The sequence below is a fragment of the Arachis hypogaea genome, chromosome 8 (assembly GCF_003086295.3).
Source record: "Arachis hypogaea cultivar Tifrunner chromosome 8, arahy.Tifrunner.gnm2.J5K5, whole genome shotgun sequence".
Taxonomy (NCBI): Eukaryota; Viridiplantae; Streptophyta; class Magnoliopsida; order Fabales; family Fabaceae; genus Arachis; species Arachis hypogaea.
The window spans coordinates 41490041-41562129 of NC_092043.1; the positions used below are offsets into that span (position 1 = coordinate 41490041).

At 31.2% G+C, this 72089-nt stretch overlaps 4 protein-coding genes across 5 annotated transcripts; 3 read left to right on the top strand and 1 right to left on the bottom strand.

Moving 5' to 3' along the window:
- Positions 1-2312: 2312 nt before the first annotated feature.
- Positions 2313-17261, top strand: LOC112707520 (polyamine oxidase 1). Its single transcript, XM_025759281.3, has 10 exons — positions 2313-2471; positions 2624-2873; positions 3111-3239; positions 3387-3448; positions 3785-3939; positions 9547-9690; positions 12243-12392; positions 14450-14704; positions 15924-16005; positions 16395-17261. Exons 1-10 carry the CDS (start codon positions 2420-2422, stop codon positions 16631-16633), a joined length of 1518 nt encoding a protein of 505 aa, XP_025615066.1. The 5' UTR covers positions 2313-2419; the 3' UTR covers positions 16634-17261.
- A 7827-nt stretch (positions 17262-25088) lies between these two features.
- On the top strand, positions 25089-29767 carry LOC112707521 (uncharacterized). The gene is made up of 5 exons (XM_025759283.3): positions 25089-25557; positions 26680-26757; positions 27292-27391; positions 27958-28100; positions 29436-29767. The coding sequence occupies exons 1-5, from the start codon at positions 25237-25239 to the stop codon at positions 29643-29645; spliced, it is 852 nt and encodes a 283-aa protein (XP_025615068.1). The 5' UTR covers positions 25089-25236; the 3' UTR covers positions 29646-29767.
- Positions 29768-31666: 1899 nt separating this feature from the next.
- Positions 31667-56213, top strand: LOC112707522 (structural maintenance of chromosomes protein 5). Of its 2 annotated transcripts, XM_025759284.3 has the most exons (31): positions 31667-32335; positions 32663-32731; positions 33280-33457; positions 33544-33697; positions 34616-34689; positions 35843-35992; positions 36078-36182; positions 36425-36570; positions 37611-37722; positions 37923-38081; positions 41838-41962; positions 42051-42195; positions 42281-42346; positions 43822-43950; positions 44023-44121; positions 44236-44401; positions 44501-44646; positions 44791-44854; positions 47831-47955; positions 48155-48232; positions 49555-49627; positions 49786-49889; positions 51360-51476; positions 51549-51626; positions 53959-54058; positions 54142-54196; positions 54951-54999; positions 55083-55170; positions 55262-55334; positions 55755-55858; positions 55949-56213. In XM_025759284.3, exons 2-31 carry the CDS (start codon positions 32691-32693, stop codon positions 56008-56010), a joined length of 3165 nt encoding a protein of 1054 aa, XP_025615069.1. In that variant the 5' UTR covers positions 31667-32335; positions 32663-32690; the 3' UTR covers positions 56011-56213. The 2 variants fall into 2 exon arrangements, with proteins under 2 accessions (XP_025615069.1, XP_072057420.1); XM_072201319.1 differs by lacking the exon at positions 31667-32335 and having other exon boundaries at positions 32519-32731.
- Positions 56214-65452: 9239 nt separating this feature from the next.
- Positions 65453-67166, bottom strand: LOC112707523 (3-ketoacyl-CoA synthase 5). Its single transcript, XM_025759285.3, has one exon. It carries the CDS (start codon positions 66983-66985, stop codon positions 65543-65545), a length of 1443 nt encoding a protein of 480 aa, XP_025615070.1. The 5' UTR covers positions 66986-67166; the 3' UTR covers positions 65453-65542.
- Positions 67167-72089: the final 4923 nt, after the last annotated feature.

Below are 72089 nucleotides of genomic sequence, written 5' to 3' on the forward strand. Positions count from 1 at the left end.
CTTTCTGGCTCTCGAAGAAGAAGAAGACGATGACGCAAGGCCAAAGAAGACAACGTGAGGCCAAAGATGAAGATGCTTCAAGCTCCTCGCAACGCTGGCGATGACGGTTCTCCTTGGGGTTCGTCGGTGTTAGGCGCGCGATCTCAACTCTACCTTCTGAAGTGTCGTTGAGAGTGAGATGTGAAAGCCGTGAGAGAAAACGAGGGTGGCGGTCTGGCAGATGGTGGTGAGATTAGAGGAGTGTGGCGGAGAGAAGAGGGAGAAGGAAAGGCAGAGAGTCTGAGAGGGGTGACGCAGAGAAACTGAATAAGGGTTAGGAGAGTTAGGGTTTGTCAACAACATATATATATATATATATATATTAAGGATATTTTTGACATTTACATATGCGGGTATTATACGGATCCCCACGGGGCGGGGACCTTGCTCCCTGCCCCCGCCCCATTTATTTCATGGGTCCCCGTCCCCGCTCCCCGCGAGTTAAAAAAGCTCCCCAAATCTGTCCTCCGACGAGTAAATCTCCGCGGATACCTCCCCTGCCGGGGGAAATTGCCATGCCTATCGGGAAGGAGAGAACAAAGGGGTAGGTACATGCAAAAGATACTTCAATACTCAATTCAGTAAGTGTTTAAGAGGTATAAGAATAATTCTATGAATATAGAATGTAAGGCATGAAATATTAGTTATCATATATTGTGTATTATAATAATTCTATAAATATAGAATGTAAGACATGAAATAGAATTTATCACGTGTGTGTCCTTATAATAATTCTATGAATATAGAACGTAAGACATGAAATAGAATTTATCACGTGTGTGTCCTTATAATAATTCTATGAATATAGAACGTAAGACACGAAATAGAATTTATCATGTATTTTGTTTATAGTAATTCTATGACTATAGAATGTAAGACATGAAAATAGAACTTATCATGTATCGTGTCTTGCGATATAGAAATTGGTGCCTTTTATAGGCATAAAATTGATGAATGATATTCATGTTATGGCCATTTGGTCATTAAGATGGAAATTATGGTCATTAAGTTGATAATGAAGGTATCAGTTACAAATAAAGAATGAATGATAGTTAATGCCGAATTATAACTCATAATGCAGAATAAAAACCGAATTATAAGGTCTCAGTAGTACTAAACAAATAAATTTTCTACAATAATAGATTATAATATTTTCAAATTTCAAGTATACTATTACTAAGAATATAAGTGTTTGCAATATATCTTATTTTTAACCTTAAAACAAACATCCACTTAGAAAATATTTAACTCATGCATAAGATTTAACATTACTTATTCAAATAAAAAAGTACTTAAAAGTTTAACCATGTAAGAAAAAGAAAAAAAATTATATACGCATTACTTTATATATGTCAGTATATATTTTTCACTTTTAGTATAAATGTCATTGTCAAAAATTAAAAGAGAAAATATCTTTTATCCAAAAAATAATTTGTAAAAAAAAAATATTATATGTATAATTTTTGTGTAAACTTTTTTTATACATTTTTTACAAGTAATTGATAAAAAGAAAAATATTTTATCTTTTATACCATAAAAAAAATAAAAAATGACATGGAGATAAAAATAATGGTATAAAAAAATGAATTCATTCTTATTCATTTAAAAAAAAAAGCTATTTCATACACTCAGAGTGTCTTGTATAAATGTCGAACCTTTAAGTTCGTCTACATTCGAAGTATAGCTCTTTCTATTCAAAGATATGGAAGACGTCGTCACAAGGACGAACTATATCAAAGAAGGCCAAGTTAATCTATGTAAGAACATATCTTTTATCTAAAAAAAGTTTATATATTCCACGTTTGTATATAAGTCTTTTACTTTTGTTATTAAAAGATTGATAATATAAAAGGGCTAATCTTTTTTATATAAAAAAAATATTGGTGTTTTTGTTAAAAATTAGAGTATTTGGTGTAATTACATGTGAGTGAATTTTTTAGGTGGGAAATCAACACGTGGGGACGTGTTGCAATACGTGAGGGCGTGTTGGACACATGGTAGCATCTTAGCCAACACGTGGGAGATGTGTTACACAATATCCACAGTACTGTAAAACACTTCAAATATTAATATTCAACTAAAACATCATCTCTCTTTCCATATTAAAAATAATTTTTGAAATAAAAGTAAGAATAGATAAACAAAAATTCCTTTTATATAAAAAACAAAGGTATATAAAAGAAGTATACAGAAAAAAAAAAATATAAACAACGGGTCCATAAAAGGAAAAAGAAAAAGGAAAAACAAAACTATATAACCCAACTCCCGCGAATTTTCTTTGAGCTCGTGCGAAACGAAAACGCAAATCACATACTCCCTGCTCTCCTTCTCTCTTCTCTCTCTCATAGTGTATATTTCTCTCCCTCTGTGACACGCATTCATGGATTCCCCTTCTCGCTCCTCCGTCATCATTGTTGGAGCCGGTATCTCTGGTGAGTCCAAACGCCACCGTTTCATTCCCTCACACAACCTCACTATTCTTCAATAATCAGAACATCACCGTTCTTTTCGCTCTCAAGGAGTCTCATTGTTCCTTTTCTCTCCTCTTCTTCTTGGATTAACCTTTTTATCCATTTTCCAAAAGGTATCTCCGCATCGAAGGTTCTGGCCGAGAAAGGCGTCGACGACATCATCATACTCGAGGCCTCTGACAGAATCGGTGGTAGGATCCGCAAAGAGCAATTCGGCGGCGTGTCGGTGGAGCTCGGCGCAGGCTGGATTGCCGGCGTCGGCGGCCGCGAGTCCAATCCTGTTTGGGAACTCGCCACCGAAGCCGGTCTACGAACCTGCCTCTCCGATTACAGCAATGCTCGTTACAACATCTACGATCGCAGGTTCAAAAACAATTACAAAATAATTATCACTACCTTCTCACAGAATTTAAATATTTTCTACTGTTTTTAATTCAATAGAGTTTCAATACTTCATGCCTTAGCAAATTGCAAACGCTCTGCTGTGTTCGGCGTCGTTTTGTTCGTCGGTTTGGTCGGTGATTAATTGATTATTGCTGTTCCTCTGTTTTCTTGGGGCTTCGTTTTATAACTGATATAGTTTGCGTTGGCGAGTTGCAGCGGCAAGATCTTCCCGAGTGGAATCGCTGCTGATTCGTACAAAAGAGCGGTTGACTCAGCGATTCAGAAGCTTCGGAACCAGGAGGACGGACATGATGATGTTACTAGCAAGATAATGGAACCGCCTTCGTAAGTGCCACTTGAAACGACGTCATTTTCAACCGCACCTAACGATTTCGTAACGTGTTGTGTGCTATGACCAAATGTTATAATCAGTCCTTCAGTTATTATTATTATATTATTTTAATTTTAATTTTTTTTCGGGTGTATGTTTAGGACGCCGAAGACGCCAATAGAATTGGCTATTGATTTCATCCTCCATGATTTTGAAATGGCTGGTGCGTTAATTTTTATTATCCTATCACTTATTAATTTCACGGTAGAGTTAGTTTTTTCACTGTTAATTTGTGCTTCCTTCCACGAAATAAAGGAAATGAAGTTTATTGTTCACACGTCTGATTTTTCTTTTTGAAGTTTCCTAATCCAATGCTAATCATTAGTTCCAGCTCAGCTCATATGAAAAAGAAATAAGGACCTTTTCAATTACCCCCGTGATATGTTACTCATGCTTCAATTTCCTGGAATTGTTATACTATCACTTTTCTTTTTCTTATATTTTTTTCCCCTCCAACTGTGTTATTAGATGGTCTAAAATTAGATTTATTGGGATGCAGAAGTGGAACCAATTTCCACCTACGTAGACTTCGGTGAAAGAGAATTTCTAGTTGCAGATCAAAGAGGGTACGATTGCTTGCTCTATAAAATGGCTGAAAGTTTTCTCTTCACTTCTGAGGGCAGAATCTTAGACAGTCGTCTTCAATTAAATAAGGTACTTACATTTATACAGTCTGTTTCTTTCTTTAGATTTTATTGTAGCTTTTTTGCCATTTGGTGATGGGAGTGGCTGTACCCTTCTGAAATCTGAAAAAATCTCTATTTGTATGCTTCTGCAGTCAGTTTTCTGCTTTTTATATATAACTTTTTTATAAAAAGAAAAAGACAAAAACTTTGTTTAATTTAAATTATTTTATAAAAAATATTAAAGAATTATCATAAATTATTATTTTTATTTATTATTTTTAATTATTATTTAATTTTTTAGTTTAATAATTTAATAATATATTTTAATTTATATTTTAAATATTAATAATTAATAAATAAAAATAATAAATTCTGACCATTGCGATTTGGTTGTCTGTTACATGTGCTCAATTGTCCTACTTTGGGAGTATGCAGAAAACGACTTTTCGGAACTGTTTCAGTTTTTGTTTTCCTGTGTGCCTGCCTATGTATATATAAGAAAAATGTTAATTCATTAATATTTTTAACGAAAAAAATTAGAAGTTAGTATTAATTTAAATATAAGATAAATATAAAAATATTAGTCAATTATTATTTTTAGAGAATATCATATGCATTTAGTTTTTTAGAATTCAGTTAAAAATATTTAAAGATATTTGTTTAGACGACGACGACAATAATAATAATAATAATAATAATAATAATAATAATAATATTCAATGTGTTCAGACTTCAGAGTATCAAAAACGTTTTATTTATCAGATTGTACTGAGTTTGATAAATTGGAAGAGAATATGTATGTTTAACCTTTTTTTTACATACACAAAATATATACATATATATATATATAATTTCTCTTTTTTAATTTATCATCTCTTGCTATGTTAAGTAGTTATGGTGTCAAATCTACCACAAACTTTTTTCGTGGAGCTTTCATCACTTTAGTACTTTCTGCCACAAATAATTTTAATGTGGTTTTTCAGTTTCATTGCAAATAAATTTAATGGATATCTGATTTTTTGGTCTGTGAACATTTAAGTTCTGACTTAAGTCTCTTACCTCTTTAAAATTTAACCACATCGATTTTTGGGTCTAATTTATCTCATTTTAAAAATTTTCATGTGTGCATTTATATGAATCAGGTCAGTACAACAAGAGTCATGTTTGATTTTTTTATTAGGTCTGACAGACCCAAATAAACATGAAAAATTGATATATCCAAATTTTGAAAAAATGAGATACTTAAATGTATTTTTAAATTATCGAAAATTTAAATATTCGCAAAACAAAATATCAAAAACCTATTTATCTTTTTTTTTAAATCGTTACTCATAAAGTTTTTGAATGTCAAAGCAGCTGAATTTATATTGATGAGTTATTTTCTAGAGGATGAAAATAGAATTAAAGGTTTCACTAAAAAGTATTTTAAGCAACATCCTTAATTTTTTAATAAGTATTTTTAAATATTTTTATTAGTAAAATCTATACCTTTTTCTCTTCTAAAAAATACTTCTCAAGAAACACAAATTCATTGAACATTTATTAAGGGTATTATTACAAATTGAAAATTTTATAGAAAATAAATTATTAAAATTTTAAATTTTCTATGTTTTAATACATTGGAAAGATATTTCAGTATTTTTTGTTTTTAAAATTTTGTGAAGAAACAAAAAAAAATTAGCAAAACAATACAATCATATTTTATGTTTTTACTTTTTGATTTTTCTTTCACAGTTTTAAAAACAAAAACATTAAAAATAAAAATAGAAAATAAAAACACAATTCACTTTCATTCTATTATTCAATGTACATAAGGCACTAGGTAACTAAATAAAAAAAGTAAACCTTGTTGAAGAAAAAAAAATTAATTTTATCCATTTAAAATTATTAAATATTTTATAAATTTATTTTATAATAAAAATTGTATTTTTAGCAAAATAATCTCCAGATGATTTGCTATCAGTCACTGAGCAATAATTTGTGTTTTTAATCATTGTTTGTTTTATTAGTCATGATAAAAAACATTTTTACTTCTATTTGCTCATTGTTTACTTTTCTAAATTCATTGTAGTCTAGTTAGTCCGTAAAATAGTGCTCCATAAAATATTAATCAGTTCCTCTATTTTGCACGTTGGAAACTAAATATCCCGCTTAATTTGAGAGTGATTTTTTTAAAGGTTTATCTATTTTGTGTTTCAAGGACACAGGTTAAGTTTATAAATCGAATTTTTTTAAAAAAATATAAAAAATTTAAATTCTTAATATATTTATTTTATATTTTTTAAATAAAAATATTTAAAATTTTTTACTAATAATAAATTTATCATGTGTTTTAAGAAATATGTTAGCTATTTTTTTTAATTATAAATGTCTCAAATCATTAATAATATGAAAAAAAGTATAATCAATTAATGAAAGTACAAAATAGAAAAAAAACATTAGGAAGTAGGCATAGACAAAAGAAAAACGTAAAATTAAACACCAAAAATTAAAATAAAAAATTGATATTTATGTGAATTAAGAAAATAAAATAAATATAAAAAATATAAAATTGTAATAAAATTTAAATGATAAAATTGTCTTATTTAATAAAAAATTTATAAAAACAATTAATTTATTTAAAATTGTGATATCTAAACAAGTGCTGCCAACAAATTATAACTCAAATAACATACTTTTTTTATACTCATTTAAAAAATTCTAAATTCAAGTCTTTCTATTTTGGGTTAAAAAAAAAAACAACCAACCGCCAGATATCCAAACCAACCCACATAAGAGAATAGAAAAACATCTGGTCATCAGATAATAATTATATCCGTACCAGCATTGACTGGTCAATTGTCAATCTAGAAAGTTTGGGAACCATATTTATGTTTGGGCTCCATTCTACTTCTTTAAAATCTATTTCACTCTATCTTATCTATCATTAATAATCCAAAGGTAGCCTAACAGTTCAGCATTCAATTGGAGGCCACATTAAAATTCAAAAGTAGTAATGAAAGAAAAATTGACACAGCACATAATTAAATGTACAAAATCAGTTGTCTAAAAATAAAAAATATTTTTGAGGTGGTTTGATTTTAAGGTAATAATAATCATTAATTAAATTTAATTTTGATTGACTGAAAATCATTATGATAAAAATATGTATAGACTATAATATAAATTTTTTTAATAAAATTAAATTAAAAATATACATAGAATTCTTTTATCTTCTATGTCGATGTCTTAGGTTGTCTTCTATTTCAATTTTATAATCTTTTAGGTAGTATTTATTTTTAGATATTAAAATTAAAATTAAAAAATTAAAATTTAGTATTATATTTATTAATTAAAGATAATTAAAATTTAAATTTTGTAATGTAAAATTTCAGTCTCATTGATATCTTTAAAAAATATGAACAAAAAAATAAAATTCTTTGTATTTTAATATTTTTATTTTATTTCTATATTTATCTTGAATTAAATAAGATACTAAAACATAATTTAATTGTATACATTTTACACCAAAACTTAATTTAGTTTTAGTGTCCGGCTCTATATCTCTGTCTCTATCTCTCCATTTTCATTTTTTCTTCCAAATGCGCCTTACATCTCATAAATAAGTAGGTCCCTGAGTTCCAATTTCTGTTACCACCGCTACTATTTGAATTGACCCAATAGCAATAACCTAAGGTGATATGTCATTTCATCAGTAATAATGATATGGAAGGAGGGGGTGTTGTCAATATCTCCATTTATTAGGCAATACCTCAATTGCTCAAAGATCAGAGACTAATTAACCTCGTTCTAACTGTTGTTGCGATTCTGGGTAAATTACTTAGAGATCCAACAAATCTTTCTGCAACAGGATCTGTGCTCAATATGCTCAGATTCCTTCAATTCGTAATAAATCATCCTTTAATTGATTACAATAATTGATTTCAATGTTTAAGTGGTTATTGTAAAGTTATTACTTTGGATGAATTCTCCATTTAAATTTTTGGGTATTTAATGTCTAAAATATTTTTTAAAAAATACATATTTAACGTAAAATATTTTTATTGTGTTTTTAAATTATTTGAATGTATTTTTATAAATAGCAAAATTCAGGTATATTTTTATTAGTGACAAAATTATTTGAGTACATTTTAGTAGTTTATCCTCATTTTTATAACCTCTGTTAACAAAATCCTACTAATAATACATTAGCAGGCATGTAAGCTGAGGTAGCGATAGTGTGTTTGGTTTGTCTTTGAACATCTCTCAACTTATATTAAGGTTGTTTCGAATAAATACAATTGTATTTAAATAATATTTAGTCAGTTTGATGTGCATTGAATTTCGTTTTAAACATATTTTTTATAAGAGCAACAATTTCTTGTTTGTCATTGTTAAAAATTACACTGAAATAATAATAATTATATATTTTGACATTTTATATTAAAGAATGGTATATCAATTTTTAGCTTTTACTTTCTTTTTGGTGACTTTGTATTCCAACGTAATTTTGGTTAATATCATCCAAATAATATTCATGTTTTTCAGAATTACTTTTGGCAAAAAATATACAAACACAAATCACATTAGGGATAACCACCAAAAACACCCTCGAATTATTCAAAAGCTGACAGAAATGTACTCGAATTTTATTACCGACAAAAATACCTTTAAATAATTTAAAAATATAACAACAATACCCAACAGTAAATATATATTTTCGAAAAATGTCTTAGAGATTGAATTTTGATGTGATTTTTTACAAGAATAATTAAAAAAATGAGATATTATTATTCTTAAAATTTTATAATTTTTTTATAAGTATAAATTTTTTTGTGATTTTTAAAAGTATTATTAGTTGTTAACAAAAAAATTACAAAAAAAATATATACTCAACGAAAAATTACCAAATTTTAAGGATACTAATATCTCTTTTTTTTAAATCATATTTATAAAAAATTGTATCAACATTTAATCTCTAATATATTTTTTGAGAAATACATATTTAATGTTAGATAATCTTGCAAAAAAAACTAATATTAAATATGTATTTCTCAAAAAATACATTAGAGATTAAATTTTGATGCAATTTTTTGCAAACATAATTAGAAAAATAAGATATTATTATTCTTAAAATTTGGTAATTTTTTTAAGTATATATTATTTTGTAATTTTTTAAAAGTATTATTGGTTATTAACAAAAACAATTTTAAAAAAATTATATACTTAACAAAAAATTACCAATTTTTATGTATAATAATATATTAATTTTATAATCATGCTTGCAAAAAATTGTATCAAAATTCAATCTCTAAGGTATTTTTTGAAAATATATTTACTGTTGGATATTGTTGTTTTGTTTTTAAATTATTTAAAGGCATTTTTGTCGATAGTAAAATTCGGGTGTATTTTTGTCAGTGTTTGAATAATTCAGAGGTATTTTGGTGGTTAACTCATCACATTATTATTGATTCAGTTTTAAACAAAATTAATTTTGCAAAAAACATACTCATATCAAGCTTCCTTTACAAACGTTAATTCAAACACATTCGAATTTGTAAATTCAGTTGTCTTACAAAAATTGGGGTTTTTAATCATAACTTCAATATCATTTACTTTTGAGATGAAATGTGATCGTTTTCATGGATCTGCGCAGGTTGTCAGGGAACTGCAGCATTCGAGAACTGGCATTAGGGTGATAACAGAAGATGGTTGCGTTTACGAAGCTAATTACGTTATTCTGTCCGTTAGCATTGGCGTTCTCCAAAGTGATCTAATTTCCTTTAATCCACCTTTACCTGTAAGTCTTCTCTACATATTAGTCTCCTTTTCTTTGTTTTATATATTTGTCCTTCTCTCAGTTCAGCTTGATGTGGAACTCAAGCATTGGTCTTTGATAATATGTATGTACATTGCTTTGCTTATCATACTGATGTCCTTTTATATATGGCATTAACAATCGGAAAGTCAAGCTAGTTCTTGTTCTTTATGATAACGCATTAACACATTTACAACATGGTCATATTGGTTTCTTCTTGGAAGTTCCTAAACTATCCTTCAAATAATATATATGTCTTTTTTAATCCCAAATTTGACGAGTTCAAAGATATTTTAATACAGTTATTATTTTTAACAAATTGATTAGTATCCAGGTAATAATTTTCTTTTCCTTTAAATTTTTTCCCTCTACAATAATAATTCAAACTTTTAATCTTTGTCCATATACTCTTTTATTGGTTGATTGATTGTTAAAACAAAGTTGATTTCCTAAAAAAATGTTTTACTTCTATCTCTATTTATTAACTACAGTATATTAATATATTTCATACATTTTTAGAGAAGTATTATTTGCACAAAACTCTGGTTAATTATAATTTGAAATTTTAAAACCAAGGAAAAAAGAAAAAGAAAGTGCTTCTAGTAATGTCAACCATGGTGGAAATGGAATCTCTAGGGTGTAGTTTGTTCATACAGGGGAGAGGTGGGAGTTTCCATTCTGATTAACAGTGCGTGGCCCCACAGTCTTAAATATATCATTAAATTGGAAAACAAAAAATAATATAGGGATAGCTAGGTCTTGTGTTGTATTAAATTGAGCTCCCTTGTTGATAGCACCAGAGGATAGACTTTCGAGGTGTGTCTTCATATGTAAAAACCATGGATTGCATGATCCACGGTATTAGTGATCCATCACCGTCTTGTTGGTTGTTAGTAATAGATTTGGATCTTCTAAAGTTTGAATTTCACTTTAGAGAGTAAAATGTGATCTCTCACCATTAATTTCATAGGTGGGACCAAGAATAAATATGAAGGAGAAATTATTTAAGGGTAGAAGATCACACTTTACTCTCTAAAGTGAAATTCAAACTTTAGAGAATTCAAATCCGTTATTAATATATTGTTAGCCCTCCTGGTTAGGTCAACACGTGGACAGAGGAAGGCGCCAGCTCAAATTTATGTAACTGTGAAAAGAAGGGTCAGCACAATTTATAATTGGAAAAATATAAATAGACAATGAAAATAATAAATAATGTTAATAATAGATATATAGGATATTCAATTTACTAGGTGTGCGAATGATTATCCTAATATTAAGATTTAAGTGGATAATTTAGAGTGTAGTATATTTTTGCTTTATTGTTCTAATTTTAGAACTTACTGTTTACATTCTTCACAAAAGTTATTGTCTACTTACCAAAGTCTTTTACAATTTACTCATTTCCACAAGTTAGTTATTAATATTTCGTATTAAAAATATAATATTGAGCTGTTGAGTTGAAGACGTTGGACTGTTAATTAAAAATGTTAACCAATTAAATTAAAATTGTTGTCTCCTAATATTTTTTTCATTATGAAATTCATTCAGACTAGATGTTCAAATTTGTTAGTCAAATTTTACGAGCAATTATAATAAATTTTCAAACTTCCAATGAATTGGTTTTCTTTATTAACTAACATGTATCATCTTGTTTTCTCTTCTGATTTGAAAATTGTTACTTCACCTTATATTATTTAATTCGAATACCATTAGTACACTCTTTAACTGCATATTTATATAAATGCTACATACCGTAGTCTAGGTAATGAATATGATTGTGTTCAGATTTGATACGAAGTTTGGTTTTGAACTTTTTATTTATATCTTAAATTCTTAACACTACTCGTTAACAAATTCCTATTTTATGCAAACCCTGACTAATTAGTAACTAAGTAGTAAGTTCACCTTTGTGCAGTAATGCATGTTCTGTTTGTAGCTAAATTATAATGTTTATAATACTATGGTCTATACATTTGAAATGTTGGAAAGATTAAAAAGTAAGGAGTTGATGACCCCATTAAAAAAGCCTTCTTGATGATTTTAACTTAGATCCATAACTAGTGCACTGTGTCAACTGGCATGGATTGAAACATTAGAAAATTTTCATCTGACATAAGCCTCACCAATTGTGGGTCCTATGAAAAAGAGGAAAAAGTATATGATTCTTTAGATAGAATAAAATCATTCCGGTACCATCATCCTTATCGATTCAACATACGACACAGTTGACCTTTCGTATGATTTAATAATACTATTGTGATTACTGACTTGCTGTCATACTATTGTGATTACTCTTTGCCAAATGCCTTTTGACTCATGTTTCTAACAAGATACATTGGAACACTATTGAGGTCATAAAATCTAAAATTTTAAAAGAATATGCTCATTCCTCGAGCTGGCTTATTGGTCCAAATTCATCTTCAATGTTATTATTATTATTATTATCTAATGCATTTTGGTTCTTCCTTGCTGTTGCTGATTCATATACTTACCTGCTTCAATGTGTCCATGATAAAATAAATAAATAATGGAAGAGGTGGAAAATGGAAGCCATAGAGAAATGTGATGTGATGGTGTACACTAAAATCTTTCTCAAGTTTTCGTATAAGTTCTGGCCAAGTGGACCCGAAAAGGAATTCTTCATATATGCTCACGAGCGACGAGGCTACTACACATTTTGGCAGGTTTTTTTTGTAACTTCCCTCATTGGATGCCAGTTTATGTTTTCATAATGTAATTTAATACTGTGTTTTGTTTTGCTCTCTATGTTTTGTTTCTCATGTCAATGAAAATTGAAGCTATTGTCATCTAATCTACTGATTAGGATTAAGGTGAATAGATAACAAACTTTACAATATGTGTTCTATATGAAATAGTTTGCATATGAAATGCTTGCATTTAGAATATGTAATGACGAATGCTATGCTGTCAATTATACTTTCCATGAAAGTACTAGACTACTAGCCGCTTACCTAATCTTAGGGCCCTACTTGAACTCATGTATCTTGCTTTTGGATCATTCAAATTAAAGATTATAAACTAACTAAAACAATTGGCATATTGCTAAGGATTTATTTAACTAATACTCTGTTATAGTTTTATGTGCTTTACATGTGATCACATGGTTCATCTTCATTTTTAGTCAGCAATACTTTCAATTGTATTGATTTACAACGAAGTAGATTAAATAATGTCATTAAACTATACTTTCTATTTTAAAATAAGTGTTTCTTTCACTTTTTAAGTTCATTAAAAAAAATTAAAATGTTGTCTGAATATATTAATTTTTTTAATAAATCCAAAAAATAAAAGAGACACTTGTTTTAAAATAGAGTATATCCTAAGCATACAAAACTGTAGTTTTGTTTTTCTGTTTGTAGTCAAATACTGGTTAGACATTAGTAATATTTATAATTTATAAAACAATTATTATCTATAAAATGAAGCACTTTTAAATCCGAAGTAATTATCAATTGAACTTCAAAACATGTTTGTGATAACTTTCATTACCTTTTTGTCTAATCCTCTTGTCTGCCAATTCAGTATATTAATACTGATGGCCACAAGTGATAGAAACATCTCTTTTGTTTTTGTTTAGAACAATAAACAACTCTTTTGTTCGATAGCGAAATAGCTTTAGTTCTATTGCGGGTCCCTGATTTGCGTAAGATGATCTAAGAATTTTATTTTATTCTTATTTTGCAGCTGTATTTTTACCCTTTTTCCTGCACATGATAACACACTTTTACTGCAACTATTTTCACTTGTCTTGTAATGGTTATATTATATTAAATTTATATCTTTCCTAACAAAGATATAATACATTTTTGCTTATTAGTATTGATATTAAATTAAATGGTTGTTTATCCTTCTACAACTTTTGTAGTGTTGGTATCTGTTTGTTTCTGCTGTCCATTTTAATTTGTTTTGTATGGGAACTATTCTATTTATGATTGGTTTCTTACTTAACGTGTCAAAATATTTCTAATGTATTCCTTGTTAATAATGCATTTCTCATCTGAAACCTTTTTCATAGAATGCTTAGTCAAAGTAAAGTGGTGATTTCGAACTACAATTCGGCTGAAGAATTTTTTTTTTTTTTAGATCAGAGCTTGTAAAACGTAAAAACACACAACTTTTCTTTTGTTAAGAGGTAAAAGATGATTTATATAACCATCAAATTGATGAGCTATAGTAATTGGTATTGATGTCATGACTTGGTCACTAAGTCGGTATAGATGATCATTAAATTCGTCAGTCAAAACTCAAAATGAATGAGATAATATTAAGACAAACAAAGTTTAGTTATAACTCTTGTAGCATCATATGTCAGAATAAATATCTTGGAACATGCCATTTACTAGTAGTCTTATAATACAATCTTATGTTGAACTAGTGGATTATTTATGACGGTAAAAAGGGACTCTTGATCATATTTGGATTTTGGTACTCATTGTCAATATTCATCTTGTCTTTACCTGTGCAATGAGCATTGACTTTGGATCTTATTATATTAACTTAGGGGACGAATGAAAATAATTGGACTCAGAATCAGATTTATTTTACTTGTTTGACACGAGAACTAGAATAATTTTGAAATAACTTAGACAAATGAGTTGTCTGGCTCTTTGCTTACTCATCGAATCTTATACAGAATCAGACTAATTGTCTGGTTTAATTTCCTTGCGTACTAATCCTTAACATTTTTAACTTATTTGCTGATTTGTTGCTGTGTCACCAGCACATGGAGAACGCATATCCCGGTTCCAACATCTTAGTAGTGACGTTGACAAACGAGGAATCGAAACGTGTAGAAGCTCAATCTGATGAAGAGACTTTGATAGAAGCCATGGCTGTTATCCGGGATATGTTTGGTCCCAACATACCTGATGCCATTGATATACTTGTTCCCCGCTGGTGGAATAACAGGTTTCAGCGTGGCAGCTACAGCAACTATCCCATTATCTCAAATCTTAACGTCTTTCACAATATAAAGGTTGGTTTGTAGTATTTAGTTTTTCAAAAAAATTATGTGTATATTAAAATTATTTTTTAAATATATTTTTATATAAATATATGTATAGTTTAATTCATGTTTAATATGTATTTTGTATTTCAATGGACGTTCTATATTTATAGCTGATTTTAATATACATCTAACATGATTATTGATTTTTATATAGACAGTTAATCGTTCTAATATTCTTCATAAATTACTATTTTTTATAAATTATGGTATAAGTTTAATTGTATGTATATTTAAGATAGAATAAAGCTTTTTACATATTTTATTTAAATATAAATTATTATATTTGAATTAAATTATAGATAATAAAATTATCGCATTATTTTCATTTTCATAAAATTATAAAACTTGTCTAATATTTACGTGTTTAAAAACAATTATTTTATTTAAATTTTAACTATATGTTAAATTGGTTAAATGTATTATTATTTCTTGTGTTAAAATTGTGTAAAACATACATATTAAGCCATAATATATCAGAAGTGTAATTTATCCTTTAGATGGATACTAAATGATTGCCTTTTCTACATTGAATGATTATGTGGCATTTTCCTAATTTATGGTAAGACAAAACAAAAGATGACTTAAAACTAACAGCTGGCAATTATAATTAAATTATCGCTCTTCATTACATTTTTGTGCCAGCTAGCTTATTGTCGTCGTAGTTTATAGTTCCTTGTGACACAAGTGACTTAATTTAGAGAGCATGAATTTAATATAATTTGTTCTTTGTTTGGTTTCATTGCTGATCAATCTTCCAAAAAATAATGAGAAAAGGAGGGCCAGATTAAAGTGACGTACGAAAATTTCCTTTGATGTTGCTTTATTTTAGGACTCCCTATTAATTTAATGAAAGTGGGAGGAGAATCCAAAACACATGTACATCAAAGTTTATTTAATCTTAATGAAATTATCCGTTGGAGGACAATCAAGAAAAATCATAATGAAATCTGATTTAGCATATGAAATCTTGAAAATCTTCGATGGCATTCCTTTTTGTTTTTTCGGTCAAGGCCCTTGTGGGGATGAGACCCATTGATATGTTGAGTTTTCCTGTTGGGCTCAATATTCCAATTTTTGGATGTTTTGTATTCCATTTTTTATTCCATACAGATCAAAGATCGAAAAGGTAACAAATTAAACTGTTTTGTCCCTTGACCCTTATATTGCTTCTTTGGGCATATTTCAGGCCCCAGTTGGTCGCGTTTTCTTCACAGGAGAGCACACAAGTGAAAGATTTAATGGCTACGTACATGGTGGTTACCTTGCAGGTGAGACATTTAAGCTAAATATTTGGGTGGCATCTCCATTTTAACTCCAAATAGTGAGCTTCAAAAATATATGGCTTCCTATCACAATTTTTAATTAAAAGTATGGTGCGCTCGGAATCAAGACAATGAAAATAAAGATATCGAATGACAAGAAAGTGTTTAATCTCTCATTAACTAATGTACATCACGTTAGTCTTACTCTATTTTACCATCTTAATGCCTTTTCACATATGCTAATGCATATTAGTTATTTTAGCTAGAGATCAATTTGATTCAATTGAAATTTGAGGACTAATATGTCTTGAATGATATGTAAAATTTGAAGGTTTTGATAAGTGATAACTCTAAGAACAATGGCTTAATTCTGCTGTTGAATTATGCTTTAACAGGTATTGATACCGGCAAAGCATTACTTGAAGAAATGTGGAAGGAAAAGGAAAGAGAAAAGGAGAACCAATCCTTATTGTTAGAGCCTTTGTTAGCATTGACAGGGTCATTATCATTGTCTCAACCAGACACGGTGTCGAATATCCACAAATGCGATATTCCTACGCAGTTATATCTCAATGGCAACCTTGGGATCCCAGAGGCCATATGCAGCCCCAGAGGCCATATTATGACTGCATAGAGTTGTTGAGTATCACAATGTAGAATAAGACGACGACGAAAGAAGCATAACTAATAAGATTCATCATGGCCTGGTGGGTATTGATTCAAATTCGGAGTCCCGTTCAAGCCCTTGGTGCCATGGGGTAGTCTAGATTAACAAAGTCTTCTATAAGCAGAAAAAAGAATGAAGAGGGAGCAAAAGTAAACGTAAAATTAGATTTAACCAAAAAAAAAAAAAGAGGAACAATGTTGGTGGGCTAAAATTAGATTAACAAAAAAGAGTGCGCTGATCTCTCACTATATAGTTCATATGATATCACCGCTAATGGAGCATACTAGGGTATATTTTTTGAAAAATGTTAGAGAGCCATCAAAATTTGTTGTTTTTGGCCATCAATTAGTTATCAATGTTTAAAAATATGAGATAAAATATGTTAGATTGTTAGACTAAAAAAATTGAGTTGATGGCTAAAATAATAAATTCTTATCATCTCTCATATTTTTTAAGGGAATTAATTGGTTTAGTTATTCTTGTGATTACTTTCTTCTTTTATGGCCAGAAGTAAAAAATATGTTGTAAGAATGCTGGCTTATATGTTGTATCCACTTATCGATTTTTAGCTAATAATTAATTGACGTTATTCAAAGGAAACCAGTACTTCATTCGTGTGACGAATAAAATGCAGAGTTTCGTAATTAATTGAGCTGAAAATATGTATAACAAGTATGAAATTTATGTATAACAAGTATGAAATTTATGTGCATATTTCATCATCAGCATGTTTTTTGTTAACCTAAATAAACAAACGATGAAATGATGTTTTTCCAAAAAGAATTAATAAATAAAATAAGATTTATGCTTGAAGGATAATAAAAAGAGTAAATTACAAAAATACGTACACGCGAAAAATATAAAAAGAATAAAAATATACTACAAATTTTTAAAATAATCCAATATAAAAAATGTTTAACAATTAAAAACCGTCTTCTTTTATTTAATATTTAGTAGTTCGACACAAAATTACAATCATATATTTTGTTAGGGCTACACATGAATCGAATCGGATTGGATATAGCCTATAATTTTATTCGATCTGCACTGCATTTATCAGATCGGATATGCGGATCAGATCGAATCGGATATCAGGTATATCCGCATAAGTCAAAAAAATTGTTTTAAGGGCCTTTTTGGCTCTAGAAAATATTTTTTTTTTCCTGTTTAAGCCTATTTACTCCTAAAATATTATCAATAAAAGTTCTCTTGAAAAACAAAAGAAAAATAATAACACAAGATTTAAGTTTAATTATTCTAAGTTAAAGTACAACATAAAAAATTAAAAACAAGATATTATAAAATTCATAAAACAACACACTAAAATTCATATCATATTAGGGTTTACCTTCTTAAACTATGCTATTTATATGAGACGTGCGGATATGCGGATCTGTGGATATCACTGCCAAATTTGCAATCCGATCCTACCATAGTGCGGATCATATCCGATCCGGTGGCTCTACAGATCGGATAATATCCGTAAAATTTGGATCGGATGCGGATAATTACCGCGAATATGTAGATATTATCCGATCTATGTGCAGCCCTATATTTTGTAATTTGAAATCTCAATGTATCAGTTTAGGGGTGGCAGCATTTATCCTATTCGTAGATATCCAATCCGATCCGTAACGGATAGGGTTGAGTGCGGCGATCCTATATATGTATATGTTATATGCTTATATAAAAATATGTTTTAGGTGAGTGTTGAACCTGACCTTTCACTTGGTGCAAAAAAAATTTAACCACTGATGACACACGTCTTTTTTTTTTTTTTATAAATTTCAGTTCTATTTTAATAATGTATAAATACAAAATTATATAAAGTGAAATGCTCGTATACTTACACTGATTTTATTTGTGTTTGTATTATTAATTTTAGTAAAGACTTTATATAGAATTGAATATTTGATATTTGATATTGTTTATGGGATGATTGTGTTATTTGTGTTGAATTTTTAATTTGTGTGTTTATCAAATTCTATAATAATGTTGCGATCTTTTTGGTAACCAACGGATAGAGTTACATACTCATGGGTTAAGAATGAGTAGGATTATTACAACTCACAAATAAGATAAAATTACATTTACATAAAAAATTCAATCTATAAGTAGAGTTAGAATTAAGTCCAAACTTTATTCTATTCATTGTCATTCCTAGTTTAAAAAATTATTTGCAGTTTACTTTTGTCTCTGATTGCTAAAAGAAATGGATAAGAGCAGTGCTTCTTTACCTTTGTTCTCTTTCCTCGATCCTCCATCAACCTTTGAAACAACTTTATATCCTGAAACTTCTCTTTCACATCATACCAGTGCTAGAGTTATCAAAAATAATTGCGGTTTTGTTGTGCCACTCTGATCGTTTGCTATAAAGAGCTTAAATATTCCTTTATGCTAACAAAAAATCTCATCGTCTCAATAACTCAAAGTCTTCTAGCGATAATTTGGAAAATCATAATTCTCACCACTCAATCATGAGCTACGAATGAATGCCACGCTCCAGTATTATGCAGAGGTTAAAGTTCAGTTACCAGTTTCGCTATTACATTGGATCTGAGAATCGGATCTAGCTGCATCTCGGTTCTTTCTGTGTGGACAATTTCTAACCAAATGCCCTAGCATTTCGCAATTATAACATAAACCCAAACCACACCGGCATTGTAACACCCTGTTACCCTAAGCATTACCTCTAGTCGTAAAGTGAATGATAACAAAGCATCACGACAGTTCTAAAGCTCATACAGTAATAAATATAGAAGGAAGTAGTAATACTAGAAGCCCGATGAAGGAATAAAAGCTCAAAATCGCATAAAACGGATTTTACAAAACGTGAAGTGTTCACACACGACAACTAAAACATAAAGGCACGAGATACATGAGACTTAATATAATAATAGTCAAGATATATATAAGTATGGTAAACAAAAGAACTCTAGTCGTAGCTCGTAAAATTTGGACCGACTAGTTACATACAGAAAATACAGAATTTTTGAGTTAAAACAACTTATACAACTTATCTCTCAAAGTAAGTCTCTAAGGCAACAGAGTTTAGTAACAAAAGTGAGAAAACTACAACATAATAACCAAAACACAAAGATAACAAAAGATCCTCCGCTTTGTCACCATCCACAAACTCACCGAGATGGATTGCGACCTGCATCTGAAAAACAACAACATATGGTATGAGAACCGGAGGTTCTCAGTATGGTAATAGTGTCCAATATATAAGATATAAGGTTCCGAGATGCTAGAGGAAATCCTAGAACTTTGCATCACAGATATTCAAGCTTAACAAAAATAAATAATTTAGACCAAGCACCATAAACAGGGTTACCTAAACTTAGAAGGATTTATAACTAATACTAATCACACCGCTGTATCCCACAGTTTTCACCAACCTAACCTCCGTGCAATCCCCTCGCCACCGTCTCCCGATCCTCTTCCACACCAGTAAAACACATTTAATACAAACAAGTAAAACACAAATAATATTCAGGTATAACATGTAAGCCAACTAGCATTCAGACATATTATTCAATTAGGCATAACTCAAGTAATCAAAGTAAGCAAGCAGATAAAAGATGCATATGATGAATGTCTATCCTATTTGGCTCGTGATATCACTTGTCAGTTCAAAACGCCAACCTAACACATCCCCGGGATGTCACCTTTCTACCACGACCAGGGTTATAGTGCCCTACTCACTCTCTCTAGTGCCCAGCACTTTATCATGCATCCCGTGAGTTATAGTGTCTGGCACACTCTTTCGGGTTATAGTGCCCAAGTTCACTCTGACGGCAGAAAGGTTATGTGAGCCGGAGACTGCCTTGGCCTCTACGCCGGCACTGCTACCTCGACAAGCGGGAGACTGCCACAGCCCTTACCTGAGGCGCATAGATCTAGTCAACGTATTTTTGGTTTAGAATAAACTTTAGGATATGAATATGGGTTGTTGGAGTCTTAGAATGTCTCTGACTTTCCGGGACATTATTTATTATCTATACGGGCACCTTTACCATACTGAGAATTCCCGATTCTCATTCCAAACATATTCTGTTGCTTTTCATATGCAAGATGTGAAGCATCTCGCTGAGCGTGCTAGAGACTCTTTGAGAGTGAAGATCTACTTGGGACATTATGTTTTGTATTTTGTATATGTATATATGTAGTATTCTCTACTTTTGTACAAAATTTATATTTTGTCCCTCCTAGAAGTTGACTTAGAGAAACAGGATTTATGTTTTGTCTTTTGATAAACTTTTGGGTTGTATATATATATATATATATATATATATATATATATATATATATATATATACTTTGGCCGGCCTTTGTTTCGCAGGTCGAGTCTGGAGCTTGTTACATGTATCTTTTTGGAACTCCCTCTATGTATGTACCTTATCTTCTCTCTACGCTGCTATCTCTTCTACTACGCTTAATCGTTTCGAGTGTGATGCGAATTTCAAGTTTCTTTTTGTTCAACTTTTCTTCAAAGCTTCTAGTTAAGCTCTTCACTCCCTCATTCACGGCAGCCACTGACTCACTCAAGGTAGACTGCAGCAACGTCATCCTCGCTAGCAGCAACGTCCTCTCCATCGTGCATCATGTAATTGTCAACGGCGTCGTCCAATGATCAATAGCGTCGCTCTTCTTTGTTTTGTGGCGGTCGTCTTCTCTGGCAAGGTAAGGATATCGATCCAATTTTTTTTAAGGTTAAGTGTTAATTTTTTTTATATATATATTCTATTAATTGTTTTTTTTTTAAGCAAAGAAAGCTCAACACAAAAAAAAATGTTTTAAAATTTTTTGTTAAATTCGTTTGTTTTAAAATTCTGAATTCAGAGTTCTTGTTAAAATCCGTATTAATGACAACTTCTGAAGTCTTATTCAATTTGTTTATTTTGAAATTCTTAACAATAAATTGAGGTTAACATTTTTTTACTAATTATTTGTTTACATAATTACTTTCAACAAATCAATTTCATATATTGCCACTGGTTAATTATATGCTATTTTTTAAAGGTCATAACTCCTCTGTTGAATATATTTAGTTGATAGAATGAAGAATTATGAAATGAAGACTTATTACTATTGCACTTTTAATCTTAATTTTTAATATATTTGAATTATTATGAATATTTTGTTATTAACTTATTATTAAAATATTATTGACTGAGTCACCAAAAAAAATATTATTGACTTATTTAATGATCGGTTCGATCGGAAAATCGGTAAATCAGACCTAGTATCCAATTTAGTTTGACATTTGGACCGTGCAAGGTATGAAACCGGAGTGAACCGGTCAAATCCGGAGTGAACCTATAAGAATCGGTCAAATTTGGTAAGACTGGTCTGACCGAACCATTTGAAAGTTAAAATTATCTAAAATGTAAGATCAAAACCTTTCCTAGTTGCTAAACTATGTTAATTTTTACTAGTATATATGCAAATTATAATATATATATATATATCTTTCATCAAATAGTTTACTTTTATTTAATTTATTTTAATTTTAGTTATAAACTCACTCATTCTTAAATTAATTATATTTTTATTTAACAATAATTATAAATTCACTTATTTTTTCTTTTCATAATTATATAATATATTAATATTATTTTTAATAAATACATATAGCAATTTTTTATTTTACTTATATTCAATTAATTTTAATTTTAAAGTTACTCATTTTTAAATCAATTATATTTTATTTAACTATAAATTTTATTAAAATATATATATTAAAAAGATAAAAAAATTATTAACCATAATTTATTTTTTTTATAATTATATGATATCTATTAATATTATTTTTTCAATAAATACTTGTAGTATATAATAATAGGTAAAGACTCACATGCAGTTATCTTCATATGAAGTTAATAATTGAAAATCGTTAGATGATATTTAGTTAAACTTATCAAATCATCTAACTGTTTTTAAATATCAACTTCACATGAAAATTAACTGTATATAAGTTTTTGCTTATAATAATATAATAATACAATAAATATAAATTAATTAATAAAATATTAAAATTTGAAAATAATAATTATTTTTATAAAAACAAAATAAAAGTACTTATAACAAAAAAAATAATTAAATTTTACATAATTATTTAATTATATCGAATTAACCGGTTCGATCAGTGACCCACTAATTGAACCAGTAACTCAGTGACCCAATAATCTTATCGGTTCAATCACCAATTTAATTCTGACAACTATGATTGATACTACATATTTTTTATATTTACAGAAATTCTCGTTTTTTATTTTATTTTTAATTTTTATTTTATCGATTATCTAATTACTGGAATCAAACAAATCTATTCTTAGTCAATTTGATTTGATTTAAATACACATAAAAATATAAAATTAAACCAATCTAAATCAATTATAATTTAATTAATTCTAATTTCATTCCTGAACCAACTTGATCCCTGAACACCGATATTCTCGAACATTATATTTCCCTGGTATTCAACCCAAGTCATACTTTGCACCTTATCAAAATTAGATTAAATCACAATAATAAATCAATGGATCAAAATTTTACACAAATCCGCCAAATCAAAATCTGCTTCGTAAATCCATCAATGCACATTTATATATAGTTTGAACTAACTTGATTCGAACTCCATTTCTACATACACAAACACACGCACACACTAATTCGAACCAAATAGATTCGAATTATACACAACATACACGCACACACTAATTCGAACCAGCTTGGTTCGAATTACACACATAGTAATTTCTATGCTGTTAAAAAATTAATAATTTATTAAAAAAATTAATAATTTAAAAATTAAAAAAATATATATTTTATTTTATACATTAAAAAAAAGCTAACAAAATATTTAATTACGAAACTTCTTTAAAATATTTGTGATCTATCAATTTGAATTCCATACAATACTATTTTGTCTACTTTTAATAGCTCATGAATATTTTTTAATAAATTTATTTAAATTATACTACAAAAAATATTTTATCCTATGCAAAACAATTTAAAAAAATGGCTTAAAAATGTTAGGAGTACTATAAAAATTTGTAATGTTCTAATAACTTAGTAAATACATGCATGTACTCAAATTTTAAATAAAATACTCTACATAGTCAATAATAATTTAGAAATGAAAGAAAATATTTAATTCCATACAAAATAATTAAAAAATATATTTTATTCTAATACAACAAAATTTTTAAAAAATGACTTAAAAGATGTTACGAGTACTATAAAAAATTGTAATATTCTAGTGATTTAGGTAAATACATGATAAAAATATTTTTTCTTTAAGATCTAAATTATTATTGACTATGTAGAGTATTTCTTTAATGTCTTAAGTCATTAGGATATTACAAATTTTTACGAATTTGTAACATATGGTGATTCGAATCACCATATAATTTAGGAGTACTATAAAAATTTGTAATATATGGTTGGCTTAGGTCATTATAGAAATACTCTACATAGCCAATAATAATTTAGATCTTAAAGAAAAAATATTTTTATCATGTATTTACCTAAATCACTAAAATATTACAAATTTTTATAGTACTCATAACATTTTTTAAGCCATTTTTTAAATTTTTTTTGTATTGGAATAAAATATATTTTTTAATTGTTTTGTATAGAATAAAATATTTTCTTTCATTTCTAAATTATTATTGACTATGTAGAGTATTTTATTTAAAATTTGAGTATATGGATGTATTTACCTAAGTTATTAGAACATTATAAATTTGTATAGTACTCCTAACATTTTTTAAGCCATTTTTTAAATTGTTTTGCATAGAATAAAATATTTTTTTAGTATAATTTAAATAAATTTATTAAAAAATATTCATGAGCTATTAAAAATGGACAAAAGAGTATTGTATGAAATTCGAATTGATAGATCACAAATATTTTAAAGAAGTCTCATAATTAAATATTTTGTTAGCTTTTTTAATGTATGAAATAAAATATATTTTTTTTTAATTTTTAAATTATTAAATTTTTTAATAAAATTTTTTTAATAAATTATTAATTTTTTAACAACATAGAAATTACTATGTGTGTAATTCGAACCAAGCTGGTTCGAATTAGTGTGTGCGTGTGTGTTGTGTATAATTTGAACCTATTTGGTTCGAATTAGTGTGTGCACGTATTTAGTTCGAATTATATAGAAATAGAATTTGAATCTAAGTTGGTTCGAACTACATATAAATATATATTGATGGATTCACGAAGCAGATTTTGGTTTAACATATTTGTGTAAAATTTTGCTCCCATTAATTTATTATTGTGATTTACCCTCAAAATTATTAGGGTAAAATACATTTAAGAATCTCTTGATATTTTTAGTTGACCGGCCTGACTACGAGAGTAACGTGTGTGGATACCACCTAACCAACCATCTTAGCATCTTATCAAATCTTGTCCCTTTTATGTTTTTGTACTGTATAATTTCTATATTAAATTATTAATATTACATACTCCCTTAGCACCTTACATTTTTAATTTTTTATTCACGATCATTATTTTAAATTTGAGTTTCCTTTCTTCTTCCATTCTTAATGGCTCTTTACACATGCACCTTCATCTCTCCCTCTCCACCTTCCCTCTCCGCACCAATCCGCCGAAGCCACTCATTTCTTCGCCGTCGAGTTTCAAGTCCAAATGCTTCCGTAGGCTCTTCTTCTTCTTCATCTGAACCGAAAACATCATCATCATCACAATCATCACCGATTGCTCCATCTGCTACAACAACAACTTCATCCTCAACACCTTTCGTTGAGTCTAGGCCACCTGACCCTGTCTTCAATTACGCATTCGCCAGCCCTAATGGCAACCCTGCTGTTAGGTTTTTCCGATCTACGGAGTCTAACATTGAAAGGGTATTAGTCAATATTTTGATTAACATCTTATTTCTATACCATTAGAATTTAGAGAATTTAGTATTTAGGCTTTTGAATTAGCCAAGTGTATAAGTTTTGTTGGTTGCTTAGTATTGCTGTTGTTTTTACTCATATGCCTTATCAGTATACTATAATCATCCTCAATAATAGTGTCAATGCAAAATATACATCGTTTAAGAGAGTAATTATTCATCATATTCATTCTCCTATTAAATATATGAAATAATTATCCTCAATAATAGTATCAATGCAAAATATACATCGTCTAAGAGAGTAATTATTCATGTTATTGGTACTAGCGTATTAGTAGTCAAATAATAAGAAATGTGATATTAGTTTTATCCTTTAATAATCGAGAGGTCATAGTATAAGTATTAGAAATCAGAATAAAGAAGTTACAATCTCTGACATATGCTCAGTATATATTGTTATAAAGTACGAGTCATTTTATAAATTAATTTTAGAGTTTTATAATTCTAATACATTTCAATTATCCTTTAGGTGAACGTCTAAAACTGTAAAGTTAATTAAGACGGAGGAGCATTTATTTTGTTTTTAAAATTAACGAGTTTTCTTGCTGATTTTGGATGGAAGTTGCAAGCCAATGATTTCTGTGCTGATATTTACGGTTAAAATTTCTCTGATTTTTTAGTTAGGGGAGGGAGACAAGTGAGAGAAGTAGTTAATTAGTTAACTGTGAGGGGTGATAGTAATTAATGTTGAGCACAGAATTTAGAATAGAGCATTTTAACTTTTTCTTGTATTCCTATTGAATCTATATAATTTCAATTAAATATGCATAGGTGTTTTCATCCACCGTTACATAAATGTCATAATAGATAATTGATAGCATATTCCATGGATTCATTGCCCAATCTACTATGCAGCGATGCCCTTACTTTTAATCAATCCTCACTCTCGCACAATGAGGAAGAAGGGGTTGTCTTTATTTTCTTTTCAAGATTCTTTTTCTTAATGGAGTTCTTGCTGGTTATGGTTTGGGTTATATGGGGTAGTTGGTTGAAATTAGTTATAAACTAGTACTTGTTATTCATTCTCTTCTCTAATTAGAAGCTTTCTGGTTTTCCATTTTTTGAGCAGCTTATATTCGACTTCCGTTTCTTGGCACTATTCGCTGTTGGAGGTTCATTGGCTGGTTCACTATTGTGCTTCCTAAACGTATAGTCTCTGAACACCTTTCATGTAAACACTATTGAGCTCAGCTGTGAGATTATCTCTTTTATTTATGTTATTGGTTTCTCTGATGGAGAACTCTACTTCTTTGTTTACCTATGTACATTATTCTGATAATTAAATTGGACTAGACCACTAAAATAAGTACCCAAAAGATTCTAGTTCTGGAAAAATGGACCCCAAGGGCCAAGGCTGCGTTTGCTTCCTGGTACTGTCTCTGTCTCCCAAAAGTTTCTTGTGTTTACCTTGAATGATTACATTTGACAAAATAGTCATAATTGGATATTATACTTCTTAACAACTATCTTGAAGTAACTCATGGTTAGATCATGTTGTCAAAAGTCTATAATCTTTCGGAGGCCAAGAATAACTTTCCAGCTTTTAGGGTACATGTTTCGTTCGGATACCACTTTGGTAGTCTACCCATTAAATTGTTTAGTTTGTAACATTTGAATATTGTTAGGTTCATATCACGAGTGATCCTACATGTATCTATCTTACTATCCTCTACCATTTTAGGGTTGTATTTATATTATTGATGCATACAAAGTCTATTGGTCAAGCTGTGTCAAAGGAGTTCACTCTGGAAAGATGGTTCTGCGACTGGTTGAAGCAATTGGTAATTCATCATCTATCAGAATTGACATATACCCTTTTTTCATAGTGACTTAATTGGACATACTCTATAATATTCTGTTACTTGGTCCAGGAAATGATTAACTGTGAAAAGAAATTGGGAAAAATATTTACAATTTTATAAACATGATTTAAATATAAATGAGACAAACACTGATATGATTTAGTTGTTGTTATCCTGTTATCCATGCAACCAGGATGCTGCTTTTAGAATTTAAAGCCATGACTTTCAAATCACAATTCACACGGCTACATTACGGTTTTGCAAAGTCACACCTATGTCATGTTTGATAATTATATGAAAATATTCCTTTTCAAACCAAAAAAAGAAAAAAAAAAAAGGAATTAGACATATAGATTTTGTTTGACCTGCACGGTCCCAAATGCTTAAATAGCATATATCATTTTATGTTTTCACTTGTAAACACACCATTTTTTGCTTCGGATCCTGGTCTGGATTGCTTATAAGATTATGTACCCTACTTGGACTGAATCATTCTTTGTTTTTCACTTTTTCGCCATTGAAATGCATGAATCTTGTTGCTGCAGATGTTTATTTGGCTGGTACGGTTATGCTGATATTTGGAATGGGACTGTACGGATTGTTCATAAGCAATACATCTTCACATGAGAAACCTGCTGTTGATCGTGCTCTTGTAGGATCCTCTTTGTTTGGAATGTTTGTTTTGAAGGTATTCTCAAGCCCTCTGATCTGAAACTATAGTAACAACCATGCATTTTCATATATTATGAGGCATTAAATTGCAGTATCTATTTCAGCTTCTTATTGTTTTACTCTTACCTGTCAAGCAGAGGCGGATTTTAGGAGAAGGGGGGGGGGGGGGGGGGACTAGTTGCCAGCCCCCTGATTTTCGAAACTTAAAATATATTATATGATGTCTAAAACTTTCAATAATACATCTATTAGTTTAGTGGTTAAAAAGGGGCATTTTATGCCCAAAACATGGGTTTAAATCTCATTTGGTGCATTTTAAAGTTATTTTTTTGTTCTTTCTAATTTTTGTTTTCTTTTTTGTAATTCTTCCATCAATTATCATATAAAAATACTTTAATTTTTATAATAATTCCTAATTGAATGTAATAATAAAATATATACATAAAAATAAATTAGATTAAATTTTATTTTTTTATGATATTAAAATCAGAATATATTAAGTAAATTATTTATTAATATGAATATATCTTATATATTATATTCACTAATTTATTTTAAATACATATACTAAAAGTATTAGGGAAACAAATTTATATTATTTATGCTATATCTTTTATAATAAGGATAAAAATTAGAATTTTATGAAAAAAAAAACTTTGATATAAATCAATTTTTTAAAATTAATTTTAGTTTAAAATAATATTAAAATATACAATTATTTTTTTATTAAAACTTTCAATTTTAGTATGGCACTTTAAATTTTTTGTTTCCGGCCTTTTCTTTGTAAGATTTCTGGATTCGCCACTACTGACAAGGTTGTTTGTTACCATGATTTAAGTAAAACAAAAACAAACGCCTGCTCAGTTGTGTAACTGTAATTTACCCTGTATAATTCAATGAAATATTGAAATACATATCATATTATCATTATAGAAATCGGAATCCTATGTTTTCTGGCTTGTTCATTGATTGAATCCTAGTCGCCGACTAATATTGTCTCAAGCACTTTGTTTTTTCTCCTCCCCTAGGAACCTATAAGTTCATCACAAAATTTCTCAAGGATCTACTTGACATAATACTCTTTCAAGAATAATAAGTTATATTAGCAAAGGATAAAACTGTAAAAAGGTATAATAAGTATTTTGCCGGCCTCCTCTTTATCTATTTTAAACTTGTGAATAAGTGCTTCCTTCTCTTTCCTTTTTTCCCCTCCAAAGCTTCCTCTTTCATTTTCATTGCAACTCATGATCGCATCCTAAGCCTTCTGAAAGGTCCATCTTTTAATCAACATTTTTTGTCTGTTTTGATCACTAACAATAATAGCTTATATTTTCTTCCCCTCTTTTTTCAGGAGAGGCCTAAATGGATGAAGATTAGCTCACTGGACGAACTGAAGACAAAAGTGGGGCACGTTATAGTCATGATTCTTCTGGTAAAAATGTTTGAGAGAAGCAAAATGGTAGCCATTTCCACAGGAATGGATTTACTTAGTTATTCAGTCTGTATTTTCTTATCTTCTGCATCTTTGTATATCCTCCATAACCTCCATAAGGGAGAGTAGAAGAATGTAGATGTTGTAAAAGATACTTAGGGCCCTTTTGGGAACTTTAGAAGTAATTTTTTTTAACTTTTGACTTATGAAAAGTAGTAGTATTAATGTTTGGTGCAATTTTCAAAACCAAATTGTAACTTTTTAAGAAGTTATTTAGGAGCTTATAGAGAAGTAAAAAAAAATGATTTCTCTCATAATACTTTTATTTTTCATCACATTTCTATAAAATAAACATTTTTAGAGTTAAAAATTCAAATACAAAATAACTTATTTATAAGTTATTTTTAACATAGTCATTTATTATTTAAGTTATTTTATCAAAATGAGCTTAATTAAGTTGGTTACCCAAACTGGGCACCGTAGCCTGTAGGAAAAATGGCATGACCTATGGAATTAATGTTTAACTCAGCGTTCATTATACAATAATCATGAAAAGGAATGCAAGTAATTAATACATAGCATGTCATTTTCTGAAACTTCTAGAGACTGGTAGATGAAGAAGCAAGCTGGGAAATACGTAAAAGTGCAAATGAGATGTGGAGTTAATGGCAGAAGTTATTCTTCAATGACAAGAAAGTTTTAGTGAAACTAGAGGAATTAGAGTGAGATAAAGAAAGTTTTAGTGAAACTAGAGGAATTAGAGTGAGATAAAGAGTCATACGGGTAGAATACAAGTATATAATACAAAGTAAATAAATTTTTTAAAGAGTAGTTTTTGTAAAGCAATGTTGAAAATTGGAAGAGTATAAGATAAAAAAATTGGAAGAATATAAGATAGTTAAAACAAAAATCACATTAAGCAAAATTAAAACGAGTATACGAGGGTCTTTATATCTTTGAGAATGAACAAAGAGCAAAAAAAGTATGTATAAAATTACAAAGAATTGAGAAATGAAAATGAGAAATTTGGATCAAGTGCATCAAGGAACAAGAGCCTTATATACAAGAAGGGGCAATGACCCTCTCCTCTTAAACTTAAAGTTTTCTTCATATTTAATATATATATATATATATATATATATATATATATATATATATATATATATATATATATATTCTTAAATTTATATATCATAAAAATCAAATAAATTAATTGATATATAATTTTAAATTGTGTGATACTTAAATATCTAATCAAATCAATTAGTTTATATAATTAATTTATCATAATGAATTGTATTTAATGAGTTTAAAAAAATAAATTAAAAAACATTCTCAAAAGCATGCTACGTCGACTCTATTATTAGATGTAAAAATTCGATTTTTATATAATAGAATAGATAGATAGATAGATAATGCATTAAATATTGATTTTATATAATTATAATAAAGATAATTTTCTAAATTAATATAATTATACATTATTCTTTAAAATGATTAAAAATATTTTTTATTGATAATTGATAAGTAGTTTAATAATGTATTAAATATTGATTTTATATAATTATAATAAATATATTTTCCTAAATTAGTATAATTATGTACTATTCATTAAATGCATTCATTTTGGAGAAAAAATAGATTTATGAGAAATTGACATCTCATTTTTATTAGTTGGAAAAAAAATTAGTTTTAATATATTAAGCAGAAGTAAATTATGTGAATCCGTATATATGATAATTAATTTTTACACAATATTTTTTATGTCCCTATTAATTCCTATAAATGACTCAATTTAAAAAACATAAAAACTACTAATATACTAAAGAATTATTCCATAACGAAACAAGATCTAAACTTTAATATTATATATCGCGTCCAATTAAAATTCAATTTAGTCAATAAAAAGTTGCTAGCTCTATATCTTAAATTAAATTTTGATGATCAAGTATATTTTACAAATAAAAAAAAATTATTATTTTAGTATTTCTCAAAAAAGAAGAGTAAAAGTTTTTCAGTTTTAAATTATTGAAGAACTTAATTTTCCGTATCATTTAAAATTATATTTACTAGTAGAATAAACTTTTGAATTTTATTTGGATAGTTTATTCATTTATTTATATATATAATCCAAATTTTTTGTAATATTCATGTTTTTAATCAAATTAAACAGTTAAACACCTATGCGCCAGGCCATACGTGCCCAATCCCCGAAAAATCCGTCAATTTGGCGCCAAACGTGGTTTCAGTCTGTCACACTCAGTCACTCATACCTTCTCCCTCACTCTAACTCTCCTCCTTCTTTCTTTGTTCAGATAATCCCCAATTCCCAAATCAACCTTAGGGTTTTGAATATCTCTGTTTCGAGTCATCATCATCAAAAGTTCAAAACTCATTACCCAGCCCCTACCATCGCCGAAGGCAGCAGCCCCCACCATCGCCGAACTCCTCTCCTCGGACGGGGGTACCGTCGCCGCCGGCATCGTGACAAATAGAGGGTGTCGTCTCGCCGTCGAACGTCTCTGCCACTCACCCGCTTCTCCTCGCCGTGAAACCTTTGCTCGGAGATCTTCTCTTGTTGTCGGGAACTGCTCCTGCTCGGCCGTCTTCTCGTCGTCGCGAACTCTGCACACATCATCACTGTCTTCAAGCTCTCCGTTACCCCACCCGCCCGTCTCTCTCTCTCTCTCTCTCTCTCTCTCTCTCTCTCTCTCACTGCGACAAACCCAACCCTAACGTCCTAAACCCTTCTTGGAACCCAGCCACCATCCAATCGGCGAACTTTTCTCCTCGGCACATTCCTTCCTCCCTCGCCGCTGGCAAGCACTGCTGCCTCAGTTTATTTTTGGTTATTTTGTTAATTTTATTTATTCTGATTTCTGAGTTGCTGGTTGCTGATTTTTCTTATTCTGAATTGTTGATGGTGCTATGGTGCAATGCTTCACTACATTGTTTATGCTGGAATTTTTCTGATTCTGAGTTGTTGATGGTGCTATGGTGCAATGTTTTCCTGCATTATGCTGGAATTTATTTTATTCTGAGTTGTTTATGCTATGATTCTTTATGCTGATTTTCCTGATTTTGATTTATTGATTCTGGTTGCTGATTTTTTTTCTTTTTTTTGTTGATGGTGCTATGGTGCAAAGAGAAAGATCCAAGTTTTTATTTCGTGCAATGGCTGACCCACCTCCACCCAAGCGCCATAAAATTGTTAGGTTTGTATATTCCTTTCGAGGTTCGTCGCATTACTTAATCCAACGATTTTCGTGACGCCCCTTTTAGCTTGCTTCCTCGGAAACTCCTCTTTGTAGGAGTTAGGGCTGTGGAATGTGGTGTTTGTTGTAAGCTTTGTCATTAATCCGTTGGTGTGTTAAGTAAACAATGTGGGATTGTTAAAGTTGGGAACTTTGAAAGTGTTAACCGTTTGGGGTGCCTTTTTTTTTATTTTTTAAAAAATTTTTGTTTAGGGAAATATTTTAGAAATTTTCAAATGAGAGGAGTGAAAACTAACAACATAGAAGTATTACGTTGCATGACCTTGAATCAAAGCTTATTTGGTTTTGCAAACATTTTTATTTTATTCCTCAATTTAGAAATAAGAAACTCCACCTTCAAATCTTCCGTCCAAAGCTGATCATGTGCTATAAAATTTCACATTAAGCTAAAATCGTTTGATATATTTCTTATATACATTTAAATCAATGTAGTACAACTTGTTATGAATGTTGTGATCAGGGAGCTGATGGTTCAAATTTTGTTTCAGAGGAGATGATGATTATATGCCCGGAAACATTCTTGAGATTGAGCTTTCTAAGTTTATGACCTTTGATCACGTGAAATGCAAACCTGGGCCTCGATTGAATCTTGTAGTTGGACCCAATGGTTCTGGAAAAAGTTCTCTCGTGTGTGCTATTGCACTTGGCCTTTGTGGAGAGCCTCAGGTTGGTTTGTCCTTTTCTGCATTCGAATAGGTTTCTCAAAATTTCTATCTTTAAACCATTTTATATGAAATCTTTATTTCTTGCAGTTGCTTGGGCGAGCAACTAGTGTCGGGGCATATGTGAAGCGGGGAGAGGAGTCTGGATCCATTAAGATTACATTGAGAGGGAATAACAAAGATGAGTGTATTGCCATTACTCGCAAAATAAATACTAACAACAAGTCTGAGTGGTTGTTAAATGGTAAGAACCTCAACACTTTCGATACTCTTATTTTTAACTAGATGGTACTCTTTTTTTTTTGACATTAATCATTATGATTTGACTCATTTAAGACCAGTTGATTGAGGTTGTTGTTGACCGCTATCTTAAATGTTTTAAAATTTGGTTGAGCATGATATCTAAAGACAAAATATGTGTCGTGTTTGTTTTGTCATTCAAATATGATAATCACAATATAGAGCCCTAAACCACCTCAAAAGGAAGATTTTCTTGTTTGGCAAATTACTCATTCAGTAGAGCACATTGTCTTTGTTTAATACATTTAGTGGACTATACCTAACGGGATAAGGCTTTGTCAAGTTGGCAAATTACCCATTAGTCTTTTTTTGTTCTAGTTTTTTTGCTCTCAAACCTGGTTTGACTTGAAGCCACATTTTAATGCAACTGCATTGTATAAAAACCAAGTCTTGACATTTTTGTCCTTTTTGTTTCACTCACCCTTTTTCTTTAAAATTTTTGTAATTCTTGATGAAGTGATTTTTTGACCTTTATCATCCAAACATAATATCAAATTTACTTTTGATCAAAATCAATTCTATGGAATTACGTTTGTTTAATTTCAAATTTGAATTTGACAGTATGTTTATGCTCGTTATTAGATACTGAGTACAGTGACTACAGTCCATTATTTTCAATTTGTACGCTGGTCTGAAGGTGCAGAATTTCATCTTAAAGTAGCATCATCTTCATCAGCACTTTCATTTTCTTATAAATTGTTATGCATTTCAGATTAATTATTCTCCCACAATCCTCTTTGCAAGAATTTAAATTTTGGATTGTCACTGCAGTTAGTGCATCTCAATTTTTATGGGATGCTTAAACAATATGATAACTCAATATGATAACTAACTCTCTGATCTTTCATTGTGTTCATTTCAGGGAATATAGTTCCCAAAAGTAATGTAGCTGAAACTGTTAAAAGGTTTAACATCCAAGTCAGTAACTTGACTCAAGTAAGCAGATGACCTGTAACTAAGTCATTTCATTGCTAGATTTCCTTTTTCTTACTTTTTGCTTATATTATGTGACATTTTATTGGGTTATCTACTTGGCTTCACTCTAGATTTTGTGTGTTTTGGAGGATGTTCCCATGGATTTAATTGGGATCTATTCCTAAAGATGTGGCATATTGAAATGTTTTGGTTCTTAAATAATCTTGTATGGGTAGAAGCATAAGTATTTTAGAAGCTCTATGACCTGTGTTTTTGTCCCATCCTTCTTTTATTTTCCCCTCTTTTTTAGGGATGAGGATGCCATCTACTTCTGTAAATTCACCTATTTCATCTAGCCAAAATATTTATCAATTTAAGGGCTAGTGGTAAGGAATATAGTAATATGATACTCAATAGCGCTGTTAAATTCTGTTTTTTGTGGGACCTTGTGTCCATATATAGCTGCTTGTATTCTCTCTCTCTCTCTCTCTCACTCATATATATATAAAAAAAAATGATGTAAGAAAAATTTGGTGAGTGCTAGTTGTGTCTCTCTGGATCGTTGTTTACACTGTTAGACTCTTAGTTTTGAACACAGGAAGGAAGCCCTTTATTTGTGACGATGTTGCTGTGTATGCCATTGTTAGTATTTGGTGGAGTGTAGCTCTTGCGTTTTTTGTGACAAACATTTGGATAAGCAAGTTTATCCTTATGTTGTTTCTTTCTTCCTATGAACAAATCAATATTCCTCCAACTTCATAGTTGTTCTTCAGCAATAATTTAATTTTGAGTAGGATCACTTGCAATGATCTTGATGTACCACTAACCCAACCACAGACTCTTCCTTTCCATACAAGCTCAACTATTGAGGGTAAACAATGAGTGTTTGAGATGTTGAAAAATGTGTAGGTGTCTTAAGGCTGATGCTCTCATTTTAAACCTATATTTCTGTTTCTGCCAATATATTTGTTTAATTATTTTCTGTTCTCTTGGTACCTTGTCTTAATAGTGTAATTTTATTCCTTTTGGTATATTAATTTTCGGATATGGGATTTATAGCTTTGTTAATCTGGTTTCGAAGTTTAAATGTACATTTTCTCTTTGTGTAAATTTTTTCTCCTTTTAATCTTTTATCTTACCTGACTGATTTGTTTTGGACTCATGCAATTTGTAGTTTTTACCACAAGACAGGGTCTGTGAGTTTGCAAAGTTAACTCCAGTGCAGCTCCTGGAAGAAACTGAAAAGGCTGTTGGTGATCCACAACTTCCCGAGCAACATCGTGCACTAGTTCATAAAAGTTATGCATTGAGGAATATTGATGTGGTAAGTTAATCCTTTTCTTAGGATGGTAATAATCATCTAAATTTTTTTTGTGATCTTCAAAATGACTTAGCTAATTCTATTCCAGTCTATGGAGGGGCATTTAGGTACCTTGAATCTGTTGAAGAAACAAAATGCTGAGCTAGAGAAGGATGTTGAGCGTGTCCGTCTAAGAGATGAGATTCTTGCCAAGGTTTGTGCTATGTTTGGTTGATTACCTTCTTTATTAACAATCTGGTTTGCTAAGGGGTTATTGAGCCACTGGTTTTGATGCTTTCTTCTTTTTCTAATACCCTTAAATTTTTTTCCCTTTTTTAATCTAACTTTATTTTAGACGAAGTATGATTCTGTTGCCTTGCCAATTATCCTCATGTCCTCCTGAAATACAATTTTTGAATAATTTCTTAATATGTTGTACTTTTTCTTTTCATGAAGGCTGAAACCATGAGAAAGAAATTGCCTTGGCTTGAATATGACATGAAGAAGGCTCAATATTGGGAAGCTAAGCAACATGAGAATAATGCGGCAAAGGCAATGGAGGAGTCTGCAAAGTTACTAAATGATCTTAAGGATCCTATTAAGTACGAAAATCTTTATTATTTTTTAATTGCTAGATGAGAAGGTTGCATATTTTGGGATGGGTTGAGGTCGGTGGGCCTCCACTGTATTTCATGAAAGCGCATTGGCTCATCCTTTATGAAGTCTAACTGTGGGCTTGGTGTTGTGTTTCATAACTGGATTCTTGATAACCTTGATTGAATTTGGTTAAATTTGAAATGAAATACATTAAAAGTGTATTTGAGGGCCCGGAAGAAGGCAAATGTAGTTGTTCCATAAAAATCAGCCATCTAGGAATACAAAATTTGCTGTAAGTTTGACACTGAATTCACCCCACACATAACACATACATCACAGGAGATAGCCTTATGTGGCCTTTGAACCTACAACAGGTCATTGGCATTAATTTTGTTAAGCACAGTTGTCCATATAAAATATTTGATTTTAGAGGGAGCCTTGGAATTCCCCCCCAACCCCAATTTCTTATAGCACCTGACTACATCATATAATTTTTCCTGTCCTTTGTTGATGTTTTGATGCTTTGTAGGTTGTTTCAGGGTAGAAAATTTTGGGAGTTAAAGAAGATCATTGATAGTAAGGACAGGTTCCTTTTATAAAATAAACAATGGGATATTTGGTTCAATTGGATTCTGTTTAGGCTCCAGTATGAATATACATAAGGGCCTTCCTGTTCATTCTTTTAAAACAGACATTCAAGCGTCAAGAATGACACTCTACCTTTCTATTAAGATTGTTAGATAACATCTACTGTTGAGAAAAATGAGAAAACCAAAAATTCTACACCTGAATGAAAGGTTTCTATATTTACCACTATCAAAAGGTTACGTTAAATATTTTAGCGTTTTTCTTGATGTATTTTGAAAGATTTGTTGTTGAGAAATCTCCCAAGTCACTTGTTCATAGGCTTTCACACTTTCATCTCCATCTTAAAGAATAATATTCTCTTAGTTCGGGAAGGACTGCATGTAGAATGTCTGACCAAATAGCCTTACCATTTGTTGTTAAGATCTGATAATGGATTATGATCCATCATTCATTGCAGCAAACAGAAGGAGGAACAGACTGCACTAGATGCCAAATGGAAAAAGGTTGACAGCCGTATAAAGGAGAACTACAAGAAGCGGACGGAACTTCTGGATAAAGAGAGCCAACTGGTAATTTTTCACTTTTGTAATCTGTGTCTTTCTTTTCTTCCATCTACTTTGTTGACTGTCTGCACCCAATTATTTTTAATGAAGGCCACTGGAAGAAGTTAGTATTTTCCATGCTGTACTTGTGGGTTTATCCTGTGCCATGTAGCATAAAATTTTGTGTGAATTACAAGGTTTTTTTTTTTCTTTAAATTGATTTATAGGATGTGGAGATGCAAAGGAATTACAAGGATATGGAAGATTTGAGAAGACAGGAGGAAACTAGGCAAAAAAAATTTGAAAAAATTAGGGAGGAACTTGCTGCTTCTGAACTTGAACTTGAGAATCTAGGTCCTTCTGAACCTCGTCAGCAAGAAGAGTTGGTAAAAAATATTATTTGATATTAATAACAATCTATTCTCATCATTTTATTCCGTTTCATTAAGATCTTCAAATTACAGTTCTTCCTCTTCAATCATTTTTTTCTCTTCTTTTCTTACTCTTGGTCTTGTAAGGTTTGGAACCTGTTGCACTTGTTCGTCACCACCTCTTGAAGGTTCTTTTCTTTTCCTAGATTGTTGCCTAGTATTTGCTCTAGGCTCTCCTAATCCAGATGCCCTATGCACCTTTTCCAATCCTGACCACCATCACCATCACCTTCAAAAACCAAATCATATTTTGGTCCATCATTGTCATCTTTCTCCTTGTCTACAACATGCCCTCACTACACTCACTAATATCATTGAGTGAAATAGGGTCAATTTCATCCCTAATATTATATCTTCTATTTAGAGCTTGGATTTAATATAAACCAAGTCATGCATTGTTTTGTTGTCAAGTTTATTCCTCCTCTTAGTATGAAGCTAAGACATCAAGTCTAATCAATGTGTTAATAATATATATCCTGCCTAATTGCCTATGAATTAAAATTTTGAGGGTGTTTATTGTAGCTCAAACACTCTCCAATTACATTTTCAACCAGTTGCACTACATGTCTAGCTTAAGGTCTTGATGGCTAGCTATTGTAGGTTTGGATTTCATTGTCCATAGGACCTCCACCATTGAGCTACAATTCCACGAGTGCAATGTAAGAAAAGTAGCTAAAATTAGAACAAAAGAAAAACTAAGATTATAAACTAAGAATAATATGAAGTGGTTTAGTTGTTCTCACTAGGGGCAAAGGTCTTCCTTGATTCTATGGCATAGTTAGATCCAAAAAGATCTAAATCTTGCTTGTAAATTGGTAGTCACTTTACTATCTCTCCTTGCTCTATTGAATCACGCACCAATCTCTTTATGCAACTATATCTACCTTTTACGATCTCAAGGCAATACTCAATGTTGGGGTTATTGTAGTAGAGTTCCGGGTTGAACAAGTGACCGGATGCATGCAATGGTTTATGGAGCTGCCTGTCCCACTTCTAATCAATAATCTTGAACACTTCACTGTATTTGCTCTCATTGCTGTTGAAGGACTTCTTGATTGCTTCTTTTGCTTTGTCCATCGCTTCATATGCATATAGAGCACATGTTTCCAAAAGGAAATCATTAGAACAATCTTTGTTTCTTCCATCCCTTTAGCCTCCTTAGATAACTTATTTTGTCTTCACGCGTTGGATGTAATCATTCTTCTAAGGTTCCCCCTCTCTTGGTGAAGTCTTTCCAATGAAAGAAAAGAGGTTGCAAGTCTAGTATTCACATGTCTGATCAATCCCCTCTTGTTTGTGAAGTGTCTCAGCAAACTCAAGGTGCTTGAGTGGGAATAGTTGAAAACAACAAGAAAGATCACCCTCTTCACAATTTTCTTCATCAAAGGCATCTTGACAATGCTTTCAAGCATCAAATCTAAGGAATGGGCAGCAAAAGGTGTCTAACAGAGATGCTTTCTTTTTCCCTTCAACATCTTACCAGGAAGCAAATAATTGGAACTATCGTCTGTTATCACTTGAACGTTTTCTTCCCTAGTCTCCTCCACAAGGGAATCAAGCAATTCAAATATCTTCTCACCCACCTTCACAAATTTAGCAGCATCAATAGACTTCATAAACTTTGTTCTTATAGCAGAGATTACCAAGTTAATGATCCACCTTTGCTTATGCTCAGTCCATGCATCCGACATATTTGAGCAAATATGCTTCCTCCAAATATCCTTATGATCCTTGAACAAGTTTTTGGCATACTCCACAATGGATGGCACAGTAAGATGGACCACGAAAATTTGGACCAAAACTGCCAATAGAGTAAGATGAGAGGTTATAAGAATAGAATTATAGAAGGGAGCAGAAGAATGAGTAGAACAGAGTTGGATGAGAAACAGAGGAGCTGGAGGATATGAAGGTGATACACTTCATGTATGAATTGAATACCCAAATACTGAAAAGTAGAGAAGAAGGTAGCATTAGAGAGGCTACCACCTTCCTAAGGTCCTGTCAAGCCTAAATCTTTTATTTTCCTATTTGTTCCCTTCATTCCTCTTATGTACACTCTCAATCCTCTCTCTTATAATAGAATTCATCGCTCACAAATGCCCTCTCCATCATCTTTTCCAGCTATCTTATTTGTTACATTAGTTGATCCTACTTTATTTTCATTTTCAACTCTCTTTTCTTTCATTCTTCTACTGTAAATAAAAGGCAAATGAGCTTTTTGAACACTCTCTTCTCTAACTAATCAACTTCTTCCCCCCACCCCACGCAAAATTCTTGTTTTTTTCACTTGAGTACTTAACACAGCTTTATATTGTCTCAAATATCAAGGTGAATACTATATTGTCTCAAATATCAAGGTGAATTCTAGTAAAGTTTTACATCAAGGAGACATTTAATTGTGTTGCTGTTTTGTATACTCATTATTCGTATCTTTTTTTGCATTGCCTACTAGCTATTTTCCTATGGAACAATTTGTTTAGCATATTTGATGAATATTGGGTGTGCTCTGTATCTCTAAACCAATTTCTATCGACTAGGTTTGTTGGATTTGTTAGTAGAAAAGAGGCAAAATTTCTGTGGCCATGTGCAATTTTCTCCACTATTTGGTTGGAGCGTAATACACACCCCTTCAATTACAGATTTTTTGACAAGCATGTTTTTTGGGATAGAATTAGATGTCTAGCATCTAGTTGGTGAAAAGCTCATGATCTTTATAGGGACTTTCTTGCTCGAACATGTTGAGAGATTGGAAAGTTATGGTTTATAGATAAATTCTTTGTTTTTTGCTTTTGTTTTTGCACAAGGGATCCATTATCTCTCAATTTGTATTATCCTTCTACTTTTCTAAATGAAATTCTTCTTTTATCCCAAAAAAAAAATATTGCTCCAATAGCTAGCCATAACCTAGTTCCTAGAATACAAAACTAGCTTTTAAGTAGTGTGTGGCTAATTTAACTCCAAAAGCTTATACCAGCTAGGTGTAAGTTTGATATTAAATATGAGGAGCCATACAGTTATCATTATCCGCAGTGTAAGCTAGTTTATCTCCAACAGCCTATACCAGCTAGCTGTTTGTTTCGTTATGAAATGACAGGAGCTATACAGCTATCATGCATGCTGTTTTGCCAGCTTAAGATGATATAATCATGTTTTCTAGTAATTATATGCTCTGTGACCATTCAAACTACTGCATTTTCACTAGTTTAAGCCTATGTAAATACATTGTGCAGCTTTTACATGCTCTCTAAATATTGAAATTCAAACTTGATGTATACTGTGACTTTGTAATCCAACAGATCTTAAAGCTTTCAATGTTTTCAGTTTGAAACTGTTTTTCGTATGTGCAATACTATTTCACTGGACATTATCGCTAATGATCTCTTAAAAGCTCATGATCTCTTTAGAGTACTTTATGTCTCAAACATGTTGGGAGATTGGAAAGCTATGCTTCGCCAATCTTTTGTCTATATCTTTTGTTGAGAGGATATCTTGTCCTCCCTTTTCTCGAATTATTCTTTTCCCTGTCTTAGTTGTATTCTTCTTTTATAAAAAGAAATGAAAGAAACTATTTCACTTGTAATTGTGTTTATATTTCTGTACTGATATGCAATCATATCACATGAATCAATTTCTTTGGACATTATTTTGTAAGTCTCTGTATTTGTCTGTACTTGGACTCTTATATCATGGTGGATTTTTTTTTTGTTCCAGCAAAGACTAAGAGCTAAAGCCTCTGATATCGATTATGAAGCTAAGCAAGTGATGAAGCCTCGCATATCACTACTAGAGAGGGAAATAAGTCATAAAGTGACATCCTTGAATGACTGTAAAAAAAGGTAAAAGTCATAAGGTATATGAAATGCTCTACATACACATTTGTTATTAGTGAAAATCTTATGTATCCCTTCTCTCTCAATCTTGCAGTTTGAGCGAAATGAACAATAAAATTACAAAATGTTTGCATGTATTGCAAGAAGCAGGGACAGACAAAATTTTTGAAGCCTTTAAATGGGTCCAAGAACATCGTAAAATCTTCAATAAGGGGGTTTATGGCCCAGTATTATTAGAGGTACCTATGGTCAACATTTATGCTGTTCAGCTCCTATTGCTTTTTGACTTCTTATTTAGTCTGTTAAGCATGGGTGAAACTACAGGTGAATGTCTCAAATCAAGATCATGCTGCTTATCTAGAGGGTCAAGCTGCGCAATATATTTGGAAGGTAACCATAGATGTTATATGCAAACCTATTGCATTCTCTTTTTATAAAGAATGCGCGTTATATTTAATTATTTATGTAATAGAAATCTAGTTGTTTGGTCAAGGAGGCTTATTTATTTTCTGATGACTTGTTAAATTGAGTTTCTTAAGTGTAAGCTATTATGAAATTGCTAGATGGAGCTTAATTTATGTTTCCCTGTTTGTGGGGAAAATGTTAATATTGTGTTTTGGGATGCCTTGTTTATTTCAGAGATGCTTCTCGCAGAATGATTTGTTCCATTTTGTTTTGTCTCGTATTTTCTCTTTTTATGGTTTATTTGGGAGCATAATAGCTTCTTATTTTCTGTTGTAGTAAAATCGTGATTTTTAACATGTCCCTCATTGCTAAGAACCACACACACTTGTACATCACCCAATTGGTTACTGAATGCCTTCCCTATGTGATTACCTCTGTATGCATGCCAATGCCAATACTTTTCATTTTGTCCTACTTCAACTATGCATTTTAAAATTTTAATTAGTTATGTTTAAAACAATTATGGTCAGTTGACAGAGAAGAACTATTTTTTTTTTATAACTAGTAACTATACCCATGCATGTATAGAGAAGCTTGAGTGGATCTTGGCAAAATTAAGCAATACACCTTCAAAGGATTGATTGCATACTTGCTAACCTTAGGGCCTTATAAATTTGCATTGTAACATATTCAAGATAAGTAACCAAGGCATCTACAAGCACAAAGTACTCAACCAGATGAAGAATGTAAATCCTAGATTAATGAAATCAATGCCTTAGTTGCAACCTATATCATCAACATCTGAACATTATTCCCATAAGGGTAGCATCAGCAAAGACCATTATGGTAAAGCTCCTTTTAATTCAGATACAAGCACACTTAATCATGTTACCAAATTTATGTTTAGGAATAGACGGACCCATTATGTGAATTGAGAGTGATATAAACCTTTAGATTCAAGCCAAGTGGATGAAATGATGGGTGCTTTTGGTGTTATTTACCATGAAAAGGTAGCACTCATGCTTGAGGGGAAGTTTGAAAGTACAGCTATTGACCAGTGATGTGCAGCTGAAAGTGGGTTATTGAAATTTCAATAATGCTATATAAACAATTGGAACAACAACTATACAAGAAACTACAAAAAAGCAGAGGGGCATATGTAATGTGTATTTATACATACAACTTTGGTCCTATTGTGTAGTTGTCTTGTATAATTGTCAAAATGAGTTGTTTACATAGCATTATTGCTATAATTTTCTTTAGCTTCTCTGTTATTTGTGCAGATCTTTCTCTGTAATTTCACATTTTTTGCCCCTTATATCTATCAAGTTCTAAAGATAAGATTTCTGATAAATTTTGATTGCTATAAGTGCTGCATTTTTGCTCACCTTTCTTTTGGAGGCATGGTATATGAATCATGTAGGCGCTTATAATGCCTGTTTCTCTGTGTTCAAATCCAGTCTTTCATAACACAAGATCCTCGTGATCGGGACCTCTTGGTGCAGCACCTAAAGTTCTTTGATGTTCCAGTTTTAAATTATACTGGTGAAGTTGACCAACAAAGAGAGACTTTCAGAATTACTGAAGATGTAAGTTTGGTGGTTAATTTTTGTTGCACTCCCCATTCTAGCTACCTGAAGTTTTACGATTATTTTAACCAGATGCATGCCCTTGGCATTCACTCCCGGCTGGACCAAGTTTTTGATGCTCCTAGTGCTGTCAAGGAGGTTTTGATTCGCCAGTTTAATTTGGATCATTCTGTATGCCTCCTGTGCTTCCTTCATAAATTAGTACTTCAAATTTATAGACTTTTTAAAATGCTTTAAGCTAATGTTGTATAATTTGCACTTTGTCTTCCAATTATTCTATTTCAGTATATTGGATCCAGAGATACTGATAAGAGGGCTGACGAGGTTCCAAAATTGGGAATTATAAATTTGTGGACACCGGAAAATCACTACCGGTGGTCTAAGTCTAGATATGGGGGTCATATCTCAGCCATGGTCGAACAAGTGGGAGATCCGAAGTTTATAGTGAATAGTATGCCACTTTGAAACTTGTTAAACAGGTGAATGATGTTGGTTAATTTTAATACTGGTCTTTTATTGTCCTCTCCTTTCCCTTCCGTTGTACTACTAGGTTCAAATGCGGGAGAAATTGAGAAGCTGGAATCCCAGGAAAAGGATCTTGAAGGAATTATTGCTACCTTGGAGGAAGATGCTAAAAGATCTCGAGATAAGCAAAAGGCCTTAATTAATGAATATGCTGATCTTCGTAGAAAGATGGTAGGCCATGGACAATTTATAATTCAATTGCAATGTATTGGTTTCTCTCTAAGCTGGAACTGTTTGTTCTTTGGACACAGTTTGACTGATTGAAGTTTTTATATATTTTTGAAAATAATTATTTTTTCATTATAAAATTTTTAGGAGGAGATTAATAAATTATTCCAACTAGAGAAACAAAAACGTGAAGGTATTCACAACCGTATTGGTAAGTAGAAGTTGTCTGCTAATTTTTTTTTATCAGGTTGCTTGCTTTGTTGGAAGACTTTTTCTTGTTGTCTCTCCTTTATTTTTTATTTTATTTTATTTTATTTTTGTGTTGATTGAAAATTGAAAGCCAGTAAGACATGTTAGGCTAGGTTGTGCAGATATCATAGGCTTTTTTCTTTAAACATCCATTGTGCAGGAAGACATAATCTTCAGTGAATGAAATTGTTGAAAATGAGAAATGGTGAGAGAAATAAGAATTCTGTGTGTCTTGGCTTACAATGGAGACTAGTTTATATAGGCTAAAAAGTGAATCTATACATAATTACAACATCTACACAATTAACTACCATATTGTAATGGATCCTAAGAGATTGTAACTGCCCCTATTCTAATTCTATAAGGCTCCATGTAGTTTATGTACGCTGTGAGAGAGAGGAAGAGGAAGAGAGCGCTGATAGAGGACAGAGACAAGCAGATCCAACATTACTAGAGCGATTGGTGGCTAATGCAGAGGGATGCAGGAGGTGTAGGAGGGTGACTAGAGGGAGGATGGGAGGGGTTGAAGGAGGCAGAGGCAGAGCTAGGAGGGTGAGTTGGAGTAAGGAAGATGAGGAATAAATGGGTGGAGGTATTGGAAAGGTGAGGCAGAGGAGGAAGAGAGAGGGGGGAAGAATAGGGCTTAGAGTAAAGGGATAAAGTTGGTATTTTGAAAACTAATTAGGGACAATAGTGGAAAAACTATCTCACGGTCTGTCTCATCATCCTAGCTTTGAGATGGTACCCAAATTTTGTGAATTAGTGTCTACCTGTGTGTTGGTAAACCAAAATGGTGGACCATGCCATGTGTTGGGTGGACACACCCACTATCGAAAGACAACCTTATATTCATAGATATTTTAATTCTTTCCCTCAAGCTTTAGCATATAGATCATATGCACCAAGCTTTTTACATGGATAACTTATTCTAGGACCTTTTATTTCTTTGCTCAAGACATAAGCCAAATGATCCTTTGAATTGATGAAACTTGTGGTGATGTCTCCCTTTTGTCTAGCAAAATGACACAGTTAACCTCAATATTTTTGGTCTTCTCATGAAAAACTAGGCTAGAAGTGATGTGCAAAGTCACCTGGTTGCCAGATAAAAAGGTCGTTCATTTAGTTGTCTCAAATTGCAGTTCCTTGAGTAAACTGTTTAAGCCATATAAGCTTACCTGAGTTGATCGATATGGCAAAGTATTATTCTTCTCCACTAGACTGTGCAACCACATCCTGCATGACTTTACGAAGAAATAAGTGTGCCACCATTGAGGACACAATAGCTAGAACTGGAATGTCTATCAATCAGACACCTTGTCCAGCATCACAAAATCCAACAATAGCTATGAGATTGTTATCCTCATTGAGAAGACCCTTTAGAATGCGGATCACAGTATCCTGATGATCTTTGCATGGTGAGTTCAAAGAGATGTTAGGATGAGTGAGAGTGAGATAATTTAGTTTCCAAACCAGTCTTCTATATCTTCATGGTCAAATATTGGTTTCCCTTGATCTGCTAGAAGCTTAACATTGAGATTTGTAGTTAACTTTGTGAACGCTCCCCCACAAGCTAAAGCTTACCAACCTTTTAGCTTGTTAAATTTAACCCTTAAAAGTCTAAAGTTACGTCCACTGAAGTCTACCAAGGCAACGCCAAAATGCTGGATAAATCTTAACAACTGGGTGGCTGGAATGACCATCGTCTTGGATGGTTTCTTGGAGTATAACATGATTAGGAAGAAGAGACAGGCATCTACCAGCGCAGTTTGAAAACAGAAATTAAGGCTGTAAACTGCTACCAGTAATGATTATGTTTGAAAAAAAGCATTGAATGTAGCGGAAATTTCCTAAGCATGCAAAAAGAGTTCGCAAGAACAACATTTGGATGTGCTGAATAGCAAGGAAAACTTGGATATCAAAAGAAGCCATGAAAATGGTCTGAGTGAAAAACATTGTCATTGGTGTGATTTACAATGGGAGACGAAAACATAACCCAATATAGTTTCCACTTGTGCCAGAAGGAGACGACGGGAAAACCAAGGAGGTTTGAAACAAAAGGAGTCTTTTTCTCTTGGAAAGAGGAACTCTTATCTTATCCCCTATCTTGTATTATTCTGCTCTTTCTTAATGAAATATTGGATGAACCAAAAAAGGACAGTTTTGGTAAGAGGCAGCAGGGAGGGAATAAAAATGGTGGAAGCTGCAGTCAGACATCATCAGTTGTGCTACTTGATGGGGCAGTGTGTGGAGAACTGCCAAAAAAAGAAATGGTTTATGAACGTGCATGTGAAGCTAGATGACAACAAAACAGTTGTGGTTGGACTATGTTCGATGAGAGGTAACCGGCATTGTGGTTAGTGATTGAAGATGGTGACTGATGATGGTGTTGATTGAGGCCAGGAGGAGAGGTTCCACCAATCGGAAAGACACATGGTTTTCTGAAAAGAATTTTGATGGGACGGAAGTGGGTCCTCCTGGATCGACAGACTAGTGTGTTGGTATGGAAGAAGGAAAGAAAGAGTGCATGAATTCCATGCGTCTTAACTACACAACAGGGAGATTTATATAACTACTATGACTTAAATACATAAATATGAAAATGAATTAAATTTATGCTTGATCTTATATCCGAATTACATGATATCACACAGATTAGTAGTGAGTGACTATTATATTAGGTGTGTGTGATGGTTGGTGTAGTAAAAAATTAGATTCGAAAGGCACTGGGTTTTGGATATCTTTAACTTTTTGTATCTTTTTCTTTCCTCGTCATAGTCTTCTTCTAGACTCATGATATCACACTGATGTCAGCTTGTGTTCCATTATGTACAAGGGTTTCTACCTCTAATGACATGGTTCCAGTGGTATGAAAGCTTAAGGCTGTTTCACTATTTCATATTCTTAAATGAATGAATGAATGTCCTTTCTTGGGATTTAGGGAAAAAGAGAGCTGCACTGAAATCATTGGAGGAACCCATTGATAGAGATACCGAGATGGCAAAGCTTGTTGATCAGGCAAATAAACTTCACATTCTGAGATTCCGTAATGCAATGGAATTAAAGGTGATATTCATTTTTTTCCTTTAAATTTCATGTTATTTGTAGGTTAAAATTCTATTATTCTTTGTAGTTGGGATTAATTTATGATGTTGATTCCAACACATTCTAAGTTTTCTATTTTAATGTCTTTCTCCCATTGAGGATAGACTTCATTTTGGATATCAAGTTATTTTGCTGTTGATGCTCCCCAATTTTTTGGCAGGAACTTCTCGTTGAGTGTGTTGCTTACAGAAGAAGCTTTATTGAACAACGGATGTCTTCGATTCAATTTGATGCTAAGGTAATCTGTTGATAAATTTAATGCTGATATTGCACTAGAAAACATTTAACGGGCTGTTGCCATGGATTAAGTAGATTTTCATGTTTTTTATTGAGAAGATAGAAATTTTACATAATCAATCACTCACAATCCATTTGGAATTTATTATTTTTTCACTTTCAATTCCTATGGTGTCACGATTGACTAGAAAGTTAAAATAGTGAAACACCATTAAGGTAAAGCCTGTTGCCTGAAGATTATTACTTCTGGTGTAAGCTTAACTACTACTGATATCAAAATCTTCTCGCCAATTGCTTAACATATTGCCATTGTCTCATATTTGCCTGTTGCCACTTCTGTGAATTGAGATTTCCATTTTTTTTAAGTAGCGGGTATCGGTTAATGTTGTTTTTCTTTTCTATTTTTTAAAAGCTATTTATTATTAAATTTTAATGGTTAATTATTATATCTAAAGCAATAACTAAGCCTTTGGTGCTAGTCCATTGAATCATAAAAGTCCGTATGACCATCAAGCTTTGACCAAGCTTTACATTGGTTGTTGGGGCTATCTTACAACAGCCATCGTTTATTCAAGCTTTCAATCAAGCATAAAGATTTTGTAATAAACACATGTACAGAGTTATTAGGCTGTTATTGGCTGTTACTATTCAATGATGGCTTAGTTTGGACTTGCAGACTATACATATGTAACATATGTAGGAGAAATTTTAGTAAAACATCATCCCCAACCGCATTAGAAATCTGACCTATAAACAAGGTAACAAATCATTGAAACTCAAATAAGAATGCTACATTCCAATCACTCTCCTCATGGGCTCAGATTTTTGGTGTTGAATTAGGCCAACTTAATTCTAATATGGTATTAGGGTCTATCCTATGATTGTTACCAGGCCATTTGCAAATGTCATATCCTGCAAACTATACAGATGTCTAGCATTAGGAGTGTGAGGTGTGCCCTAGATTTCATATTTTGTGTTTGGAAGAGCTCTTGTACTTTCTTTCTTTCAACCACTGTTAGCATTCTTCTTGATTGAAATTCCTTTACTAGGGACTAATGTGGCAAAATATGTGGTAATTGCTATGAATGCCACCATTTTTTGTATTTGGTTGGAGTGTAATCCTTGCTGTGGTGGATTTCCTTAGGTTTAGGCTTACGGTCTTTTTCTTGTTCTACAACAAAAGCAACATTACATTTATTATCTCTCCCCCTCCCCCCTTCTCTCTCTCTCTCTCTCTCTCTCTCTCTCTCACACACACACACACACACACACACACACACGCACACACACACATAGTAACATACTAACATTTTGAATTTATAGATTCGCAAATTGGAGGCAGATTTAAAGCAGCATGAGAGGTCTGCCGTTGAAGCAACTATACAATTTCAGAACCGTGAGAAGCTACTATGGTTTTTCTTCTTATCTAGTAATCATATGTGCGCGCGCGCACACACGCGCACACACACACACACACACACACACACACACACACTCTCATATTTTCACTTGTGCTTGTGCAGCAAAGCTGATGTTATTTTGTATTTTATCCAGTTAAGAAAGAGACTGAGGCTTGTGAACAGCAGCTGACGGATTCTTTGAATCTTGCTGAATCAATTGCGCCATTGACACCTGAGCTACAGAACAAATTTCGTGAGGTTTGTGTCACAGATGAGGAATGCAATGTGCACTTTTCAAATATGACAATACAATTGATGTTTTGCATTTCAACCATTGCTACTTGTAGTTATTGAACTCTTATTTCGGTCTTAAATTGCCTAATCAAAGGAATATATATCAGAAAGCATGACAATTGAATCTCATTTATTCTGGTAATAATATCCTAAACAAGGAAGCGATCTCCTTATTGGAAGTCTGATCTACAAACAAGATAATAAATCATTGAAGCTTAAATAAGGAAGCGGCAAATAAATATTAATGTCCCATGCCACTCTTCTCTTGACTGAGCTTTTGGGTGTTAATTTCGGCTCACTCAAGTCTACTATGGCATCAAAATCTATCCTGTGGTTGTTACTACTTACTAGGTCTCCCACAAATGTCCGATCATGCAAACTTCATGCAACAAGTTTCCAATTTTAGGTGAGAGGGGTGTTACTTAGAGTTCCAGATTTCCTAGAAATAAGCTAGCTTTTGGATTTGAATTAGATTCACTTAATTCCAATAACTAACATGGTTGAATGTGAGAGGAGGGAAAGACATAAGAATTTTGTGGGTTTAACCTACATAGCCTAAATAGGGAATCTTTACATTCTAGTTTAACGGCTGTATTGTAACTGATCCTATAATATCCTAATTTATTCTCAGATATTCTATCAAACATATTGGATTTCTAAACTTTATGTAATGATACTAAATTTAAACTTGTCCCTTCATGTTTTGAATAGATGTTGGTCACTCTCAGATTGCACCTTAAATTGGAGAAACAGAGTCTGAAAGTGTGTTTGATCCACCACTTGGAGGTGGCTTAGGGAGTTGATCAAATTTTTACAGTAATTGCAATAGTTATATGTATTGAATGAGAGTACTTGACAATGTCTGAGGCAAGTCGGTGTGCCACTGGACAAATCTTGTACACTCCCTGGTGAACCCGAGAAATGGGGGACTGAGCTTTTTGTCTTTCATTAAGCTGCTGTTTGCATTTTGCGATGACCATATTGGCATGTTTTCTATCCGGTGGCAACACCATTAAACATGCCTGGTCATCTTGAATCTTAAAGCTTTGTCTTTGATGATCTGCAACAGGCTCTTAAATTCTTCTTTTGGTTCTTTGGGCTCAACCATGTGCTTTAATAACAATGTAGTGTCCTGGTAATGTTACTGTTCTATAGGCCTGTTCAGTTTTTAGACATTAGCACTCATTTTGGATGCTCTTCTTATCTAGATAGTAGTATTATTATGATATAGAATATAAAAATTAGGAGGACATATTATCTAGATACCACAACCATAAGCTTATTGTATCTGACAACGAAATGCATGCTAGTTGCAGTACACATTCACCGTCATGATATTATTTTTTGATTTATTCTAACTGAAGTAGTTTCTATGTAATTTCTTGTTTACCTACCTATTGGGCACCCTGAGAGAATTTGGGTCTTTTCATGCAGATGCCCACTACAATTGAGGATTTAAATAATGCTATTCAAGAAACAATCTCTGAGGCCCGGGCAATATTTACACTTAATAATAATGCATTGGAGGAGTATGAGTATCGGCGACAAAAGGTACTTGGTCTGTTCTTGCACTTAGCTTTGCAGTATGTTGACGTGCCAAGTGAAGTCACAGCTTATTTTCAGATAGAAGAGCTTGCAGAAAAAATCGCTGCAGAGAAGGAAGAATATGGAAGGTCTTCTACTGAAATAAAGGAAATCGAGGTAAGTTATATCTTTCTTATGGCGCTTGATTGTTATGTTGGGACTTGGGAACACATCTATAATTGCAACTATAAATTGACCTTCCTAAATAGATAATCCAATATTGAGATTTGTGACTTAATGGGCATTTGTTTTATTGTCTCAACGTATTCCTGAATATAATTACAGGGCTAAGCTTTCTTCTAGTGTTTTTTACTAATTTTATGAAAACGTTATGGGTACTAATCATTGGAATTATATTTCTGTGCCTTCATGGTATACCAGGCCTAAACCCATGCAATGCACGAGATTAAAATATCCATTTTTTTCCATAAAAATGATACTTTAAAATGAATGAAAAGTCTATCTTATTAAGGTATTTGTAGATTGTGTTGATGTATAATTATTTCAATTAAAATTACATAATATACTAATTGGTTTAATAGTTTAATGAGTTTTATTTAAAAATTATTGCATCTAAATTAAATGTTTAAATAAAGCTTTCATATGTAGCTGAAATTCTTGTGAAATTTATAAAATTAAAATATGCTAAATTTTTATCTAAAGAATTGAAACTTTGGAATGTAATATGACTTAAATCAAAAGCAAGCATGAATGTGTTAATAATTATAACTTGTAAGAAAAGTATTCACATTTTATAAGTTACAACTTTGAACATTTGTGAAAGATAATACAGTTTAGCAAAGGTTTATACATTCATGTTCTCTTCTAGCTAATGTGAGTAATTGAGTTGTACGATAGCTTTTATGTTTACGTATAACTTCTTAGTTTTCCTTCTCAAATAAAAGAATCATGATCATTCTTATCAAAAGAACAACATTATACTTTCTTCTGTCAAAATTTTTGCAATCTTCTGTTGCATTTCAATCTAAACAACTTTTTAAAAGTTTATGCAATTGATTATAGATTGTATATCTTCATGTAGTATCTTACCTATTCTTCTCAAATTAAGTGAAAGAATAATTGTTATTCTTATCAAAGAATAAAATTATTCCTTCTTTTCTCATTAAATTTTTCCAATCTCTTTTTGTATTTAACAAAAAAGCTTTTCCAAAAGAACTCTTTATGGAATTGAGTAGAGCTTTGTATGATTTCTTTTAATTATTAGTTTCCTTCTCCAATAAAAGCAATTATAACTCTTATCAAAGAATAAAATATATTTTCACTTGCTGTTAAATTTTTGCAATGTCTTTTGTTTATTAAAAAAGCTTTTCAAAAGAATTATTTGGATTATGTTTGTGCAATTGCCTTTGATAAAGAAATATTATGACAATAATCATATTGTCATTATCAATTGTATAATTATCAGTTGAGAACGATCTTTTTAATTAGATTTAAGTGTTGTTAATTTTTTTCTTAAATAAATTGGTTATAACATACATAAAGAATTAGTGTTTTTCTTCAACTAAAGTGCTATGAACAAACAATTTTATAAACAAGTCCACAACCAAGTCTTATTATACTTTAATGAATATCCCAATATACCTCAAGTCTTATCTTAGAGCGTCAATTCACACATACATTTATGTGGGTGATTTTTGTTGTGCCAATGAACTATTAAGTCGACTTGGTTACTAAAAATACTTGGTTATATAGCATCACTCTATTATATACCTACTCCCAGAACCGCCTTACCCGGGCACGTCTACCACCTGCTATTAGACCATTCTTCCCTGGAGGATCCCAGCCAACTCCTCTTCCAACCACCATCACCTCCTCAGTCAACCTCCACTCTTGTCAGTCCATTGTCACATACAGTCCCCATCACCATAACCCATGCCACCTGAGTGACGTCATTAAATCTAAATTTCCATCCCCTTCATAAGGTTTGAACTTACCTCTTATTTGATTTTCCTCTATTATTTCTTCATCCGTAGTGTTACCTTCTTGAGATTTACTCATATACCCCTCAACCCTAGCTACATCCTTTTCCTACTCTGGAACATTTTTATCCTCTTCCTCTTGAATGAATTGTGGGCTTAAATAATGATCATTGACAACAGAAACTTTATGCTTGTTAGCCCACAACTACTCCCATTGATTGATTGTATGAAGTGATTAAATGTGGAGTTGAATTAAGCTTTTTGGGAGAATTAGAGAATGTAATCTAATGTTAACTTTGGATTGCAACCTTCTTACACCAAACTATGGCATGTCCCCTTTTCATGAATATATTAGTGAGTAGTTTTAATGGATGGACTCTGGATGTTGTTTGATTCTATACCCTTTTTCATGTTTACTGGAATGAAAACTTGCCACTTTTGTTCATGCTTTTGATTCTCTCGAAAATTTTGTCATGGGCAAAGCACCAATATGTTAGTTTTTTCTGCAGGATAAATGGCTTCCAGCACTTCGAAACCTTGTGGCACTGATCAATGAAACTTTTAGCCGTAATTTTCAAGAGATGGCTGTTGCTGGTGAAGTTTCACTAGGTATGTAAGTTGCTAATTAAAATTTAATATTGTTGGGTTTCATTGTCTTTTTATTCTAATGTCATGTTTGAACCTCTTCTTAGATGAGCATGATAAGGAGTATGCCCAATATGGAATTTGTATTAAAGTCAAATTCAGGTGACTACAGTTTGAATATCTAAACCAATTTCTACCTTTACTCTTTATTCTCTTTTCTGTATCTGCTTTCACTTGAAAACCTGATTGTATGGTGTAGATTTTTTTTCACAGATGTAGCTGAAAACAATAACTAGGGTATTATTATCAATTTAATTTGACCATTGATTTTACACCATGGTGAAATTTGTAATTGGGGCACATACAGGATGTTAGAATTTAGGGGAATCATATAGTTTCCAGTATCCCCTGTATTTATGTTTATTTTTTATGATGAATTTTGTTTAGTATATGCATATGCATAGTTGCATACAAACCAGCTTATGCTATGTAGTTGAAGCAAATGAAATTCATGAAGTTGTTCACTCTTCTCTTTGATAGAGTAAGCTAAGCTAGCGTAAGTTAGTTGAGATGTGTGCTAGCTAGGTGAACTGCCACAGCTGGTGCCTGATGTAGTAAGTTGTAACTAATGATTTCGGTTTCATAAACTACTCCCTAGACTAGCTTGCTGCAGATATTTAAGGTGCTGTATAAATACATGTTTGTACACTTGGTTCATTTTGTTCAATATGTCAGATTCAGAACTGACTCCTATCGACTCTCTCATTTCTCAAAATATAATATGTATTTCATCTGTTGTAGGCATATGTACCACTCATGCAACTTAATTTGTTTATGTTGTCAAACTCCATTGCATCCTAGCTATTTTTCTTTGTTTTTCCCACCTCTCAGTATGTCTTATCTCCATTATTGACAGACAAAATGGAAAACTTGAAGTTCTTAGTGCTCATCATCAATCTGGAGGGGTATTGTGAAGGAATTTTTTTCTTTTTTCTTTTTTCATGGTGCTACTATATGAATTCTGAATTCTTCCTTAAACTGATAATAGGAGCGGTCAGTTTCAACTATCGTATATCTTCTTTCCCTTCAAGATCTTACTAATGTCCCATTTAGAGTTGTTGATGAAATCAACCAGGGTTAGTGACTGAAGTTAATTCTTTATGGATTGATCTTTTACAATGCTCTAGAGACCTTCATTGACAGTTTTACTTTATTTATTTTTATCAGGCATGGACCCAATAAACGAAAGAAAGATGTTCCAGCAACTGGTCAGAGCTGCAAGCAAGCCCAATACACCACAGTGAGTACTAACTGATCTATACTATACTTGATCTAAGTTCCTTTCACTCATTTAGCTTTTACGATATATACATATGTCGGATCAGTTTGTCTTTCAAAGATTCCTTGAGATTAGTAATATCTAGCTGTATCAGATATGATCATAGTAGTTTAGATGCTGATGCTGTACTTCAACAAGTGTGGTATTTTTCAAAGTAATACTAACATTAGCAATATTGCAAGTCACCTGGAATTGACTAGTAGCAGAGAGTTTGACCAGTATGCACATGATGATTGGTTCATACTTCAATACCTATAACATATAATAGGAAAAAAGGACAAAATTTTGCAAATATACCCATAGTTCATAACACTGATATTGGGAAATTATGGTTTATCTTTGCAGAATTTTAAATAATTTCTTTCATTAAATGTTATGTAGGTGTTTCTTGCTTACCCCCAAATTGCTACCAGACCTGCAATATAGTGAAGCATGCACTATATTGAACGTGTTTAATGGCCCTTGGATTCCCCAACCCTCAAAGCGTAACCTCTCGACCATTGGATTATTATTATTATTATTATTATTATTATTTGGCTCACAGCTCGTTATCTTTTTATTTGATTTTATTTTAGTATGGGAGGAAGGTGAAAGATGGAGTATTGTCACCGGTCTCTTGGGGGAAACCCATTGTTGAAGTAAAACTCAATGGTATATTCACCAAGCAGGTCTATGTGAGCTTTTTTGGAATGTGCTTTGTTTTTAACTTCCGTATATATTTTGCGCAGTAACTAAATACACTGCATTTGAATGGTCCATTTTTTTGGTTAAGTTGTAATGTAACCGCTATTGTGAACACTTAATCCTTATGCCATTATGATAACGTATTTATTCCCATCATAGCAAACTAGTGTATGGCAGCGCGCGACGAGTAGTTAATCTACTTTATGCGTAGTTTGCTTACAAAAAGATTTATATTTTCTGAAAGAGTTAAATTTCGTCATTATTCCCATCATAGCAAATACGGCAGCGGAAAAGCTTAATGTGCACCTTGTTTTAATATAGAAAAAATAAGGTAAACAGAATTTTGCCAATAATCTCGTTTTCTCTTTGGTCTGCTCCCTCCTCTTCCCCAATATCTGCCTGCATTCTCTCCAGCTCTTCCTTTATTTCCCTGATAAACTAACCAGCACTACTGAATTGTTTTTTTTTTTCTTTCTTAATATAAAACCTGTGGGGTTTCGACTTTTGGACCCATAAGCAACAGTATAACGGAAAATTTCATGAGTACAAAGGTTTTTTGAGCAGATTGATTTTCTTCGCAAGAAGCCCTCCTGATATGCTGTGTTTGGACGAGGTATGGGCAGATATTCCAAAGTTCTCTGTACACCATCAATCATTCTTCGGAAGAAACATGATTGGAATTTATGTTCATAGGAAGTTTAGAATGGTTTATCTTCCATGGATAGATACATACACACCTAGTAGAACGAAAAAAATTTATTACATTTTCCCCTTTCTAATTGAAATATAGTATTTTGATCTTTTATATTTGTTATTATTTCACATATGTTGTTATATAGTATCAAGGGTAAATTGCCTAACAAAATTGTGTAGGAGAAAATTGTATGTGAATGTTCTTATCTCAATTTGATTATATTTGTCTCATTTTTCTTTTATGTAAATCATTGCAAAATATCATAATTTACAATTTTCATTTAAATGTACTTTGCCACTATTCAGTAGGTGAGTAATGCTACGTAGCTAAAATATTATAGACAATAAATAAAGATATATGATTAATAACATTTGGGCTTATAAGAGTGTAAATCACTCTTTTAATTTAATTGACACAATTATCTTTCCTTATTTAATTATACTAAAAGCTAATTTTAAATTTAATGTGAATCAAATTCCAAAAATTTCTCCCTCATTATTACTACATGCATTTATAATTCTATAAATTTTTTTCTTTCAAATAAAAATTTTGAATTCTTATATTTTTAATTTTTAAAAAATTTTAAATCACCTCAACACATTTTATAAAAAATAAAAACATCTAAAATTTGATTAGTTTTTATTTATTGAAAATTATAAACCTCCAAAATTGTTGGTTTATGACCTGCAAAATAAAATAATAAATAATAATAAATTAGCACCAATTTATTGATTATGAATATCATGAATATAAAATATAAATATTATACGTATAAAAATATGGATGTTAAATTAGAGAATTTAACAACTTTTGTTATACAACTCATATTTTACATATAAAATATTATAAAATATAAACAAAAATTAAGAAATAAAATTTTAAAAATAATTATTAACTCGTCATATTAAAATTAATAAATAAACATACATATAAATAGTAAATAAAAAATATTAAAATTATGATCCTTTGGTATACATGTAAGAAAATTTGAAATATATAACAAGACACATAGTTTATAATTTAGTAATATTAATTGTAAAAATTTGTTAATTATGAATATTATATGTATGAAAGTATGAATGTTATCGGTATGAAATTATGGATGTTATTAATATGAAATTTTGGATGTTATGTGTACTTTACCTAACTATGGATGTTATGTGTATTTATGAGTAAATTTGTTAATTGAATAAATTAATTTAAGTATTTGACATTCTTTTTTTAAATTTAATTATAGTAAATAAAATTTGAAAATATATGTAAATCAGAATAAATTATTACACTTTGAAAAATATGAAATAAATTTTTAAATTATCAATCAAAGACAGTGATTTAAAAAATTATACGTTGATTTAAATGTATAATATCTTTAAAAAATTAAAACATTTTAAATCATAATTTATTAGTGCATATGTGAAATAATTTAAAATATATAATAAAATATAATTTAGAATTACATAATATTAATTGTAAAAATATATTAATTATGAAAATTTTGTGTATGAATATATAGATGTTACATAATAAATAAAAAATATGCTTTTGTTATTATAATATAAATTAAATACCATAAATATAAATTATGTATATTCATTTAATAAGAATGTAAATTAATATATGTTTATAATATACTATTTAATATATGCGATTAATGTTTTTATATATAATAAATATTACAATAAAAAAAATAAGTACTTACATATATAATAATTAAATTTTATACATCTCATTAAATAAAATTAAAAATAGAAGGTTTTGTGGATTTTGATTCCTAAATTTGGTTACCAAACTTTTTTCTTAGTAGGTGATGTCTTTTTAGTTTTTACCGTCGCCTCCAAGAATTTAGTAGAAAAATATGTTACAGTTTACAATGATTAAGCATGGCAGATGGATAAATCACCACTCTGTCATGCATAAATCACCAACCACAATTGAGCTTGGTTAAAAGATCCAACAATTTAGCATGATATTCCATTGTTATTAGCAATGACGGATCGGATTTAAAAAGTTGTCTGTAGAACAAAATATACAAAATATGATAATTTTTATAATTATATTATGATATTATAAAATATATGATTATTTTTTAAATTATTTAATTAATAAATTAAAATAATAAAATAATAACAAATAATTTAGAATTTTATTTTCTTAAATTTAATATTTTAAAAAGATTGAATACTCTTTTTAATGTCAATATAATCAAATGTCTTTTTTCCTATTTATGTCACTAAACAACATTTAAAAATTCATCTTTCATATAATGATAAAACCAATTCTTTATTATGTTTATAACCGAAAAAGTTCTTTCAACTCATGTAGTTGTTAGGAGCAAAATTAAAGTCAACTTCAAAAGAAGAAATATTAATGGATAAATAATATTTTTTTTAAGTCTTCAACCAATTTTTGAAAAAATTGATCATTAGAACACACATCTAATAATATGAAGTTCTTAAGTTGACTATCAAGTGCCAAAAGTTGAGTGGACAAAAATTCTAATGGATATATCAAGGTTTTGAAAATCAGACCAGACCAACCAGTTCAACCGGGTTAACCGAAAGTCGGTCAAGTAACCGGTCCGGTTCACTTACAAAACTGTTCTGCAAAAAATCGGTGGAAAAACCGACTGAATCGACGGTTAACTGGAGAACCGGCCAAACCGGCCAGATTTTAGCTAGTACCGGTTTTCCTCCCCAATATACGAAATGGCACTGTTTTGGCGCTGGTTTAAAAAAAAGGGGGGAAGGGCCAAAGCCTGGGTTTGATGGTTTCTCTTCGAACTTCGAAGACTTTCCAACCCTAAGGTAGCGTTTGGTAGAGAGACAGAGACGAAAAGAAGGAGACTGAGAGACAGAGACTAAGAGACAGAGATTGAAATAAATCTCAGTATTCTGTTTGGTGCAAAATCAGAGACAGAAATTGAAAAAAGAATGAAACTCTAATTTAATTTGCATAAAGAGTAAAATTGAAATTAATTAATTGAAATGAGGGTATTTTAGATATAAAATGTTATTAAAGCTTCAATCTTCATCTCTAAAAATTTTAGTCCCATGTGTCTCCACTTTTTAGAGGTACTGAAATACTGAAATTTTGGAGACATAGACAGAAATTTTAGTACTAGTCTCTGAACCAACAAACATGATATTGAGTCTCAGTCTCTCAGTCTCTGTCTCAGTATCTCAAAACAAACGCTACCTAACTTTCTCGGTTTCTCTTCTACTTTTTTCCTACGCCACCGTCACCTCCAACAAACGCCGTACGGAAGCATCACTGTTGCAAGTCGCAGGTCATCGTCGCGGGTCGAAGGTCATCGTCGCGGATCGAGGTCAAAGGTCACTGTCGCGGGTTGAAGCAATCATCGTGTTGGCGTCGTCTGGTCGTCGTCTTGGCTTCGTCGTGGTCGTAAGCTTGTTGTCGGCATCGAACCGTCACCGTCACCGAAGCATGGGTCGTCGTCTGGCTCTGACCTTCTGTGCTCTTGGCCTCTCCCGCGATGAGTACTCAGTAGTCAGTACTTCCATCTTTTCCTTCTTTCAATTAATTTTGTTTATCCGGTGACAAAATTGTATGAATCATTGAATTGGACAGATTTGAGTTTATGGTTCTTCTTCTGTTTTTTCAAATCTTTTCCTCCAACATCTTCCCCTCAATTCGTGACTTTCTCTCTCTCAGAGTCGAAGCTGAGCCTCTGTTCCATTTTCTTTTCATAGAGTTTCTTGGTGGGCGACGACCTCTCATTACCATCTATGGTCGTGGCAGCATCATTGTACGACAACAACTCCTTCCTCCATTCTTCATTTCCATCGTTGACTAGTACTTCAGGTTTTTGCTCTGTTTTCTCTTGTTGTTTTGTTTAGCTTTAATTCTATAGTTTGTACTACATTAGTTTAGTTGGATTTTTTATTTCCGTTAGTGGATTTTAGGTTGTTGGAATAAGGTAGTTCAGTTTGTAGATTCTAGGTTTGTTGCAAGTTTTGAGAATTGAAAATTTCTTGGTTGGCTGATGCTTTGATTGCTGATATAAGCTTGGTTACTTCTATTTATTATTGTGTTTGGCTGTATTAAGCGTGGAAGTTGTTGAATGGGTAAGCATTGCAGCTGAAGTTTGTTTGTTTATGCTGAATTTGTACATTGTGTGCTAGGTGTTCGATTCAATGCCTCTGTGATGCTTTGAGTTTGAATTATCTGTTGTAGTTACCATATAGTTTGAACCACTCTTTGTTTAGGCAAATTGTTCAAGAATAAATGCACTTTGGGTTGTCTCTTATGCTTGTTTAAGTTATGAAACTCATGTTTATCCATTGCTCATGGTAGCTCTTCATGCTTGTGCTTGATGTTATTTTTGTCATGAAAACACCTAAATGACTGGAATGCTCAAAGTTCTTGCAATTTAGGTGATTTCATAGAATGCTTTAATTTTGTGAAGTGGTGGTGACTTTTAATGATAAATTATAGATAATTTATTTTGTGAAATTATTAAATTTTGAATTTTATTAGTTTAGAAATGATTGAATTTAAATTTTTAAAATTATGTATTGAATTTTTTTATTTACTCTATATTTAATTAAATCGGTTCAATTACGGTTTAATTCCAGTTGAACCATTGAACCGTTGAATCAGTCACTTGACCGGTTCGATGACCGGTCCGGTTCTCGCAATCTTGGATATATAGAATTGAGTTAACTGGATCAACTTCTTCTTATCAAATGCAAAAAGTGAGTATCTTAGATTCAGACAAGCTACGCAAAGAAGTAATTCAGTATTCACCTTTGTAAAATGATTATTGAGTTCTTGAAGTTGTCTATCAACTACTTGATAGAATATCTCAATGAGAAAAATGATACAAATTTGAGATCTTTTGAGCTTCACGTGTTGATCTTCCTTGTGACAGAAATATATCATCTATTTTTTGAACAATAATATTATGTTTGTCGCAAAACAGTAAGACTTCATCAAGTAAAAGAGACTAAGTATCATCTCTTATATTTTGCAACAATTACTTTGACACTTTAACCAATGCCATAGTATTTACAATATCTTGATAATTCCTTTGTAACGCTTGAGATAATTCATAGTAACTCCCAAGATATTTTTCATCAAGTGCAAGTTGAAAATGAATTCAAAAGATTGAATGACATTTCAATAAATGACATGCTTCAACTCTTTGTTCTGAATTATTTCTATTTTCTTCAATATATTCAAGAACATTGACTACGGAAAAAAAAAAGAAATCAATCTAAATATAATTTTAGTGTGAACTCCATCTAGTGTCTCCGCCTTTTTTAAAGCTATTTCTTGATTTAAACTAAGTCCACTAAAATTTTTTTCACTTTTTAATGCTTCAATTGTCTTAGTCATTTGACTATCACGATGCATATCTCTTCGTTTATACGAAGCTTTAACAATATTACACAAATTGGTTAACAAATTAAAAAATAAAACAATTTCAATTTTTTTTTGCAACTGTTAGTTAAAATTGGTGGGTAGAACACAATTCCATACAAATTTAAAAGTGCAATATAAAATTATAAATACAAAACATAAACCAAACAATAAGAAAAAGACACAATAATATAATATCAAATTAAGAATATAGATAATCAAAAGAAATCCAAAAAAATAAATGTTGCACTTGCACAATACAACTACAATGACAATGAGTCATCAACGCACAAACTACAAATTAATTGTAGTGAATCTCAAAAATAACTATTTCTCGACATTGTTCCTTATCTTATAGCATCTTTCAATAAAGAGATCCACTGTAAACGTCATTCAAATTAATTTTCGACAGCAACAAAATGTAATATCCTAATTCAATTATTCATCAATATACACAAATATAAATAATCCAATTATTCAAATAACATCAAATTCATAAATTTCACATAATCACAATAATTATTCAATTATTCAAACATAAATCACAATTTACAGTTTCACACTATCTTTATCAAAATCAAATTCTTACTGGAGAGGCGAGAGAGTCGGAGACGCAGAGGCAGAGCAGCAGAGATGATGATGGAGTGGCAAGACACTTAGGCTGTGTTTATTTTTAGAGACAAGACAACATGACACTAAAATGGAGACAATAAGACAGAAACACTAAAAATTATCTTTTGTGTATTGTGTTTGGATACAATGGACAAGACACTAATGTAATGTCTAGTATTATGTTTGGATACACATGGACAAGACTCAAATATTATATAAAATGACTAAAATAACCCTGTGATTTCAAATTTTCTACATCAATACAAATTAATTTAATAAAAAATGAGAGTACGTAGGAGTACAGACAAAACTTGAAAAAATATTTGAAGAGACAAAAAATTTTAATAAAAAATATATTAGTATTTATATTAAAATAAAATTTATAATATAATTATTTTATTTTAAAATTTATTATTAATATGTAGGAATACATATGGTTAAGATTAACAAAAAAATAAATTTGAGTTTGATTAATAAAAAATTTTGTTTAAGTTAATAAGGCAAATTAATTATAAATAAAAAATTAATTTTAAAAAAAATTCATTTTTACATGAAAAAACAATTAATTTTTGCATATAAAAATCTATTTTTATTTAAAAAAAACTAATTTTTTTTATCTAAAAACTGATTTTTCTTTAAATTATATAAAATCAATTACAATTTATAAATTATTTTTTAGCATTTTAAAATATCAATTTTACTTTTGCTAATATTTATTTTTTAAAAGTTTTAAGATTAATTATTTTTGTTATTATTTTTATTACAAATCAAATAATATATAATATAAGGTTAAAATGGTATTGAAGTAAAACTATAAAAAGAAAAGAAGGGGTAATAGTGGAAAAAAAGAAAACAAAATTTATAAAATTGTCAGTGTCCACTCTTCCAAATCCCGTGTCCATCATTATCCTTAGTAAAAGAGTGGACACAAAAGTATAAAAAACTGTCTCGAAGACAATATGTCCACTGTCCATGTTTCTACTTCCAAACAATTTTTAAATAAGTATTGTCCATGTCTCTGTGTCCTGCCCCAAAAACAAATGCTACCTTAGAGACAATGAGTCGATAACGAATAGATAGAGTGGCGAGAGATGATGATAGAGTGGGCTGTGGGCGAGATTGTAAGACCGCTAGACGATGACGGAGCAAGGAGCCAACGACAGGCGGGAGAAAAAGTGAAAGCAGAAATAAGGAGTAGGTAAGCAGGGCAGGTTAGGAGCCAATGACTGGTGGGAGATAAATTGAACGTAAAACAATGAGTAGGCGAGGTCAGGATATAGCGAGCCAGCGACGTCAGCGACACTGCGACAGTAACACGGGCATATCAGGAAGTGGGCGGCTAGTTGCGCAGTTATGCAGGGCTGAAGAGCAGAGACAAAAATTGAAAAGGAGAAAGGTTGGGAATTTCAATTTTGGAGGTGGAGTCAAAATTATTTTAAAAGTGGAACAACTAATCTTTTTTATTGAGAAGTATTTAATAATCTTTTAAATTTTATTGGGGACACTTGTCCCCACTCAGCAGTGAATGAATCCTCTCTGGTTAATAGTTTTCGAGTTTAACAATTTAGTAGAGAATATAGACCTATAAATAATATATTGTATTTTTATAAAGTTTAAAATTTTTTATTGTATTTAGTTACATAACAAGTACAATAAAAATTTTATAAACTTTATAGAAGTGCTTACCATGGTTATAAATATATTTACAATAAAAATTTAAAATTTTATAAAACTAATAAAATATTTAATTATGTTGTTTATTTTCAAAAAAACATTAAAACCTTTATAAATTTTATTGGCAACCTAATATTATACACAATTGTCGATCCGACTAAATTAACTTATTTACAGGAAACAAAATAGATATATATTTTGAGACAATATATGAAACTAAGGTGAATTTGGATTTAGACGTGAGGTCCAAATTTTTTTAGACGAAGGATCAGACTTGTTCGTTGAAACGATAAAATATTTGACATTTTTGTCTGGACGGTAGTAAATAATATTTATAAAAAATATTTCGATGTTTAAGTTAACAAAAGATTTAAATAGAATTAAGTGAATTGAAATTAAGAAATCAATAAATTTAATAGGATATTTATAGAAATAGATGATGACTTGACCATCACTCATGGATCTTTCTGTGTAGTGGAAATAGTTTCTTCTTCAGTATTCTTTCTGTGTAGTGGAAATAGTTTCTTCTTCAGTATTTAGAAGTTATTCCATGTTAATAAAGTAGTGGTTAAGTTGTGAATTTTATCTGAAATAATAAATGACAAAGTCTTACTTGTTATGTAAGTTGGGTTGGACATGAGTTATGGCATTCGTGCTCTAAGTAAATCGGATAAGTTAACCTATATGACTTTTTGGACTAACCTGATTGAATTTATTGAGCTTCTATAGATCTTTTAAAAAATGAGACTAGTTTATCTAGACTATAGTTTTAATTTTGGGCCATGGTATGTATATTATACATGTATCTCATTTATACGAAATAAGTAACAAATTTATTTTTATATTCATTATATTCTAAAAAAAAAAAATTAGTGTGTTCACAATGATTTAGTACTGAGTCTATGACCAACTGCTATTAAATCGATGTTGGATAAGCGATTTATTTATGAGGCTTAAATGGTTATAACATGCAACAATTTACATGCATAAAATAGGATAAATATGTAAGTAAAAATGATTTAAGACCTTCGTGTAATATTAAATCTCATTTATTTAATTTGCGTATTTTACTCATTAATATTAGAGACAGGGTCCTCCAAGGGAGAAACAGAACGTGATAATTTTAATGAATTAACAAAGGGTAGTGTTGAATACAATCTGCCCATGGAGCATTGTTGGGTTCACCAGATAGAGGCGTAACAGACTTGAGAAGCACACTAGTGCACTTGGGACCACTCCCCATACCAAGCAACCAAACAGTGTCACCTTTTTTAACCCTTTGCTTGGCTTCCAGGTACGCAAGTTCATACCACAATGACGAAGAAGACTGGTTCCCGAACCTGTGCATTGTGGCCAATGCAGGTTCAATATCTCTTTCAGAAAGCCTCAGCGCTTTTCCCGTTTCCCTTATAACGCTCATGCCCGTACAAGGCAAGCAAATATGTTGTATCACGCTCATGAAATTCGGAACGTAAATCCCTTTGCCTTTGGAATCCTTCTTCAAGATCCTCAATTTAAAGAGGGACATAACATACCGAAGCGTTTCCGAGAGAGGCAACACTTGATAACCAAGAGCGGTTATGTTTGAACGAAGGGCTTCTCGAGCCACGTGAAGCACGTTCTTCCTTACGCTAAATCCGCGTTTTCCGACGGAATCTTCTTCCAATATAGCAGAAAGATAACCGTCGTCTAGGAAGGCGCTTTGGGTTCTTAGTGTCCTAAGAACCCTGTATTTTGCATTTTTCTTTAATTCATTCTTGTTGGAGAGAAGAATGGCTGCGCTTCCCATCCGGAAGATGCAGTTGAGGATCAACTTGGGTATCTCGTTGCCGGTGTACCAACCTGTTGACAGAATCTCTGTGCTTAGAACCATGGCGGTTGAGTTCTTGTGTACTCTCAGAAGTCTCTGAGCCATGTCTATGCCGAGTGCACTTGCACTGCAACCCGAACCAGAGATGTGGAAGCTCTTGATGTCGCTTCTCATGGAGTACTTGTTGATGACAATGGAGGACAGAGAAGGAGAGGGACAAAAGCAGCTGCAGTTAACTATGAGTATGTCTATGTCAATTGGTGAAACATTGGTTTTTGCGAAGAGGTCGTCAATGATGGGGAAGAGAAGCTTGTGAACCTCTCTAATGGCTTCGTTCTGGTCTGTTTTTGGAGGGATGAAGTGTAATGGAGAGGGAAGGTAAGTATTTTCGCTTTGTCCAGAAGCTTGGAGGGCTTTGGCCATGAAAGTTAAGCTTTTTGGTTCAAAGAGTTTAAACTGTGAAGCGTTCTCAATGAATGCCGCAAATGGCACTCTGCAATAGTTAGGAGGTTTAAGGCACGAGAAGTCAACAATGTAAACGGGAGAAGGCCTTGAGAGAAGCCACTTCAATAGGAAACAGATAAGTAGAAAACATAGAGGCAGAAAATGGAGCTTGGGTTCCAGTTTTTGGAGGATTAGAAACAGTTCAGAAGATGCAACAAAAAAGAGGGTACAAGACCACATGATGTGTGAGAGTTTTGAGAGGAGAAGCTTTGATAAGAGAGAAGCATGGCTTTGCTCGGGAATAGGTTCCATTGTTGCGCCAAATTGAGCTTATAGGTGCGCTCTACACAAGTAAAAGCTAAAGAGAAATAGAAGGGTAGAATTACATAAATGATAACAGATCAGACAGAGAGAGAATAGAGAAGAGAACGTGTATGTATGAGGTATTATGAATTGTATTGATTGATCTCAGTTACTTAACACGCTGATGCTGTGATGCAAAGCTTTATATAGCTGCATGCACCGACTCTATATAACTAGGTCAATTCGTTGGTACAAGTTAGTGTCTTAGTGTCTAGTGTTTGTTTAATTTATTTTTTATAATAAATTTTAAATATTTAAAAGTGGTTTTATTTTATATTTTTTAAATTAAATATTAATTTTTAAGTTTTTTTACAAGTTTAACTCCACTTTTTAAGCATTATGGATTTATGGTAATTATTGTATAATTAACATACCAATTCTATTAAGTAATCAACTAGGAGCAACTAATAAAAAAATCACAAAAAATAAAAAAATATCTAAAATATAACCAAAAAAATATCCGAAATATAATAAAAAATATCTAAAATTATTATAAAAAATTATTCAAATTTTTTAAATTATAGTAAAAAAGAACGCATCACCTTTAAATATAAAAATATCTAAGATTTAACAAAAGAGAGTATCCAAAATTATTTAAAAAAATTCAAAATTTAATAGAATGAGACATCCAAAATTATTAAAAAAAATCATTCGAAAACTAAATAAAAATTTAAAACAATTATAAAAAATCTAAAATAATTAAAAAATCTAAATTCTAAAACAAAAAAAATCCAAAACAACCATAAAAAAATCCAAAATTATTGTAAAATTATTCAAAAAAATTTTAATTATAATAAAGAAAAAACGCATCACTTTTAAATATAGAAAGATCTTAAGACTTAACAAAAAAATCCAAAATTATTTTTAAAAAATTCAAAACTAAATAAAATGAGACATTAAGAAACATCTAAAACTAATAATTAAAATTATTCAAAACTTAAGAAGAAGAATGAGAAGGTTCGGAGGAGAGGGTGCAGCGTCACGAAATGACAAGTTGCAGGGAAAGCACGCGCATTGCAGCGAGAGAGGTGGGTGGGGGGTGTTGCATGGAGAGGTGCGGTGTCGCAGTGATTAGGATTGGAGAGGAAGGGACGCAGTGCCACGGAAAAAAGGGCTGTGGGGGAGGACGTAGCGGCACGGAAGGGGCAATGGATCTTGTGAGCGTTTGAGAGGAATCGCAGCCGTGGAGAGAGGGGTTAAGGTTGGATAGCGCCTATTTTTTATTCTAATCTTAATTTTAAAAATTTTAAAATAATTTTTTTAAAAAAATGTTTCAAAAATTTTAAAAAAATTATTCAAATTGACCACATATAGAGTGGTTTACAGATACTTTCTCCTAACTCATAACTCATCTAACAATGCAACTTAAACACTAAGTCTAGTACACCTAACTTCAGGTGGCTACTGTCTAGTGTCTACCTTTTTTAATTCCTTACTCTCATTTAAAACTTCCTCTTTCATCATATTAAGAATATCATAGTTTGGCCCTCCTTTGGTAATGCACATGCATGTTCATAGATATACGGGCTATCCTTTATTAATGAAAAAAATATTTTATATGATGGTTGGAAAAAAAATAGAATATGGTTGAAAGTAATTATTATTCCCGCATTTTAGGTGAGATTTGTTCATTGGAGCCTACAACATTTTACCCCAGGGTGCTAACCTGCTATGAAACCCTTCGGAAATCGGAATATCATAAATTGGGACAAGATATTTAATTTTGTCCTGAAATTATTTAACTTGTTTGAAAAGTTAAAACTGAAAAGAATAAAGGATATATCATATATGAATAATTATTATATTTACTATTGTACTAAGAGTTTTTTTTTTTTTTTTTGAATGTATAAATTAAACATTTGGGATCAAATCCTTCTAAAATGAAAAAGTAAGAATATAATCACTCTTTTAATTAAAATATAAAGAGTTATACATGATATGAAGTTACAAATTTAATAATAATTAATTTTTTATTTTATTACTTTATTAATTTTCTTATTTTATAGTTTTTTTTTGCAAAGGTTTTTTCTTTTTGTTTTTGTTTTATGTTAAATTTTTTCTTTTGTGTAATAAAGGTTAAATTCTAAGTTTTTTTATATTATAAAAATCTTGATATTATATCATACAATTACTTATTTTAAAAATTAAAATCAATAAAAATATATAAATAATTATATATTTAACAAATTTGATGACATTACTCAGATTCATCGATATCTCTCTAAAGAAAGTGATCTAATCGTGCCTTGAAACCACTACACAAATATAAGATTTTGTCATCTTCTCATACTAATATACTCAACAATTTTAGAGAGATATTTGTTGAAGATGGCACAGGATCAAAACACCACGTTCAAGGTCATGAATCAAGAGTTTGTCAAGTTAGATCGCTTTGATGGAACAAACTTTAACCGTTGGAAGGACAAGATGATGTTCCTTCTTTCGGTTCTCAATCTTGCATATGTGATTGACCCAAAGACTACACCAATTGCCGATGCCACTAAAATATCACACCAGAAGAGAAAGAAAAGATCATTCAATTGAAGAAGAAACGTGATGAAGATACTTTTGCATGTCGAGGTCATATTTCAACACTTTATCCGACCGACTCTATGATCTCTACATGTCAATTCAATTACCATTGGAGATTTGGAAATCTTTTGAAGAAAAGTACAATACCGAACGACAAGGAACAGATAAGTTTATTATGATGAAATATTTTGAATTTATTATAAATGATACTATGCCTGTCATGGATCACATTCATGAATTACAAATCCTTGTAAGTAGACTTCGTGATCTACAAGTGATGATCCCTGAATCATTATAAGTTGGAGCAATTATTTCAAAATTGCCTTCATCTTGGAATGGTTATAGGAAGAAACTTTTACATCTTGGCGAGGACTTCACAATTGAAAAATTATTAAGGCATATACGTATAGAGGAGGAAACTCGAAAACGTGATGCTGTGTATCTTTTTCAAAGTTCTAAAGTGAATCATATTGGTGAAAACAACACCAATAAGAAGAAAAGAAAGTTCTCTAAAGATTCAAAGCAAGATAAGAAGAGACAAAGAGAATGTTATCATTGTCACAAGAAAGGACACTATATCAAAGAATGTAGACTTCTGAAAAAGGAAGCACCAAAGACCAACTTAGTGGAAGAGAAGGATCTAATTGCTATGGTTGCAGAAAAAGTACAAAATATGCATATTGGCATGGTTACAGAAGTCAATATAGCAACACAAGGAAAATCACTTGAGTGGTGGTTAGATTATGGGGCTACTGTTCACGTTTGCAATGATCGCAACCAATTCAAAACATATGAAGAAGTGAACAATAGAGAAGTCTTGATGGACAATGACAACTCAGCCAAAATTTGTGGTCAAGGAATTGTGGAATTAAATTTTACATCTGGAAAGAAATTAAGTTTAATAAATGTACTTCATGTTCCAGATTTGAGAAAAAATTTAGTTTCTGTTAGTCTCTTGTGTAAGAAAGGATTCAAAGTTGTAATGGAATCCAATAAAGTGATCTTGCTTAAGAATGATGTATTCATAGGAAAAGGATATTGTACTGAAGGCATGTTTAAACTTAGTATTAATAAAGTGAATGTTTCATTGTATGTTGTTGATTCTTGTGATTTATGGCATAGTAGATTAGCATACTTAAATTACAAATCAATTGAATATATGCAAAAGAATAACTATATTGATCTTAGTAACAAGGATTTTAATAAAAAAAATGTGATATTTGCATACAATTTAAAATTACTAAGAAACCTTTTCCTAAAGTTGAAAGAAATACACATTTATTAGAATTGATTCATAGTGATAACTAAATGGCAATATTACTAGAGGAGGAAAAAGATATTTCATAACCTTTATTGATGATTGTTCTAGATTTACTTATGTGTATTTGCTTAGAAATAAAGATGAAGCTTTTGAAATGTTTAAGAAATATAAAATGGAAGTAGAAAATATGCATGATAAGAAAATAAAAATTCTTCGTAGTGATCGAGGTGGAGAATATTTTTTTAATGAATTTGATCACTTTTGTTAATTACATGGTATTGTGCATGAATCTTCCACTCCATATAATCCGCAACAAAATGGTTTGGCAGAAAGAAAAAACCGTACCTTAGTGGATATGGTAAATTCAATGTTACTAAATGCAAAATTGCCTTACAATTTGTGGGGTGAAGCATTATTGACATCATGTCATATCCATAATAGGATACCATCAAGACATAGAAAGGTTTCTCCTTATAAAATTTGGAAAGGAAGAAAACCTAATTTATATTATCTTAGAGTATGGGACTGTTTAGCCTTTTATTAAGTTCCTTATTAAAATAGAACCAAATTGGGGCCAAAAGGCATAAAAGGTATTTTTATAAGATATGCTCAAAATTTTAAAGCATATAAATATTAGACTTAGTGTCTAATGTAGTTGTTGAATCAAGAGAGGTAAAATTTATTGAAAATAAATTTATCAATTATTCAACTTCTAATTTAGAATATCCCCAAAATGATACTAATGTTTAACAAGAAATATATATGGAGCAATCGAAAAGCTATGTGCTACCCGAAAATGAAAAAAAAATTTTCAAATTAATTAAGTCTTTGTATGGGCTAAAACAAGCGCCTAAACAATGGCATGAGAAGTTTGATTCAGTGGTGTTATCAAATGGCTTCTCACATAATAGTGCGGATAAATATATTTACTCAAAATTTACTAAAGATTATGGAGTAATTATTTGTTTATATGTTGATGATATGTTAATCATCAGAACAAATTTAGAAGGAATTCGTATAACGAAGGAGTATCTAACTTCTAAATTCAAGATGAAGGATTTGAATGAAGTTGATACAATATTAGGCATAAAGGTGCATAAGAATGAAGTTGGCTTTATTTTAAGTCAATCTCATTATATCAAAAAGGTATTGAAAAAGTTTGATCATCTCACAATTAAAGAATCCAATACGCCGTATGATCCTAATCTTAAATTAGAAGGAAACATGGGAAGACCTATAGCACAATTAGAATATGCTAGT

Coding starts and splice junctions, on each gene's coding strand:
- LOC112707520 (XM_025759281.3), top strand. CDS start 2,420: ATGGATTCCCCTTCTCGCTCCTCCGTCATCATTGTTGGAGCCGGTATC. Junction 2,472..2,623: donor TGTTGGAGCCGGTATCTCTG/GTGAGTCCAAAC, acceptor ATTTTCCAAAAG/GTATCTCCGCATCGAAGGTT. Junction 3,449..3,784: donor CCATGATTTTGAAATGGCTG/GTGCGTTAATTT, acceptor ATTGGGATGCAG/AAGTGGAACCAATTTCCACC.
- LOC112707521 (XM_025759283.3), top strand. CDS start 25,237: ATGGCTCTTTACACATGCACCTTCATCTCTCCCTCTCCACCTTCCCTC. Junction 26,758..27,291: donor CACTATTGTGCTTCCTAAAC/GTATAGTCTCTG, acceptor CTACCATTTTAG/GGTTGTATTTATATTATTGA. Junction 28,101..29,435: donor TTGGAATGTTTGTTTTGAAG/GTATTCTCAAGC, acceptor CTCTTTTTTCAG/GAGAGGCCTAAATGGATGAA.
- LOC112707522 (XM_072201319.1), top strand. CDS start 32,652: ATGGTGCAAAGAGAAAGATCCAAGTTTTTATTTCGTGCAATGGCTGAC. Junction 33,458..33,543: donor GCCTTTGTGGAGAGCCTCAG/GTTGGTTTGTCC, acceptor TATTTCTTGCAG/TTGCTTGGGCGAGCAACTAG. Junction 54,197..54,950: donor TGTATTAAAGTCAAATTCAG/GTGACTACAGTT, acceptor CATTATTGACAG/ACAAAATGGAAAACTTGAAG.
- LOC112707523 (XM_025759285.3), bottom strand. CDS start 66,985: ATGGAACCTATTCCCGAGCAAAGCCATGCTTCTCTCTTATCAAAGCTT.